The sequence below is a fragment of the Rhinolophus sinicus genome, linkage group LG09 (assembly GCF_036562045.2).
Source record: "Rhinolophus sinicus isolate RSC01 linkage group LG09, ASM3656204v1, whole genome shotgun sequence".
Lineage (NCBI taxonomy): Eukaryota > Metazoa > Chordata > Mammalia > Chiroptera > Rhinolophidae > Rhinolophus > Rhinolophus sinicus.
In genome coordinates this window covers 28,917,762-28,989,850 of record NC_133758.1, presented here as the reverse complement: position 1 = coordinate 28,989,850, position 72,089 = coordinate 28,917,762, and the positions used below count along the sequence as shown (strand labels likewise).

At 42.6% G+C, this 72,089-nt stretch overlaps 1 long non-coding RNA gene across 1 annotated transcript; it reads right to left on the bottom strand.

The window, feature by feature from the left end:
- Positions 1–24,337: 24,337 nt before the first annotated feature.
- On the bottom strand, positions 24,338–41,341 carry LOC109452095 (uncharacterized). The gene is made up of 3 exons (XR_002138090.2): positions 41,065–41,341; positions 38,950–39,200; positions 24,338–25,587 (listed from the first exon to the last, which is right to left on the bottom strand). It is a non-coding gene; the product is annotated as an uncharacterized LOC109452095 (long non-coding RNA).
- Positions 41,342–72,089: the final 30,748 nt, after the last annotated feature.

The window sequence follows — 72,089 nt, the reverse complement described above, 5'->3', positions numbered from 1 at the left end:
GAGAAAAATAAAGTCTCTCAGTAGCTCAAGACATGAGAGCCACATACCCAGTAACTATTGTCACTACATCTGGGGACACGTAAGCACTCATCTGAGTGTGAGATCAGCAAGTCCCTGGTCAGTTCAGTGGGATAGGTGACTTCCTGAGGCCATAGTCCAGGAAAAGTTCACTAGAAGATGGGAATCAATTGTATATCACCCCAGACTTCACCACCTAGCCATGGCTTGGCTTCCTGGCTGTGCTCATTCATGGCCTTTGGGCTCCACAAATGTGCAGGTGTTTACTGTATTCATTGCTGGCGAAGACTGACAGGGCCTTTGACTCAGCATTCCCTACATCTGAAGAGTCTAGCACTTCCAGAATGTTTATGCTGTGCTTAATATGTACCTAGTGCTTTTCCTGGCACATAGTAGGTCTTCTCTACATATTTGCAGGTGATTGAATGAAAACCTGAGAGGGAACTTTTGGGGTGATGAGGATGTCGGGGAGCTCCAGCTGTGACCCTGCCTGGGATGGGCCCCTGAGGCTGTGCTGGGAAAGACAAGGTCAAGCCTCTGGGGGTGGTCCCAACAGAACAGAGATTCTCCTCAAGAACACGTGTCCTTTGAGCATCTCTCTCCACCTTCATTCATATTCCTTTCCCAGGTATTGGCCTGCTGTCTCCCTCAGGGTATTTGTGATACAGCCTTTCTCCTTCTGGAGGAAAATGACCACACTTGTTTTAAAACTTCCAGCAAGTTGCCACTAGGGGTGCTTTGAATTGAGGTGGCTTTCAGAGTAGAATGACAGAGAACTCCCAGCTTCCCACAGCCTCAGTTCTTTATTGCCAGAAGGTTCTATTTTATGGAGAGGCTAAGTTCTCTACCTGGGCCTGAGGGTCATTTTCTTCATTTCTGGTTCTTCTGGGAAAGCTTCCCACCCACCTCTTTTCGGGGGTGGCTCAGCTCCCCCCAGAGGTTTGTTCAGGGCTAAACTAGGAGGTTCTCATCAGGATCCAGCTCCCCCTCACTGTGACCTTCCTCACAAGGGTACTGGTGCTCTCCCTTCCTTTGGAATTAGCCAGTGAAATTCTAGGGTCAGGGGAGGACACTTTCCATCTGCATTCACCATTGTTGTGTAAGGAAACGATTTGCCGCCATCAAAGGGTGGGAGCCGCATGTGAGCAGCTGGAGGAGCCTCAGGTTCCTGCAGTGGCACCGGTCACCACCTAGGCCACCCACGCCCGAGAGCCGTAGGACACTGAGCCTCCACAGTGGACGGGCTTGGCTTCCTCTCCTCCCTCCACTGGTCTGGAGGTTTCTGAGGTCACAGACTGAATCGACTGTTTCATTTCTAACCTCCTATCGCTCTCAATTTAAGGCTCGCCTATGGGGTCCAAGTACTCAATTAGGGCAGGCATTAAAGTTGGTGGCTGCTTTGACAGTGTGTCATGGGAGGCGGCAGCCTGTCCCCAATCCAAGAGCCTTTCATTCCTCCGTGACAGCCTCCTTCAGGGTTTCTTAATCAGGTAGCACCTTGGTAGTTGGTGCCACGGCAAGCAGCGGATAACAGTGACGTGAGAGCAGCGCAAGGACATGGGCTAGGTCTTGAAAGAAAAAGAAAAAGTGAGGCAGTTAGGAGAGAAGGGCACCCGGATGGAGGAAAGGGAAGTTAATGATAGAATTGAAGACAACAAATAAAGTCTTTCCTAGCTTTGATCTTTTGCCAAAGGTGACCTTTGCAGTCCATCACTGTACCCTATGGAGGGTTTTAAACCACCTGCTCTAATTTTCTAAAAATAGAGTCTCTACTCTTTAACCTCTTGAGGCAGGATTTTTTTTTATTCATTTTGTAGAAGTGAGCAAGTGGAGGCTCAGAGAGGTTAATAATCTCCCCAAGGTAGCGCAGCCAAAGGAGAGTGAAGCTGGTATGAAATCCAGGTTCGTTCCCCAAACGTTCATGCACCACAATCTCTCTGTCGTTGCTGAATTCTCACTCCTTCTCTCTGTCTTTCTGGTCTGAAATCGGTACTGACATGAATTTGAAGGTAGCTTGAGAATACTGATTTGTTTGGACCATTCACTTGCTCCAGTTCAGAAACAAGAAGAAAGAGCACAGAGAGGGCAAGGATATAATTTGGTGTATATTTTGCAAAAGACCCACAAGGTCTGTGCACTCTGATTCTCCTCACTCTTTTCTCTCCCTCTTATTCTTGGCAACTGTCCCTTAAGCCCGTCTGTTCTCTGCCTCTAATATATTATGCTGATATTTTATTACCAAACAATTACATCCACTAATTTGAAAAGGAAACGAGCAGGAAATTGCAATTATAAGAGTAAAAGCAATGCTCTTTTATTTCTCCCCTTTATGCATATGAAATATGGTTTGTCATTGCTGCAAAACAGACTTTCCCCCTCTTCCATGGCTCTTCACTGTCTTGTCTTTAATAATTGAGCAGAAACGAGAGTCATAATTAGATTTCTGATAACAGGGGAGATATCTATGTGTTTGCAGATGTGGCGGCTCAGCTTGGAGCCATAGGGCCGCCATCGTGCCTCCATGGGAGAAAGCATACTTCATGCTGTTTCACTTGAGTACCTTCCAAAGTATTCTTTACATTGATGGTCTTCTATGTAGATTACTTATTTGTTCACAATTATTGTTTCCTCTCTGCCCTTGTCATGCTTTCTCACTCCGTTGGCTTTGGGCTCGGTCAAATCTTGCTTTGGTCAATGAGTAGATGTGATGTACACCTCATTTAACTGAGCAGAAGCTTTCAACGTGCTTGCATGATTTGGCCCTGCTTCCCTTGGTGACACTCAGGATGGGGACGGTTCCATCTAGGTCCCTGAGTGATTACGATACACAGAAATGCCCTGCTGAGTCCTGATGGATGTGTGGCGAATGCAAGAAATAAACGATTGCTGTTTTAAGCCACTGAGAGTTAGAGCTGTTTTTTTTAATCACAGCATATCCCAGCCCACCCTACTGATATATCTGTGATCTCGTTTGGTTCTCATTATATCCATGGGATAGAGAAAAGGCTGATCACACTGGGTAGTGTGGGGGAAAGAGAGTGTGATGTGGAATCAAAGGGACCTGGATAAAAATGCTTTTTCTATCACTACTGGCTGTGCAGGCTTAGCCAAGCAACCCAGTGTCTCTGAAATCTTATTTCTTTAGCTGCAAAAAGAGAATAATAATACTTACCTTGAAGGTTTCTGAGAATCGGAGTCAATGTATGCCACAGGTCCTAGCAGTGTTCATCAAAGAATAAACACCTAATAATAGATAACTGTTTTAAAAACAATTATTTTAAAATCCCCCTTTGATATTATCTCCATTGAATAGATGGAATGCTGAAGCGAATCTGGCTGCAGGGACCCGCCCAAGCTAATTTCATAACAGAGCTTCAGCTTCTAGACTCTGGGTCCAGAACTCTTTCCCTGGACTAATACTTACTGAGATCTATGCCTGGAACCGTATTTAGGGTCTGGGGTGGAGGTGCGGGGAGGGCGTCAAGAAGTGAAAACACTGCTTCTTTAGATGAAATGCAGTCTACATAGGTAGAGGAGATAGAGAGCAGAGTTAGCTCCAAAGAAGCAACTAGTTTATCTGGGGCACACAATGTTCTAAAGTTCCAATTTTGGGGGCATAAGAATCACCCAGTGGCTTATTAAAATGCAGATTCCCTGGTCCTACCCCTAGATTTTCTACCTTGACGCCATCCTGCATGAGTGGAGGATGCATAGAGCATGGTGGGCTTTAATGTCAGGGTCCCTGGACTCATACCCCTTCTCTGACACCTGTAAATTAATTACACAACATTGGGCAACTTCCCTAACCTCTCTGTGCCTGTTTCATCATCTGTAAGAAGGGACTCATATTAATAGTTACATATCACAGCGAGGATTAAATTAGGTAATACGTACAAAGCCCATGGACTTTAGCAAGCACTCACTGAGAACTCCCCATTAGTATTCTGATGCAGGAGCTCTGAGAACCACTAGTCCAGAAACTTCTCTAAGGAATGGCCAGGGTAAGCCCCTCCTCTGGTGTCCTAGCTGGACACTCTTTCATGGAGCTTCTTGAGACGATGGCTTCCACCCCGTGGGATCTATGGAGGGGTTTCCAATCATGGAAGCTTTGAATATGGGGCATATTTGCATTAAGCAATGCTTCGTGGTGGCTCTTACATCACGTGTATGCCACCTCCTTCTATTCACTGTGCACAGGTTCAGTCCTGGGAGAAGATTCTCATTAGCAAAGTTTGTTTGGGCACCATCTCTGGCTGGCAAGTGGGCAGCAATCCCAAGAAATTCCTGGTGCTTGGTTGCCTGAGGCTAGAGTCAGGGCTGGATTTGTGTCAACTGAAACATTTCACTTATTTTTCTCAACCTGTGCCAAATGCTTCATTTGCCCCTTGCTAATCACCAGATATTAGCATCCATAAGAGTCACATTTACTGCGAGAGAGGTTTTCTTCTTCTCTTTCGTTTGTTTGAATAATTTATGTCCAATTTCAAAGGATTAAATATGGTGTGATCTCCCACTCCATCAAGAGCCACAGGTGAAAATCTGGTTTTTCAGAGGAAGTGGAGGCCAGGCTGTTGAGAGCCCTCCCGGTCCCAGCCTCTCTGTGCTGCCATGGACTGTTTGACTCAGGGCCAGCGGGCTGTCCCTCCTCATTGTCCCATTTGCCTGCACTGCCCCTCCAACTTTCCTTACTCTTCAAGGTCCATCCCTCAGGAAGCCATCCTCCCAGTGTGAGATGCCAGGCTGTGAGAAGGTAGACCAGGTCTCCTCCAGGAAGAGTCAGGCCCTGAGCTGGGAAGGGCTGGCTACTCCCTGGGCACAGGAGCCTGCTGCCACAGAAGTTCTGCCACCCGTGAGCCAAGAAGGAGTTACAGAGCATGCAGAGTAGGGCTCCTCTGACCAGACTGACTGCTGACGTTCAAACTCCAGCTCTGCAACTACTTGGGGGTGGTGACTGTAGGCGATACTTAATCTCCCTATTGCTTTAGCATCCTTACCTATATTCCTATAGGTGAGAACAGTACCACCTCATCGCGTTGTCCTGAGGATGAAAGGGAAAACAGAAAATATAGAAACATACAATCCTAGGAAACACACATAGAAACCACTGAGAACGGGGTCTGGCATTTGATAATCTCTCAATAACATAGCTGCTTTCATTATGTCACCTTTAGATCAAAATTTGAAGTTTATCATGAGGTATAGGTTTTATTGTGTTTTATTGGTCAATTAAAAATTAATTTTAATTACATAAGAAATTTATAAATACATTCTCCTGTAAAAAATTAAAACTACAGTGAAAACTATATTCCATTTTGGCTGCCCTCATTCCCAGCTCTTCCCCAGAATCTATTGGTTTTCAGTTTTGTACACAGCCCTCTAGGATTTTAAAAAAGGCCTCTATGTACGTATGTGTTCTTGTAGAAAATAATAGAGTATATATATAAGCATCTATCTATTTATCTGTCTGTCTATCTATCTATCTATCTATCTATCTATCTATCTATCTATCTAATCTAGTATAAGTGGTATCATACCTATATGTTTTTTTCCACTCAATATTGTGTTTTAGAGATTATATTATTTCAGAATATAGAGGTGTGCCATATTCATTTTAGCAACATCGGACTATTTCATATTGTAGGGATATCACATTTAATTAAATGATTGTTTAAAATTTGCCCTTACTATAGACAGTGCTATGATAAACATCCTTGTAGATGCCTCAGTGTATGTAGACATCATAAAATTTTCTCGAAGGATGTCATTTTGCTCTCCAAAATGGTTGTGCAAAGTTACACTCCCATCAATTGTGTACAAATTATGTGTTTTCACACCACATTATCATCCTTTTATATTACCTAACTTTAATTCTGCCAATCTAAGCAGTATAAAAAGATTCAGAATTTTATTGATGTTGTAATTACAGCTTTCCTTATCCCTAACGAAATCAAGCCACTACATATATTTATTGAGTATTTGCATTTTCTCTTTTGTGGGTTTTCCTGTTGTGTTCATTGCCTATTGTTTTATCGAGTTACTTTTTTTCTTGATTATTTTCCTGATCTTTTAAACTATGTTTTAGATAAAAATTCTTTCTGTGTTATATCTGGTGACAATATTTTCTCCCATTCATTGTTTACTTTTTGTTCTATACATGTGCTTAATTTCGATTTAGTCCATTTACATCACTCTGTTCTTTAAGGACTTGCTTTTGTGTTCTCTATGTATAAGGAGACTCTCCTTATGCTCAACATCATAAACACATTTTCCAATATTTTCTTCTATTTTTTAAAAGTATCAAGTCTTTCATCCATCTAGGTTTTATTTTGCAAGTGATATAAAGGAAGATCTAATTATATGCTCTATGCATTGGGCTAAGAGCTTTACATGTATGAGCTTTACAGTCATTCAAACTATCTGAAAAGTTAGGTATTCTGACGCCCACCTTGCCGATGAGGAAATAAGCTGAGAGACGCAGTAATTTTCCCAAGGTCCCAAAGGCCAATGCAGAGCAGCCATCTGAAATGACATCTATCTGTGGATTAAACAGCTCTTTGCACGTCCAAATGCCTCTCCCTGCAGGCCGAGCATTGGCTCATCATGCTAAGAGGAGGAATTTGGATTAGGTAGGAAAGAGCCTTTTTCCTGTAGGAACTGAAATCGCTGAATATTCCCAAAGGCCAGGAAGACAAGCACTAAAGGGGCAACGGATTTCTGAATAGGACGAAGAATTCCACAGTCTCAGCAACACTGCTTATGTGAACCAGCTTTGGGCTGTGCTTCTCTCTAGGATATGGCTAGGTCTTGGTGAGCATCCAATCCAGTGGGTTGGATCCTGGTCCTTTCCCTCATTATTAGGACACTGGTCCAGGCTTTGTTCCTCCCTCTTTACAGCAAGAGGGGTCAGGAAGTTGGGAACATAACCTGTCCTTTGCTACCCATTTTTACTGTACCCCTGACAAGGGAGGTGGAGTATGGAGTGAGGGTCACAAGAGGGGCCAGGGAAGGAGGAGGGGAAAAGCTCATTCTGGTTTTATCCTGCAAATCTCACAGCCCCCACCTACTTACCTGTATGGGCTTGAAACCTGGCTCAACTGTTCTATCTCTCCCCAAAGAGCTGTGAACCACACACTTAGCAATGCAGAGAGATGGCTCCAGGCGCCCTCAGCATTTATTATAAATCACTGAGACAGGAAAGATATGAGTCTCCACCTGCAGAATCACTGAAGCAGCGACTGTGGACGTATCTTACCTGAAAACGATTTTCCTGCTTCTTCCACAGCACATGGGGCTTCAGGGGCCAAACCCAGAGGAGCCATTCCCTGGGGCAGCATTCGTAAGTTCTGGGAAAGTTTTCTTTACATGATCCTTGCATCAGGACCCTCTTAAATACTGACATTTTTTGGCCTTCCTCGAAACTGTCTCCACTGGAAAGTATGCCCTCCATGCCCCACCCCCCAACCTGATGTCCTGTGGTGTTTTCCCATTCAGGCTTGCATTATAATACATTTTATTATCTTCTACCTACTAATAGATTTTAAGTTCCTTAAGGGAAGGAGTGGTCTTTATGGAAGATCAATAAAGAGTATTTAATTTGTTTTTAAAGAGGTATAGGAAAAAAACCCAACCTTCTTTTTCCTAATGAAAAAGAAGATCATCTCTAAATTAACTGATTTCTTCTCTCTCCCCAAAACATAGTGTAGTCATTCCCCCCTCGAAACCTTTGTGCATGCGGTTCTCATATCTGTGAGGCCCTCTCTCCTTTGTCTGAGTGGATATTGAGACTCTCAGTTGTGTTGGTCAAGCTGGCCTGATACCTTCCACCACATAGCACATGCTATAAAATGGCAGGCAGGGGACATGCGGCCCTCCCTGTGTGGTTTGCCCCCCTCATCTCCCCTTTGGACCTGGAGCTGACCCTGTGTCCTAGATGTCGGGGAGGCTGTGCAGAGCCATTCACCAGGCAGGCCTGGCCTGTGGTTTGAACCAGCCAGTGCTGCCCTCTGCTATTCAGATCAAATCCTATTATCATCAGATGGGGACGCCCTCCAGATGGCCCCACACATGCACAGATGTTGCTGGGAAGGAGTGGGGGAGGCTCCTTGGGCCCAGCCCATTAGCACATCAGCCTAGATCAGTTTACCAGACTAACTAGTGCATCCGATTGGCTCTGTCACTTCTTGGTGGGCAGTTTCCTATCCAGATCCCTCAGCTTCCCTTTCTTGAACCCAAACTCACATGGTAAAGCTGGTCCCGCATTAATGTGGGTTTAGCAGCCATCTGTATTGGTGGAGTAGGGGGAGAGAAAACAATATTCCCTTTACTGAAAATTATTGAATTAAGAGAAGATTATAATAGGACACCACCCCCACCCCTTGCCTCAACGAATATGTCTTCTTAGATAAATGTTAGGCTCATTGATTATTGGATACGGTGGTCCCTTAAAGTCAAAGGGCAAGACCATACCCTAGATGCCCTTTGAGGGCACAATAATGTCCAGAGTTGACTACAGAGAAGTGAATCTTCCTCAGGAAGGGGGAACTTCAGTGAGAGCCCAGGAGTCTGAGCCTCTCTAGCCTCTTCTTGGCCATGAAGCATATGAAGGTCTCTCTTGAATTTGCCCTGTGGGGAGGAAGTTACAGAGTTACAGGCAGCTTCCCAATCCTGGGCTCTGCTGCTTCTCACCATCAGCATCCTGGTTGGCCAGACTATCCAGGCGCACGACCTCTCAGCTTATGTCCATCAGGCAATCCCTGAGTCTTGTTGTATTCCCGTCTGGGCAGAGTAAAAGTAAGACTTGTGTATGCATCCATGCTGTGGAGGTAGTGATTCAGGTGAGTTTCATAGCTCACACAGCGATGGATGCTCGTGTACAAGAGCCAGCTTCTGCCTGTGCCCTGTGGGAGAGTCTCTAACCTTGCCAGCCCTGGGGATGGGGTCTGTGTCACAGAGAGAAGGTGGTTTCCCTTTAGTTCCCTAGAGGATTGCTTTAGGCAGGGGTCTTCCTTGCTACAATTAGACTGCATTTATTCCCCAAACCTGTATGAATGATCTTACGGAAAAATCTGGCATAAAATATAGTTTTGGAATAGGGCAGGGTGAGACAAACTCTGTTGGAGGGGGGATCAGGGAGACTTCAGGTGTTTGAGAAGTTTGATAATGAATCAGACTTTGCTAAGGAGAGGACAGGAAGGGTACTTGCTCTTTGAGAGTAAGGAGTTGGACATTCTACACACTGTCCCCAGAAGAGACCCTAGCAGGGCCAAGAGGTGTGTGGGGGAAGGCAGGGTTGTCTGGGGGAACAGATGGGAATTGGAGGAAGTGAGGAGCCCTCTGGATCCTGTGACATGTGAAGCCTTGAGTATAACTAGGAATTTGGATTTCTGGCTGTCTATACAAGGGAAGCACTTCTGAAACACTATAGGCTGGTTTGATTTAGAAAACCCATATTGCACATGGTTTTTGGGTAGCAGAGTTTTGGCATGAAGAGGAGTCCAGCTGCACTGTGATGACTTCTGCAGTTGCCTCTGGTTCATATCGAAACTTTCATTGAGGAAGGGTCTATGGTGGCCGAGGGTCCAGGGCCACTGCTTTCAGATTTCAGAAGTGGCCCTCTGAAGGGGCATCTGGGAAGTGAGTTCCATCTATAAGTACATCAAAGTGGAACGTTTCGAGTGCATTATGAGTCCAGCATACCCTCCTTGTGAGGGGTCAGAGACTGTGTGCCTATGCTTGGGACCCATCCTCTGTGTAGGGGAAACAGTCCCAAATACCCAGCACTTTTAGAATTAGGGTGTAGTTGCTCAGACTCATAGGCAGTGCTGTGCGAGGACAAAAAATGGATAAGAAAGGTGGTTTTGATGCCAGAGGTTCTTGGGGATGTCCCGAAGCTGCCTCAACCCGGAGAAGAAACCTGGTTCTTTTCTACATGTGAGGAGGAGTACAGACCAAGACCAATGTAAGAAAGCATAGGATGTTTATTAAAGTGAAAGTACACATGTCAGAAGGAATTGCAGGCCAGCTCAGAGATCCATTCGCCCTGAGAGGGTCTTGATTCGGGTTTTTATCTCTCCTGGGGCAGGAATTTAGGGACTTTGCTCCGTCTTCTCCTCTCTAGGGGAGGGATCTCTGTTTCCCTCCTTTTTGTTCTCATTTGGTTGCTCCGGAACTGTCATGGTGTCAGGTGCATGATGGGAGTTGGGTAACCGAAATGTAAATGACATTATGATGACATTAAAATTAGCTAAAGGTCAGGCCCTGGTCAGGGATACTGGTCCTGCCAGAGGAAACTAGTTCTTGTTTATCTCTAGCCACAGGTGTCAGGTTCCATGTTTTACTACCTTTCAGGGAGGTTCCTCTTTTGGTATCCTGAAGGGGTGGGGGCTGATACTCTAGGCCCTCTCTATCCTGTCCCTGTCTGGCCTGCCTAAGTGGGGAGTACAGGCTGAGACAGGGATGGGTGAGATTTGGGGAGGTGGAGAGGATAAAGTGCTGTCATCCCTCAAAACAAAACCATCCAAGTGGCTTTTTAAATTGCAATCAGCTGACATGTGGGTGAGCATCTTTTGTTTGTTTGTTAATTCAGTGCGGGGGCTGGCTTTTCTTTTCTTTTGAAATTAAAATTTATTGGGGTGGCAATTATTAGTAAAGTTACATAGGTTTCAGGTGTACAATTCTGTAATACAGCATCTATATATCACATTGTGTGTTCATCACCCAGAGTCAGTCCTCCTTCCATCACCATCTATTTGATTCCTTTTCCCCCCCGTCTGCCATCCCCCTTCTCCCTCCCCTCTGGTAACCACTAAACTATTGCCTGTGTCTATGAGTTTTTAAGTGTATATCCATGTAAAGAGTGCTGGAGGCAGGTCAAGGACTAAAGTGAAATAAATGAAGGCCCCACTCTCTTGAGATCCACCTTCCACAGAAGGCATATATTTGTTTCCCATTAATTCATCCTACAAATACTGAAGTCCTAGTATGTGCCGGCTCTGTGCCTGTGCTGGGGATATGACCCTCAGGGAAGAAGACACAATGAGCTAACTCGTGAAAGAGCTAAACCACCTAAATAATCCCTATGAGGTTCTACAGGGCTGGAGAGATGAGACTGATGGTGTTTGGCCAGGAAGAAGACCTTCCTTGTGGTCTTCTTGAGACAAAGAAGAGCGATTGAAGGAAATAATCAATTGACGTTTATTGAGCCTCTATACATGCCAGCCTGTGTGTGGCTCACAGAGCTTGAGTCAGTCGCTAGGAGTCGCCCAGCAAGTAGGCAGACACTTGTAATGCACCCTGATGAGGGTGACGGTCAACTATGAAAGAGTGCTGAGAAAGAAGGGAGGAGAGAGGAAAACGGAGGAAGAATCTAAGAGACCATCAAGAATCAGTGTGTGTGTGTGTGTGTGTGTGTGTGTATGTGTGTGTGTGTAGGAGGGACAGCCTCAGGCACCTGGAACAACTTCTTCTGGCCTCTGTGATGCTGATGCCATGAAGACACAAAGATCACAGAAAGGAGGAAAAAGAGCTTCGACTCTCATTCCCATCAGGTACTGTGTCTCTCAGGAAAGCATTAGGGAAGTGGGATGATGGCTTTCTGATGCTGAGGTTGCGTAAACAGGCTTCCCAGGGACAGATGTGTTTAATGCCATGTTAACAGATAAAGAGGGATGAGACGAAGCTCTGAAGTCTCCAGTCCCTGGCTGCCTCCAAGCAACCCACCTGCAGAAGTAGACCCAGGCAAGGAAACCCACCTGATGGTAGCCCCTGAGGGCAGAGGGGCAGAGGGCTGGTAGGAAGAGTGGGGGAAGGGAGACTTCCTGGGGCCTGGGAAACTGGCTTCCTGAGGTAATATCTTGTGTTCTAAATTTTCATTTAGTCCATTCATAGGGCCATCTTAAATATGCTCGGAGAGCACAGTTGCCTGGTGGCAAGGTTCTCCATCATTCTATACGGTTATCTGAAAGTCTGTCTGAGATACTTGTCTCACTTGCTTTAAACATGATATCATCTGGGTTAAACATAGCCCTCTTTCGAACCCTCTTTGAGTCTAACTTACAAGTTTGTTTTTGCTGGAGGGCTTCTGGAGCTCCCCTACCCCCTGCTTTGGGGCTCCTAGTCTGCTCTGTGGGCACTGTGATTACTGTGCCAAATACACTGCACTGTAAGCATCTGTTGATTGCAGCGTGGCAGCCTTAGTGCCTCCCATATCCATGGCTCCCCGCCAAGGCACCCACTGTGCATACCCACCCCACCTGGGTCCTACTCTTCACACCGGGACACCTGCAATCCTTAGTTCTTAGCTAAAGACCCCGTGACCAAAAACACATTCAATTCCTGTCTCAGCGACTAAGCTTGTTGCAATACCTTTTATTCCCTAATAGGAAAGATTGAAACTAAATATAAACACTGGTGAAGATGCTGGGTTCCTAAGGATTGGAGTGAATAGGACAGTGATTGTCTTAGTCTGTTTGGGCTGCTATAACAAAATCCCAGATTGGGTAATTAAACAACAGAAATGTATTGCTCACAGTTCTGGTGGCTGAATGTCCAAGATCAAGGCACTGGCAGATTCAGTATCCTCATTGATAGATGGCCATCTTCTTGCTGTAACCTTACGTAGTAGAAGGGACTAGGAAACTCTTTGGGTCTCTTTTCTAAGGGCACTAATTCCATTCATGAGGGCTCCACCCTCAGGACCTAATGACCTCACAAACACCCCACATCCAACTACTAACACATTGGGGATTAGGTTTTAACACATGTATTTTGGGGGAACACAAACATTCTATCTATATTGGTGATGGAATGAATCAGAAAAGAAGCAAAGATCACAAATGTTATTGGTTTTCTAATTTTATAGCAAGATTCAGTCCCCCAGTATAGCCATCATAAACACAGTATCTTGTTGGCAACAAGGGCTTTATATTGAAAAACTGGAAAACCGCTAAAGGGATTCCTCTTCAGGGTCCCTTCTCTGTAGATCCATATGTCCCACAGCCCAGAGAAAGTCAGTCGTCAAATGGGATGCTGGGATAGGTGACCCAGTTCTCCCCATCTCACTCAACCCAGAGAACTCAGCCTTGAAAACCATAGACACCCAATTTTTTTTGGTATGCAATAGCCCCATTTCAGGGGAAGCCAGGTTTTTTTGCTATAAACTTCCATTGGGATTTTAGAGACATTTTATAAAAGTATTAGACTCTAAGCTCTTTTGAGAAGAAAAGACAGTCAAAGTTTTTCATTGTGTATTCTCACATGCAATATAGTGCTTGACCTATAGTAAGTGCTCAGTAAATGATTTTTGGGTGAGATGTTTTGTTTTCAGTGCTGTTTAATCTATAGTAACTTAGGTGGGGCTGTGGCTAGGACTGGGAAGCGAGTAGGCCCTGGAATTAGATCAGCCCAATCACCTGGGGCAGATACTGTGGAGGAGTTCAGTCCAATAGACAGAACACTTGGTACTCAGTGGGCATGGCTGACCAGCCATGGGACTGTCCCAGTAGGCAAGCAGCCCAAGGTCGGGAACAGCTTAGAAGGAAACACACAGTCCAAGAGTGTGTCCGTGTGCCAGGCCCTGTTCTTGGCAATCCATGAGGAGTAACAGCTTTCCTCCTCACAGCCAACCTTGTGAGACAGGTAGTATTGCTTCCATTTACAAATAAGAAAGTAGAATCAGCGTGAAGCTGTGACATTCTCAGGTCACCCAGCTGGTAAATGGTACCAGGACTCTATCCCAGGCTAGCTCACTGGAGATTACATGCTCTTCACAACTTCCCTCTACTGTTTCTCTGCAGTGGGGTCCTAAGGGTAGACAGGCTAAAACTGAGGAGCCCAGCAGTCCACTGGCAAAGTCAGCAAGCCAGCATGGGGTCAGTTAGGGTTTCCGGGCGGGAATTCCTGCCCGTTCTCATGAATTTTTTTCTCTTTCTCGTTCCCGAATCCCAAGAAAAGTTGGTCGGGAAATTGGGAAAATCGGCTCCTTGAACCCAGGTGGTTGGTAGTATCGGTCATCACTTTGTGGAAACGATTCATCACGGGGAAGAGAAAACAGTTTGTATCTCAGGATTCGGGAAGGGGAAAGTGAAAAGAATTCCTGAGAACAGGCGGGGATTCCCACCCAGGAAACCCTAGGGTCAGTCAAAGCAGGTGGGAGGCAGCTGGGGTCTAGAACGCATAGCCTGAAGTGGCTGGGCATTGAGTTGATGATGTGGCCCGGGAGTCACAGAAGGCAAGAAGGCAATGACCAAAATCAGGTAAGAAAGTTTCCTGGCTCAAGGGCTGGTACACTAAAATTAATAGTGCTGGGTCTCAGGATATTGTGAAGGACCTCTGAGATTCTCTCTCCAGGCTTGGTGTTGGCCAAGTCCTAGGACGAGGCCGAATATCATTCTTAGAATGTTATCATGGTAACTACCTGAGTAAGTGAACGGGAGAAAGCAGAAACCGTCCAGCCTGATCTAATGCACAGGCCCGCTTGATTTCCTTATGGTGACTACTTTCCTTTAGGCCCATCCTTTTATTTCAGGCCATATAGTTGGAGCTGGTGTTTATTTCCAAAGTTGTGGTTTTATGATAGGAAAAAGTTCTCTGGAGAAAAATTCTGGAGTTCATTAAACAAAAGAGAAGAAGAGAATGACGAAGGGAAGTAAAGAGATAATTATAGGAGCATGACGTTTCCTTTCCTGTAGCAAAAAACCTAAAATAATTACATCTCTCCTGTTTGGAACATTTTTATTTTCCACACTTTATTCATGTTTATGGAAAACAATGAGTGAGGAGAGTACATTCTTAGGGTAAACTCTTCCAGGAAATGCATGGCTGTACCCACATAACTTTCAGGTCACTGAGGGAATTGGTTAGACTAAAATTTATTTACAGTGGAAGATTGACCAGAAGTCCCTTCTATCCTCCTTTGCTTTTTAAGCACTTTGTATTTATGGTTTTTATTTGGACAAATCAATTTGTCTCCCTCTGAGTGTAACTGGAGAAACTTAGGAATGCCAGTCCAAGGTTGTTCAGTACAAGCCCAGATTGGGAAACTCCTCCTTTTTATTTGTTGGAGGAATTTTTGTGAAATAGGAAAGGCAATGGTGGCCAATATTTTGAGCAGGCAGCCTTTGTAGGCAGCAGACCTTCCATAAATCGGTCTTTTTCCTTCAAGTGGCCAATGCCTTAATTCTCTCCTAACAACCATTAATCAAACCAGCTCGGAAACTGCGTAACATGTTCGACTTCTGAGGCGTGTTCGAAAACCGAAGCATTTACTGCCGGTGCTCATAAACTGAAATGTTCGTCAACTGGAGACGTTCAAAAGCCGAGGTACTACAGTATAGTCACATTCTGAGGTACTGAGGGTTAGACTTCAACATATGAATTGGGATGGGGGCACAATTCAACCGATAAAAAGGGGTGAATTTGAAGGGATTTCTGCAACCAACAGTAACTTTGTTCTTTCTTCACACAGAGGGGGGCAGCTCTTGATTACAGAGCATAGATTATAGAAATCTAGTAGTCAGTATAAATCAATCAAGAAGGGGCCCTCAGGACCATTTTTAATTCATTGGTCCTCCAACTCAGCTGCCCATTAAAATCACCAGGAAGTTTTTAGAAACACTGATGCCTGGACGCCTACCGTGTGAGATCCAGATTCAATTGATGTGAGGTAGGAACTGGAATAGAGTCATGTTTAAAAACTTCTCAGAAGATTTTAATGTACAGCCAGGAGTCATAACCACCGATGTAACCCACATCCAGATGTTATAGATAAAGAAGTAATAGCCAGCTAGGTTGATGACTTATCCAAGATCAGAAAATACGTGTGGACGAGCACGCAGGGTTCCTGATTAACATCCTGTGACTCTTCTGCCAGTACATTTCTTTCCATTCCCTAAATGCCGATACTCCATCAAGGCTTCTGTGGCAGGTTTTATAGATTCCCTGCCCAGCACTCCTAACTCCAGCTCCTGGGAGTGTTGGTGCTCTGGACCAGCCCTGATGCAGAGACCGGATGATAGAGTATAAAGATGGGATAACTCTGAAGGGCTCTGCCAGCTCCAGAACCTCCTGTAGTGACTGTATAGCAGTTCATCTCCTCCCTCTGCCAAATCCTACTTCTTCCACTGGCTCACAGCTGTGGCTCCCAAGGACATCCCAATAAGCCTCCTGTTTGCTGATCTTCATGTCAGGGTCTGCTTTCTGGGGAACCCAATCTATGATACATCCTCCCTGTGCTCATAGTTCTTGCAGCAGTACTTACTGAATGCTCACCATGTTGGGCTCTGGGCTAAGTACCTGGAATATAAAGAGGAATCAGACCCACTTCCTACTCAAGCTGTGTGCCATTCACCAGAGGTGCTGGTGGTCAACAACTGACTCCAATGTCCTGTCTGAGCTGTAATAGCAGGATGATAAAAATGGTGCCAGAGAACCCAAGAAAGGGGTGCTGATGCTCTGACTGGGGAAGCCATCCCAGGCCACTCTGGCCTATACTTCCTGATCCTTCTGATTCTTCTGAGCAGTCTGTCTGGGGGACTGAGCACCTTCTCGAAGAAGTGGGTCCTCTGGCTCTTCTAGACACTCTTTATGACACATTGGATAGGTGGTAAAAGGGAAGCTTGTTAGTGGAGGAGAGGCAGCAAAGAGAAAGGTGCAAGAACTAGGATAGATAGATGTAGTGTGAGGGTTCGGTTTTGGTCTCCATCTGTTACTCATTATTCCTTCCCAGGAGGTCATTTCCCTGCACCATCACCAAGTTTAGGCCCCCCAGGGCTCTTTTACTCAGCCCTTCCCTCAAAGAGGCTCTAGAATCAGGCACTGACCTGTTAGAGGAAATAATATCGGAGTCAGTGTGTCATCTTCAAAGGCAGACTTGCCCTCTGTGTTTTATCCTCAATGATGGAAGAGAAAATGGGCATCAACCAGCAGGTGGGCAAAGTTTAGGAACATCCAAGTGGTCTCCTGGGTACTTGTGAAACTGGACCCATGCAGACAGATGGTCATGTAGCCTTGTGTCTCCAGAGATGGTTATGGAGCGCAACCAGGACGAGTCCTGTGACAACCATCCTTCTGTGTGCAGTGGCTGAAAAGAGGACTAGATAGAGTACCAGTACTTAGGAAGAGTGGTATAACTCCCCTAACTTCAGACAGTCTCATGCCTCCTACAGCGTATCCATGGTGAACTGAACCCTGAACTGGGCCAGACAGAAGGCCTTGGTAAAACAGAAGCGAAGGTCCCAGCCTCGGAGCAGCCTATAGCTTAAGTGGGTTGACAGGCACACCATCACCACGTGTCTCAAGTTTGGTAGAAGACAAATAGCCCTGCACCCTTGGGGAGCTCGAGGCCTCTTGGCCTAATTTGAAAGATGTGGTGTCTGCCACAGTCCAGTATTCAGGACATACATGCATATTTAAAAGGCCCAAGAAGAGACAAAATAAGACATTAACACAATGCAAATGGTTACGGCTGACTAGCTAGAGCCATGGGACTGGACAGAGAGTCAGGGCCAAGAGCAGGATGTCCCAAATATGTGGGGTCAGCCCATCAGCCGCCATTCAGATCAGATGGCAGTGGTGGTAGGAGGCGCTCTAGGTAAATGGCAGCACCAGGTACATTGTAGATACTAGTTGGCAGGAAACTCAGTGTTGTTTCTTATCCAAGGAAGAAGGCCAGGCTGAAAGTGAATACTGCACAATTGTGAGCACATATATGTGAAAGCATAAACATTATCAAGGGGGCATGTCTGAGGGCCCTCTTCTAACATCTGACTTGAGTGGTTTGTATGCACAAGTTCATGATTTGCGAACATGATTGTGTGTGTGTAATGTGTACACATTTGCTTGTGTGTATGCACATACTGTGCGGGTGTCCTTTGTACTGGATCGAGGTTAAAAATGCCAATACAGAAATCATCCAATTCATTCATTTTTCTTTCAGGAAGCTTCCCCTCTTAATCAGGCTGCCATCTCCCTGGTCCTGTCTCGCAGGCTTCCCTGTGGGAACAGGTTCTTCTCCTAAGGAGCCAGATCTCAGGCCCAGATCTAGACTCTTTCTTGCATTCAGGCATAGAGATGAGAAGCTTTTCCACCAGCTGACAAGTGTTAGAGAACACTGCAGATGGAGTGTGATTTGCCTAAGCTGGGACCCAGATTCTTTGGGTAGAATATAAATTTCCTACTAAATAAGCAGAGTCTGGAGGAGCTGAGACTATTGAGCCAATTTTTAGAAACAGGTAGGGAGGAAAGTTGGAAAGACAAGGCACCTTTGCTTACAGGAAACCACCTTAACTGGGGGCAGAGAAGGGTTTACAAAACATGGGCTGGAAAGAGTGCAGCTAATTTCCTGCATTCTTGGGTGTAAGACTTCCCATGGCATCCCTTCCATAAGCAGACAGCAGTTAAAGGAGGGGTTTGATCCAAGGCAGCTGATGGTCTGGTTGCACAGTGGACAAAGGGACCTGGGTCCACCCTCTAGGCAGCCCGGTTTTTATGGGGTTGGGGAGGGAGGAAGCAATAGCCCTGGATGCTCAGGTCTGACTCCCAGGACATTTAATAAGGTGTCTGAAGCTCAGGTGAGACAGTGGACTGTGGGAGACACAGTCAGCCTTGGCTTTCTCCTGCCTCCACACAGCCCTTTGCTTGGACCTTCCCTGGTGGCCCCAAACACACGGGCAGTGATCCTAGATCCTGATCCTCTCCCAGTCTGTCACTACTGATCCGGCCCAGCCCCATTTCAGGTTTTCACTCACACTTTTACCTCCATCTGGAATGCCCTTCACTGCTCTATAGTGGTCTAAATTCTACCCAGTCTCAGTACCACTTACTCCAGGAAGCTTTTCATGATTATGTTAGGACATAGCACTCTGATTCAGTACCTTTCCAAGTTTCCACCTGGTTCACTGCCCACATTTCACTCATCGGTGCCGGCTCTTCTGACTTACCTGAGTGTTGGAATGCTTGGGACGTCATCCTGAGACCTCTTTTCTTCCTTAATTACATTATCAGTTTTCAGGGACATTTATTCTCCTGCATGACTAATCTTTTGTTAAATATCTCACAATTTTCAAAGGCTGGCCTCTTCTATGATCTTTAGGCTCAGCGGTCTTCTCATCTCCACTTGCATGTTTAATAGGAATCTCAGACTTCAAACAGCCAGAAAGGAAGCTCTTGACTTCCTCCATTAACCTCCCTTTTCCCAGTCTCAGTAAATGGCACCACTATGCATCTAGTTGCTGAAGCTAAGCAGAGGCCCAATCCTAATTTAGCTTGCTCCTTTATTCCCTGGATATCTTTCCGGAAGCCTCATCCTGATTTAGCTTGCTCATTCATTCCCTGGGTTCTTTCACTGGCAAATACTACTGGCTTTGCTTAAAATCATTTTCTATATCTTGGTGAATTTTTCTCTCCACCCAGGACAGCTCACAACCTTCACAATGGGGATTATTGCAACAGCCTTCTCCTAACTCACCTCCTGGCTTCCACTTCTTCCTTAAATCCATTCTTCACAGAGCCAATGACACTTTTAGAACATAAACCAAACCATGCACTCCTCTGCCCAAACCCTCCAATGTCTTGCTTTCACATTGAGACAAAGATTCAAGCTGCTTAGCCTGGCCTGAAAGGCCATCACCTAGCTGGGCTTCATGGGGTCTGTTCTCGCCCAGCTCTTCCATGTTATCTGATTTCCCTCTCTTCTCACTCATCACACTCTCCCTCTGCTGGCAGTTCCTTCTCAGAAGCCCCAAGGTTGTCTTTAGCCCAGGTCCTTGGCACTGGTGGTTTCTTCTGCCTGGATGCTCTTCTCCTCTGTCTTCACGAGGCTGATTCCATCCTGTCAGGCAGGTCTCAGGTTAAATGTCACCTCCTCTAAGAGGCCTCCCCTGAAACCTGGTTTCAAGAAGCTGCTCAGTTGCCCTCTATCATACACCCTGTGTTATTTTCTGCGTGGCATTCATCACAATTTGACACTATTTTACTTGTTTATTTGGTTTAGTTTGTGTTCTCTAGCTCCCCTCAGTAGGGCGTAGGCTCCACAAGGACAGAAAGCCTGTCTCACCCACCTGCCCTGCACTATACCCCAGTTCCCAGAGCCATGCCTGGCACAGAATAGTCATCCGGAGAATATTTAGTTAATGACCGAATAAATGAATGCACCCCAAAGAGATACTGTTGGGTTTGAAATCCTTTGCTTTCCTTCTTTGAGAATGAGTTCTAGCTGAAAGTGATTTTTATGGTAAAGGATTCAATGTACATATTTTACCCAAATGGCATTCATTGAAGCTCCTGACCTTTCCTTAAGATTTGGGCATGGCTATTACTATTAATTATTTATTTGCTATTGAAGAGCTGGACCATATTTGGTCTCTATGTTTCCGGTGATGGTCTCTATGTTTCCGGTATTTGGAGCTTTGGGTCCAGCACGCCCTGCAGCCTCAGTGGCTTGGCAAAGAGGAAGTACTGTACTGGAGAAGGAGAGCTGAGGCGGAACTCCAGGCTGGGGACCACCAGGCTGGCTTTGACACCGACGAGGGAAAGCCCATGGGGAAAGTCACAGATCCAACTCTTGTTTTCTGGCTTATAAGATGAGCTGAATCATTGCAGCCCTTCTGGCCTTATGAGGGTATTGAAAGACGATGGAGACAGCAAACACGTATACTTAAAGGGGAGGTGGCTGTCACTCCTAATTAATTTTTTCACTCATTCATCCATCCAATATTTTGGAATAGAGCCCTGGACTAGCTACTGTGTGACTGAAAGGATATGGGATGTGCATTGTCCACCCCCCCTCACACATCTGGTGGGACTGAGGTGCACAGATGATGGGGGCTGGAAAGGACAACATATAGCAGCATGCTGTGGGATTCAAAAGTAGGCCTGCAGTCTCGGTGAGGAGGCTCCTGAGACTCAGCAAGATGGCATTTTGATGAAGTCAGACCTTACCAAAACCAGTCCTCAGGGGTCTGCAGAGTGCCCAATCCAGGGACCAGCACAGCTCCAACAGGCCCCAGAGAGTGAGGTGATGGCCAAGGCCATCCAAAGACTCTTTTAGTCCCTTCAATGGAAAAGCTTAAATTAGCCTGACCAGTAAGTCCTGAGGCTCTGGGACAAATATTCCTCCTCTTATAAAGACTTTAAAATTCACAGGAGAAAAAAAAAATACGGCTATTTATTTCTTTATATTTGCTTGATTCGTTTGAGCTTCTTCTGCCTTGCCTAAGTGGGAATTCAGTCTCGTCTTCCCTGGGGGTGGGGAGGCGGGGAGCAGGCTGGAATCAAGCCCTGTGAGTGTCACAGGGTTCCTTGGGTCTAAGCTTGCCTAGAGCTACTATTTCCAGTCGGCACAATCTTTTGCTCCAATTAGCACCGTCTGCCACAGCACAGTTCCTTCTGCCCTTGTTTCCTTGGTTAAAGCTCCCCTGGCTTGGGGCAGACAAGAGCCCTGAGCCCAGGACCCTTCAGGGGATTGCTGCTGGTGGCTCCTCAGTTCTATCTTCATGCAATGCCCACAGAAAGGGAAGACACCCCCAAATCCCTTCATTATTATATCAGAAGGGCCCAAGACAGAGTCTGCTGCTCAGGAGGAGAGGTCCGAATACAGCAAGTTTCTCTCATTTTTCAGGCGAGAAGGAGCCTATTGCGGGTACCTGGTGATGGAGACTGTCCATGCAGGCCCCAAGTGGATAAGTAGCCAAGGTCAGTGCACAGTCACCCAGGAACTTAGGGAGCCCCCAAGGGCTCCTTGGTGTAGTCAGGGAACTTCATCTTGGTTCATTTAATTTTGAGGGGATGGGTCTCTGGCTAAATGAAAGAAATGAAGATTTTCTCAAAGGGTCTTAGGAGAAGTTACCTATTTCTTAAAAGAAGAGATAAAGACGGAAACCTTGGTTTTGCAAGGTTGGTCTGTGTATTGGCAGCCAGCGGTGCTGCATGCAGTAAGTGGGAAGGCTAGTGGACAACTGTTTTCTGTTCTTTTAGACCGCACTTTAGAAAACGAGCCTAGGTGTAACTGAGACACTCCAACACTCAGGCAAGCAGGGTCAAGCAAGCGATGACCTTGAGGGTTGGAATTGACAGCTCAGGTCTTGAGGCAGTCATGTATATGGGATGGCAACACTCAGCACACCAACTCAGGGGAAAAAAAGGAAACATCCAAATTGCTTGGGCTTCATCTCCAGTCTATAGTCTCTGTGAACCTGTGTCTGGCTGCTCCAGGAAGGAAAGAACAAAAAGGAGGAGTTAACATACCAGCATGAGTGTCTAGCATGTCAAGTGCTTTTTCAGTTGTTTTTTATACATTATTTTATTTATTCCTGAGAGCAACCTCTAAAGAAGGTATTTTTATCTCCTTTTCAAAGAAGCTCATGGAGGTGATGTAGCTTATCTCATGTCATCCTGCTAGAAGGGGGCAGAGCTGGGATTTGAATTCGTGGCCCTTAGACTTCCATTCCTTTCCATGCTACTGAGATCCCACCCCTCTGTGAACACTATCGCCAGTAGAGCATGGACCACAAGCCATGCATACATTGGTTTTCATCATTTTAAATATTTCTTGCATGTCCTCTGATGCGATTATAATAATTCCTAGTACAAAAGAGATGAGATACTATAGTTTCAAGTTCTCTAAGCTTGGATTCAGCAAATCTGAGTTCTAGACTTAGTTCTTTTTCTCTTAGGGCCTCAGTTACCTTATTTGGAAAACAAAGTAGTTGGCATAGATGTGGCCTAAACCTTTCTTAGTTACATTAGGCTGTGACCTTAAGAAGGACTTTGTCTTACTTAGGAGTTTCCTTAGGGTCTCGTAAGGTGGGCATCGACTAAGACACTAAGTCCTTCATATAGTTGGTGTTGTTGTTTCATTGTGATTATTTACCAATAAATGATAAACCACTAATACCCAAAATGCAAATTGACACATAGTTGTTAATATTCCCTGAGCTCTTATTAGGTGTCGGGCACTCTTTTATAAGAATGAGATGGACAGTGGGATAACCAGTGTACACAGTGACTTACTAATTTAACCTCTGTGGCAGAAAGGGAGCCAATGGACCCTGCGACCCCGCTGAAAACCACCATAAACACATTATAGTCAATATCAATTTTCCAATGTATTGTTGATTCTAAAAGGCATTAATTTAAAACAAACAATGGTTTTCTTCGGTAATTTCCATGCTGTGGATAAAACTGTCATTTTTGCTGACCTGCCTGTTGTCATATATTGACTTGCCTATAGAATAAAAAAATTTGTTTTATGAGTGTCTGTATTTAACTGAATTGGGAGAAGGGGATAGGGAATTATAAAGGACAGAAATGTTAATAATTGTATCTCCCTCTGCATACTGTCACTCTACCCAAACTCCATATAAAACTCCTGCACCTATGGCTCATAATTTCTCTCCAATTATGTGCTGTAAATTTCTCCCCTCATTTTGTCAACACACACACACACACACACACACACACACACACACACACATTAATTTCATTCATCTGTGGTTTTTCTTTCTTTTTTTTTTGGCATTGCAAAAGCCTGGCCATGCTGTCATGACTTAGGACTTGTCTGGAGGCATTCATTCATTTATCAAATATGTGCAAGGAACTTGGGTGTGAATGTGAAAAGTCGAGGTCAAGGTTCAGATGGTAAACTGGGGAAGGGACGGACACTGGGATTATCCCCATCTCCTGCTGGGTGGGATGGGCCCCAGGGGCAGGTCTTGCGCCATTAAGATGAGTGGCCAGGAAGTCCACCCTGCCCATGTCCCCACGGATGGAAATTTGTAGCTCACCACATGCTTTCTTCAGCTCTCCTCTTTTCGTTTTGCCTTTCCCCCTGGCAATCCCATCTAGTTGTCATCATTGTACTGAAAACTCCTAAACATATGCTCCAATCATTTATATATATATTCTATCTTAGTTGTCTTTTTCAGTTTAGACTGGGTGTCCTGACTTGCAGGCACCTCAAACTCAACTTTTCCAAACCAACCCTTTCTCCCCCACCCGCAAAGGATCCTCTCCTGTTTCTTTGCGTCCTCTCTATACCCACCCATTAATGCCTGATAAAAACATGGAGGTCACCCTACAGTCTCATTTCCTCTCACCTCCATATGTAATTAGTGAAAGGCTAAAAAATAAATCTCTTTTTTATAGTGACTAAACAATTTTTTAATTAACACATTTTTATCGGAATATAACATACATGCAAAAGACTACAATAAGTGTATAGCATGATACGATTTTTTAAAAAAAGTGAGTATATCTCTATAATCACTATCTAGATCAGAAAACAGAACTTTATCAGAGCAAAACTACACTCCAGCCACCTCCCAGCCACTGCCTCCTCCGAGGGTAACCATTTCCCTGACTTCTTACATCAGCGAAGAGTCTCCTCTAATTTTGAACTTTATGTAAATAGATTCGGTATGCATCAGCTATGTCCAGCTTGTTTCACTCAACATTATGCTGGTGTGATGTATCCAGGCTGTGATATGTTATCACGCCTTTATTTCTCAGTGCCATGCAGTAGTCTTACTTCATAGCAAGAAAGTTTTTGTATAAAGCTGGTGTGTTCATGAGGCCACGTGAAGACATCACAAAATAAAGCCAAGTCATGGGAAGTTTCCTTTCAGAGTATATGTCTTTAACAGTAGGACATATCTGTCTGTGATATTTGAAATGCATTAACAAGGAAGGTGCGTTCCTCTGGAGAGGACCAGACAGTCAAGGAGCTAGGAAAAGTAAAAGTGAAACTTCTTCTATTTTCCTGAGTTTGTGCTCTTTGTTGTAGCTTTGAAAGAAAAGTCATGCTTCAATTAATAACAGACAACGAAGTCAATATGATGGGAGCAGAGACAATGATGTGATCAAATGCCAAGAAATGACTGACGGCTGAAAAAATATTATGTGAGCCAAAGCAATTTCTCTTGACTTCTAACTTTATTCATCCAAAGAATAACATTTCATCACGGTTTTATCAATGGAATGCAATTCCACCCAGATCATTCTGTCAACGACAAGAAACAACATCAAATCATTTTGTCCACACAAATAAATCAATCGTTGATTATTATTTTCTCCCATTTGGGATCCAAGGAGGAGGACCAAATGTCTTGAGTAAAACAAAGGGGAAAAGAAGAAAATGCTTTCTATGTTGACACATCCATTGGGTAAATGAAATTTTGTTTTTGACACATGCTGATGTGAGGAGGGATAAACAGGTTTTAAATTTAGAGTGGAGACAAACTATAATAATAAACACACAGGAAGAGAGTGCAGCCGTTTACTGTTCTTTATAGCTACAATAGCGTTTCCAGTTTTTCACTTTTGCTTATGTAGTTCTCCTTACTGGGATCTCTCCTCCAGTCTTTGAAAGTATGATCAGGTTTTGAGAAAAATTAAACCACACAGGCTTCCAAAATCAGGAAGGGGAAGGTGTCATCCTTAAATGACAAGCTTGTGTGGGGAGTGCCCTGGTTATGAACGGGCTACTCTTCTTAGTCCAGCTTTTCTTCTTGCTGCCACATTTGAATCTGTTGAAAGTCCTTCCTCATTAGTTGTCAGTCCTCAGTTGGCAATCCATTACTGGATGGGGAGAAATGTGTTCTGTTTTACAAATTGAAGATCATAGTCATGCTGTACATGATAAAGTTATGGATCAGTCTTTTTCACTTACTATATTGCAATGGACTGAATGACCCTCCCCCTCCCAACCACGAAATTGTTATGTTGAAATCCTAATTGACAATGTGATGGTATTAGGAGGTGAAGCCTTTGGGAGGTGATTAAGTCATGAGAGTGGAGTCCTTGTGAATGGGATTAGTGCTCTAACAAAAGGGACCCCAGAGAGCTCTCTTGCCCTCTTTCTACCATGTGAGGATACAGTCAGAAGTTGGCTGTCAGCAACTGGGATGAGGGCCCTCACCAGAGCATGTCCAGGCTGGCCATAATCTTGGACTTCCAGACTACGGAACTGTGAGCAATAAATTCATGTCATGTATAAGCCTCCGAGTCTATAGTACTTTGTTATAGCAATTCGAGCTGATGAAGGCTATTCTACTATGAGCTTCATTGTCAAATTTGCCCTGGAAGAGAGGAAGATTCTCACTAGGACCTTGTGTGGAGAATGGTTCCCTCCCTGGAACCAATTAAGTCGAGCTTACCCCTTGCTGTAGTTTCCTGGGACACAGGTCTCTTACTTACCTTTCTAAGGAAGGCTAAGATGATTTCTAACCCAGAGAAAGAAAAAATAAATACGATAAATACAAGTTAAATCTTCAACGGAGCATAAGTTCCACACACAAGGCCAAAGTGGACTTCAAATTCCTTGAACCTGGTGAATTTATTATATGTCTATGTCTCCAGTACATACCACCTGCCTGAAATAAAGAAGGGCTTAGCGAAGTGGTCTTTATGAGGATAACGCTGGTAGTAATGATTATTTGTGGGTACAACATTTAAGGCATAAATGGAATTTAGGAAGATTTCACTCTAATCCAAATACCTCTACTTAAATAAGGTTATGCTGCAATCGCTATTTTTAAAATGACACCCTTTTCTGATATTAAAAGCAGTGCTTATTCACTAAGTTAAAAAACAAACAACGAGGGAGATAGAAGCAGGAAGCAGAACACATCTGTATTCCCACCTCCTAGCTAACATTTGGTGTGTTTTTATTCTCTTTTACTCCTGCTCTTGTTCTTCTTCTCTCTCTCTCTCATCTACCTATGTTTGGTTTTACAAATTTAATTTCATAGTCATGTGATACATGGTAAAGTTACTCATCCGACTTTGTCACTTAATACATTACATCATGAACACCTTTGTTAAATTTTTGGGAACATTTTACCAAAACCTGTTTTGAAGTCATGAAGGTTGTTCTTTATTAATTTTAAAAATTAGTAATATAGCATTTGTGGGCACATTTATACACTTGGGGGCAAATCTGAACTTATTTCCTTAGGAAATATTGCTAAAAGTAAATTTTAAAAAAATTAAAGGTCTTGAGACTTATTGCTTTATTATCTTCCAGAAAGTCTGAACCAGTTCAGGCTCCCATTAACAATATTTGGAAGTACGTATTTCCAATGCAATCCTGTCAGCATTGAAGAACAGAATTTTAAAAAGAGAAAAGTAGTATTTTTATAAACAGATAGACAAAAAAGAAATCACATTGTTATTTTAATTTGCATGAAATACTAAATACTTTCTTATTATTGCTCTTTTGTGAATTGCCTGTTCATTTTCTTTGCCCATTTTTTATTGATCTGTAAACAATTTTTCTTATTTCTTTGTAGAGCTCTGATATATGGTACAAATATTCCCCCAGATATTTGTTTTTGTTTAAAAATTAAATAGTGATTTTCCACCTCCTAATCAGAAGTTGCTAATATTTATATGTTAAAATATACCTATCCTTTCCTTTAAAGATGTCTTTCTTTGTTTTTAGGTTTAGACCACATTTTAAAATAACATACATTTACTTCTGTTTTATATTCCTTCTCTCTCTTCCTTTTTCCCTCCCTCCCTTCCATTTTGTAATTGATGGGCAATTCCTCTGGGGTACAGTATAGGACATAAATCTAACATTTTATTTTCAAATCGGTTTCTTTTGTAATCAGTTGTCTAAAAGCCATTTATTAAATATTCTCTTCTTTCCCTTGATTTAAAAATGTGATCTTGGTCAAATGTTGAACTTTAATTTGTATTAGAATTTATGTCTGGAACTACTTTTCTGTGCCATTGATTCATTTGACAGTTCTTGCGCCAGCACCACCTTGCTTTAATTACTGAGTTTTATAATGGAGCAAGTGTTACTATCTGGTGGTGTTAGCCTTCTTTCATTACTCTCTTTTTAGGGGGCTTCTTTTTTCATTCTTATAGATGTATTTTTATATTACCTTTTCAAGGGATTTTTTGGCATTTTGATTGAAATTATCTGAAACTTATGAATTCTTTTCGGAGGAAATTATATACATATTATTTTGAAAAAAAAAAATCTTCCTATTCAGGAATACTATTTGTTTTTTAATTTATTCAAGACTCATTTATGCACCTCAATAAAATATAATAACTTTCTTCATCAGAGGCTACCTACTTCCTACATTTATTATTAGATATTTCATCCATTTGCTGATATTTTTTGTGGAAAGCCACTGTGGGGTGTGTGCATGTGAATATGTGTGTACGTGTGTGTATATCTGCGTTTTCTGTGTTTGTCCCCAAATATTTTGATTAATTCTCTTAAGTTTTCCTTTTGCCTCCTTTATGCAAACACACACACACACACACACACACACACACACACACACACACACATTTTCTTGTTTTGTTGCATTGGCTAGATCTTCCAAAGTATTACGTAAAAGCAGTAATATCTGATATCCTTTGTACTGCTACTCTAATGTGGATTCCTTCAGTGTCATTATTTCACCAAATGTCCACTACTCTTTTTAAGATTGATTTTTTTAAAAGAAGAAAGCTTTATTCTTAGTTTCTTTATATTTCAGGAACATTAATTTTTTTTAATTGATATATTGGTGGATTTTTGGAATCATAGCAATCCTTCACTTTCTTAGATCATATAATTCTAATTTGTGTTGCTATTTTATTTGGGATTTTTGCATTTGCATTGTCAGGAAGTAGCATCTGCAGGTGTTTATGTATGGTTGTGTGTGGGATGTGTGGGTATGTAACTATGTGCGTTCTCTATCAAGTTTGGGTATCAGGATTATGGGAAACAAACTGGAAATGTTTCACTAAAAATGAATTCTGGAGTACTTTATATAACGTGGAAATCATCTGTTCATTGAGAATTTTAAAGAACTCACATATTTTCCTATGCCATTTAGGAGGTAATAAATATTTACATTTTTCAATTTTTCTCATTGTTTTTGGTCAGTTCAGATATTCTTTCTCTTCATGATTAAGTTTTGATTCACTTATGTTTACCTAGAAAATTCCGCATTTCATCATTGTTGTATAATATTTTTTAAAGCTTATGAATATATTTACTTTCTCATTTCTAGTGTTTTGTTTTTGTGTCTTCTTTATTATTTACTTGAATATACTTTCTAGATATTTAGCTATTTGGCTTTTCCTTTCAAATATCTATTTCTAAGATTTATCAATTTTCTCATTTATAATTTATTATTTTTAAATGATTTTTAAAATTTCTGTGTTCCTTGGATTTATCTAATTTTTTTATAACTAAGTTGGATGTGTTATCCATTTATTTTCATATTTTACTTTTAGTTCTGTAGGCATTTAAGGCCACATATTTATCACTGAAAAAATTTTATTATAACACAAAAGTTTTCATATATAATCTTCTATTTGTTATAATTTTCTAAATAGGCATTTTAAAATTTAGTCCTTGTGTATGATTTAGAAGTACTTTTTCATTTTCCAAGTGGTTGTATATCGTTGTTCCTGCTCTTTGCTTATTCATTTGCAAAATTTCTCCTCTTTGCAATTTATTCAGATTTCATTATGATTAATGTAGAATGCATTTTTGTAGTGCTGTATGTACATTTGGAAAGATATAGTATTCTCTGTTGGTAGTATATAGAGTTAGGTACATGACTGTATGGGATACCCAAGATGAAATTTATTCCTAAGAGTTTTGAGAACACATAGGTAGAAGGTAAATATTATTCAGTATCACTGATAGGACCAGGGCAACTGCAGCCACTGGAGAAGGGAATGATTCCATCGGAAGCTGGCTGACCTTCCCATGGTCAATTAGTGCCTGGAACAGGGGTCAAGCCTGAAGGTTGTCAAGCCTGGGGAGGTGGAACTTAGCCTGGGAGGTACACTGGAACACAGCTGGACAGGAAGGTGAATTTCAGGGATAGAGTGAGAGTGGAGCAGAGAGGGCAGATGGATGGACCCTGAAGGCAGGCCTGGGGAGGGAACCTCTGGAAAAGGGTGCATCTCTTGGCAAGAACAATTTGTTCTCTCCTTCTCTCCTTATGAACTCTCAGTAATTCCTTGCTAAAGGCTGTAGTCTGCTCTCATCCATGGGACTTAAAGGAAAGGTCTCTTGTAGACTTATGCAGAAAGTAAGTGGGAAGTGGCCTTTGCAAGATGGTGGGCAACCGAGCTGCTTCTCTTCAGGCTCTGCTGCAACAAAGATGGCAGCTGGGCAGCTGGAGGAGGCAGCCATTGAGAAAAGAAATGGGTTTGAGGGCTTTTCTGGAGAAAACGTCTTTGCTCCTAAGATTCTTCCCATCTCTTTGCTCTGCCATAGTTGTAAGGACCTCACCTTCAGGTGGGCAGCAAGATGCTCCCTACACTGTACGGCAGGTCCAGAAGAAGAGAGGCTGCCCTTTCCCATGGTTTTCTTAGGAGCAAAGACATATTTGCTTGACAGTAGCTGATGGGGAAAAATTGTGTTTCGGGTGACTCATTTTTTGTGAATGAACAGCCTGAACAGCTGCTAAAAATTTTACAGTTAATGGAATATCATGTCTGATAATACAAGTAACATCAACATTTGTTGTAGCCACCATTTATTTTGCACTAACCCTATACCAGGAACAGTGCTTAATGCTTTTATACATGACTAAACCTTGTGAAAACCTTATTATCATGCCCATTTTATTGATGGAGAAACTTAGGTTCTGAATGTTTAACTTATACCAGGACACAGAACTAGGATGCAGTGGAACCAAATGTAGCTAATTACAAATGCTGTTGTTCTTAACCACAGCATTTATATTTGCTGCTCTATGTGGGTCTGAACACATCTGAAACATTGGACTCAGCTCTAGTAGATGCATTTTAAGACAGACAACAGCCAAACGGTGGCTTCCCAGGTAGGTCGCTGGCATGGTAAAGGGTGTGGAAACTACAGAGTTCAAAGAGAACATTCACAGAGAAGGAGTGTTTAGTGCTGAAAAAGAGGATGGGGGAGGGGAGGGAAGGGAGACAATAATAAAAGAATTTCAAATGGAAGAGAGCAGACCTGTCCTGCTTGGCTCTAAATGGCAGAACTGGAATAGCAGATGGAAGTTACAGTGAAGCAGATTTCTGCTTGACATGAGAACTTTATAAAGATGAAAGATGTGGGATGTAGCTCTGAACTTGCCCCCTTCCACCCTCCAAGCCTGTATAACCATCTGTCGAAGATGCTGGATTTCAGGAAGGAGACCCTTCTTCTAAGAGTCTGGGATTTTCTAGATAAGTTTAAATTTTATTTAAAAGAAAGGTAAAGCCCATTTGAGCTGATTTAAGGTCAATGTTGACTAGGAGCAGGGGGATTATATTATTGTCTGAGTTCCTTTCAGCCTTTTGAGCATGAAGCTCTTCCACTGGGGCCATAACTGGGGCACGTTTGAAGTCAGAAAAGGGGACTTGTATTTATTCTGAACCTAAATTCTCTTTAAAAACAACAATTCTTGGATGGTATTCTTGCATTCAATTCATTTTAAGGAATCTTATGTATTTATTTTGTATTCAGCCCTGGGTAGGTGCTAAATTTTTAGTGACACCCCTCCTTATTCCACCCCGCCTTAATCCCATTCTAGGTTAAAACTATACCCTGTCTGGCCTCTTGTGGCCCCTCCAATGCCTTCCATGCCTAGATACACACAGAAACTATACACATAGAAATTACCTGCGTTTATAATTCATGAAACCCAAAGAGCAGTAGAGAAAAAGGAATGAATTCTACATGATTGCAAGGAAGGAGAGGGACAAAACCAGCTCCAGGTGCATTTCTATAAGCCAGTAGAGGTTGAATTTCTCTGGAGAAAATATGCTTATTTGTGATTTCTCACCAGCCTCTTGGTGCAGAGAGCATCTACAAAGAGCTTGATGAAACGGGCTGGTGTGTTTTTACACAAGGTGTTGAAAGGGGAACTAGAATCTTGGGGTGAGATTTGAAGAGCCCAGCCACTAAAATTGGCCTTCTATGGCTCTAAAATCTTACAGAGTACTGCTTTCTTCTAAAGGCAATCTCCCAGGAGATGAACTGTCTGGGCTCCTGATGTCCTCAGGAAGGGAGTCTCAGAAGTGGGAGTAGTTTATTGATTACTTGGTTGATACCAGGCATGATCCTAAGCCCATGGCATGTTTATCTAGTTTGATATTCATGACAACACTGCAATTATAGGCTATTATAATACCATCTGCCTTATACATACGAGGAAACTCAGCTTAGAAAGTTTAGGTATTTTGTAAAAGTTTACACAGCTAGTAAATTGTTGCTATAGAAAGAATGTTTGTGTCCCCCCGGATTCATACATTGAAACCTAGTCCCCCATGTGATAGTATTTGGAAGTGGGGGCTCTTTGAAGGTGATTAGGTCAGGAGGATAGAGCTTTCATCAGGCATTAGTGCCCTTATAAAAGAGACCCAAGATTGCCCTGCCCACCTTTCCACCATGTGGGAACACCGTGAGATGGCTCTCTATGAACCAAGAAGCGGGTCCTTATCAGATGTTGAAACTGCCAGTGCTTTGGTCTTGAATTTCCCACCCTCAGACCTGTTAGAAATAATTTCTGTTGTTTATGAGCTACCCAGTCTGTGGTATTTTTGTTATAACAACTCAGACTAAGACAATGGTAGAGACTAGATTTGAGTTCAGAGCCTATGCTCTTATCTAGTATGTAGTATCGTTTCTAACATTCTAAACACAGTAATTTTATGACTCTCAGAACTAGGTGAGAGCTCATCATGAGAACACTATGTCTACACATATTGGGGGGAGGGTGGTGGGGAAGTGTTTATTGTGAATTAACTTGAATCCTAACCCTAGGTAAATTACTAATCTAGAATTTATCTGAGATGATTAATGTAATTCTGACTCCTGATTCAGTAAGGTCATTATTAGCATTTTATTATTTGCCTCAAAGTCAATTGAAGGTATATATCAGGAAGTAATTACTTACTGACTAACCCAGCTATGGCCTCCCTTCCTCCCTCCCTCCCTCTCTCCCTCCCTCCCTCCCCCTTCTTTTCTTCCTTCTCAAGTACTCAATTATTTCTGAGTATTTGCTCTGTGCCTGGCACTGTGCTATACACTGGGGGTACAAAGATGTGTAAGTCTCGGGGACCTCTGAGCCAGGAAGGGAAATTAAAAAATAATTACTATTCAACATGGCAATGGTTATAAAGAAGCAGATTTTCCAAACCTTGTTTTAAGGAACACTCTTCAGCAGAATGCTAAGTAAGGGTATTATAAAAAAGAAGTATTTTAAGTTAAAACAAATTTAGGAAATGCTGGGTAAATAAAATTAAGCAAGTTTTTTCTTACTGGGAAAATTTCAGACCCTTTAAATTGCTAATGTACACTATGAATCTTCAAGAAGGAAAGAGAACATATTTTCCAAACCCATTTGACCTCAGAACCCTTTTTTATTCATGGCACAATTAATATTTACTCATTCTTCCCTCCCTCCCTCCCTCCCTCACCTATCCACCATCTATCCATCCATCCATCCATCCATCCATCCATCCATCCATCCATCCACCCACCCATCCATCCATTCACCTAACATTTCTTCCATCCATCCAGTATTTCTCAAGTACCCACTATGTGCCAGACTCTCTGCTATAGCCTAGGAATCCATCAGTAAACAAACATGTAGAAGTAATATCTTAATTGGGGAGAGAAACATCAATCAAGCAAATACATATATAAGATGATCAGAATGTGGTAAGATTCACATAGGAAATAACCAGTGTTTTAGATGAGAAAGAAAAAACAACAACACCAGAGTGATGTATTTAAATAGGTGGTTGAGAAAGCCCTCTGTGAGCAAAAGACATTTAAAGCAGGAAGCTGGAGGAAGAGAATGAGCCAGCTTTGCAAAGAGCAAAAGGAAGAGCCATCCAGGAAGAGGAAACAGCAAGTGCCAAAATCCTGGAATGCAGAAAGGCTTGGCAAGCTCCAGAAACTGAGCTTCCTTCAGGAGTGGAGGTCTGCTTAAAGGCAAAAGGCTGAACTTGACACATGTTTTAAGAATTAGAATCTCATCATCATGATATCACAGAGTTGGAGGAGAACCTGACACCATCTATTCTAAGTTCCTATCCAAGAGGGTCCTGTCATCTAAGATATGGAGCTGCCTGCTCTATGTGGCTCTGTTTAAAGGGTTTTTATCCTTTAGATGGGAGGTTAACTTCAGTCCCAGAATGAACCTGGGAAGAGTGTTACTGGTGACATTTTTTCCCTCATCATATGAAATGAGGACCAGTGAGGATTGAACAAAATGCTGTGTTTTTAAGGAGAAAACTTCTCTTAGAGGTGCAAATCCCAACACAAGTAACCATACTTGATAACCTTCTAAAAGTCGGAAAGAAGATTGAAGGGGGAAATTGACAAAGAAACTAGTTGGTATACTTGACTCGGTGGCCAGGGAGGGGAACGAGAATAACTCTGATTCTTGAAGCCTGAGTGCCCTGCTCCCAAAGCTTTTATCTTTCAATTCTCCCTGCAAGATTAAGCATCCCCAAACACCACTTTTATGGTCTCTGCCTTGGTTCAAGGAGTTACAATGGATCTTCTTTACTGTCAACTCAACTGACAACCTCTCTGCTAGACTTTCAGGACTATTGATATCATTTTCTTCTGGCTGACCCTCTGCCTTTTCCTTGCCCTTTCCCTCAACACACACACACACACACACACACACACACACACACACACAGACACACACACTAAATTTGTTTCACTGTACAACTAGGACTGCATAAAGAAGTAATTCAAATTTTGGGGTCACACCCCTGGTGTTGATCCTCTGTCACTTGCTGGTGGCTTGACTGTGTGTCTTGCAGACATTTAGCTTCCTCGTCTGCATTACAGATAGCAATAATAATAATACTTACATAAGGATGCTTTTATCTGAACTCAGTTGTCCCAGTATCTTCCCTCCTGTGGGTTCCCTCCTTGGGCACTCAGTTCTTCCATCTTGCTTGGTCTCTACTGGTGCCCCTGCTCTTTGGTTCTTCATCCTCCCTTGGACTTCATCGTTAGCTAAGTGGACTGGCACATGGAACAACTGAGGCCAAGGTCGGAGGTTCAATTTCCTAATGGAGCATTTTATTCATGATCCCTTGAATGGCCAAAGGTTCTAGACCACTTAGTCTTTTCAGTGGAGAAACCCATTCTTACTTCATGTCAAAAGACTCTGACAGGTGCCAGGGAGGTAGGTCAGGAGCACTGTTTTAAATGGAGGCACCACATTCTGTGAATGTGCTTCTTGAATAGTCTGAATCTTGGCCTCCAGGATTAGAACACAGCGCTAATAAAGAAAACGTGGCGGCATCATTTTGGATTCCTAAATACCTCTTCTTTATTATGTAGCCACAGCTTGAATAGTTAGACTTGCAACTCCAGACACAGAACACCCTTGAACTCCAGATAAAAAGAATCTCTTAGTCCAGTCACTCTCTGACATCCACACTCAGTGGTTTTACCAAAGCCAAAGCCCTGGCTTCAGTTCACTCTTCAGATCCCAATTCTGGGGTCACTGGGCTTAGTCGGGGTCTAGGCATTGGCAACTTTATGCCCCCCGACCCCGCCAATAGGTAACTCTAACATGCAGCCTAGAGTGTGAAACTACCTCCCAACCCTATCAAGAAACTGAATCATAGACTCTCTGAACCCCCATCAAAAACTAACTTTCCCCAGTCACAGCTGACCGTGACCTCAACTACACTGGCTCCCAAATGCCAATCACTGAGCTGATGTCATGCTAGATCCGACATGCCATCTATCCCACATCATCACCAGAGAGAATATCCACAACTTCCTCTCCATTTGGCACAGCTTTGAATATTAGCTACGGAAATAGATAATTCCCTATTTGAGGGCATAGACCATCTTCAACTCCAGAAAGCATGACCTCCTATTTTGGCTATAATTTCTTTTTAATTTCAGCATCCTACTAGCCATAGACTTATCCCAAGCCCAGATCCAAAGTTACCCCATAATCATGATCATACAGTCTCTAAATTGTTCTGAGCACTTCTGGACTCTTACTTTGGTCATAGATTGTTCCATACCTGATAAATTATAAATTTATAACACAGTCAGGACTCTAGCCTCAGTGCAATCTCAAACCTTGGTCATAAACTAAAAGCCCAGCCACAGAAAGACCTCTACCTTCGCTGATTGCAAATCATGACCATCATCATTTTAATGAAGAATTTAAATATATACAGATGCCAAGAAACTAGTATATTAAACCCTATGTACTTATCTTCCAGCCCCAACAATTATCAGTACATGGCCATTCTTGTTTCATTCATAGCCTTACCTACTCTGCTTTCCATTCGCTCCTGGATTATTGTGAAGGAAATACAGACATCGTCATATCACCTGTATGTATTTTGGTTTGTATCTATAAAACGCAAGGGCTCTTTCGAAAAAGATAAACCAGTTATAACCATGATACAATGACTATGCTTAAAACTTAACAAACTTAACAAAAATTTCTTATGCACAATATCTAGTAAGTGTTCATATGTCTCCAATTGTTATGTAGATATTCAATATATTATATTAATATGTAGTATATAATATATGCATAAATTTTTTCAGTTTGATACAAATAGGGTCTGTACTTTGATATTGGTTGATATGTTGCTTTGTCTCTTCTATTCTGTGGGTTTCGTCTTTATCACTTTAATTGCATTTTTCTTTTTCTTTTTTTGGTTACCGTTGAAGGAAATTTCAATTACTAAGCCCTCAATGTGGGGCCATGCTGACCATTAGTCTCAGCCATCAGTGAACCAGCACAAACTTATCCCACAGAAGGGAGGCTCTGATCATGGAGGTGTAAGCCAGGGAGCAGGTGGGGGGTGTTCCTCAGTACAGCCACTAACTGTGTGACCAAATAAAGCTTCTGCCCTCTAGTCAGTGAGGAACGTGTTGCTCTTATGTCAAATGATGGTCATGTCTTGTGTTTTTCATCGTCATTCTGTCTTCTCACTGTTGTTTCCTGACCCAGAGTCATGACAGAAAAGATGCAATCAAACAGCCTGTGTATACATATTAAAACCTAAAAGACCTTACAAAGAATAGGCTTACCATCCCAGCCCACCCTTGGTCTGGTTAAGGCAATAAGATTCACACAAGACAGGATTCACCGTGCAGAGCTGCGGTCACTAAGATGGACCATTAAGGTAGCCTATGTCATCACTTCTGAGAGTTTAGTGAGGGGAAGTGATGTGAACTAAGGAATCATCTAAGGAAGGATGGGTACACAGCCAGACAGCTTCCTGTTCCAGAGAGAAAGGACCCTAATCTCAAAACAGCCAGGCCTTGGTGATGAAGACAACTGTAGGAGCATGAGTTCCCATTGGAGAGCTGGGATTTTGAAAGCCTTTGGTATGATTAGTGTTGAGTGAAGTAGCAGAAAACAGTATCTTCAGTGATTCCATATTGCCTTCAGAGGAGTGATGCTCAAGCTTCTTGGTTGGTATTCAAATCTTTGCCCATCATTTCCCAGCCTATTTTGACAGCCATAGCTCCTTCTTTTCTCCTACAGAATCTTCTCCAGTCAGACTGAGCTCCCCAGTGCTTCCCAAATAAGCCATGTGTTTGCCTGCTTCCTTGCATCTGCTCACGTTGTTCCCTCTTCTTGGAATGCCCTTCCCACAGCCCTCCTGTGCACATGCTGTCCAGAATCCAGGATGACACTCACACCAAACAACAATGGTCCAGCAGAAAAACATGGAGTCAGTTTGCATACAAAGCAAAATAAAGACTTGTTCAAAATGACCCAGAGCTTGGTACTGGAAGGTTCCTGGATGCCCAAACAGTCAGGAGAGGAGCATGAGCCAGGAGAGATGTCATTCCAGCCTGGTACTCTCACTATGGCTCAACTCATCCAAAAGGGAAGCTCGATGAAAACATGTTGAGCAAAATTATACATGCTCATTTCTTAATATAGCTTTCAGATGTAATCGTAGGGAACGTTTGTTTTGGTTTGAATTTCTCTATGTTTTAGATACCATTTCCTCTCCCAAACTAGGTCATTTGAATTATCTGCTGATAGTTCAAATCTGTAGATAATTTGCTTTTACTCACATTCCTAAGAACTAATTACCTGTACATATAAAATGATGAAATCTCATTATATTTTCTTTTAAAACTCTGACATGCATTTAATTGCATTAGTCAATTATTACTGTACATGCTGAGGATTTGCTATTGACCAGCTCGTGTTGGAATATTTACTGCACAGATGTGTTACTTTAATTAAACAAATGTGATTACACACATATCAATTTTTATTTGGTTTCAAACCCGGAATCTAAAAGTGACGCAGTTGGCAGAGCTGTGCAGTGTGGTGCTGGTTCCCAGGAAAGCAGAGAGAGGCTCTTTACTGAGGGAACACCAAGTGCCTGCAAATCTGCATGGGAGACTTCAGCCACAAGTGGGTTTTTATTGGTGTGTAAGTGCCATTGAGTGAACCCAAGAAGGGAACAAACAAAGCAGCCCGGAAACTTCCTAGAACATCAGCTTTGTTCTCTTATACAGAGAGAGATGTGGGGCCGTGCTTGGAGAACCTACAGGAAAACTAATCTAACGTCGATCCATCCAAGAGTGGGAACTTCTTGGGGTTTGTGCTTGGTTAAATAGGTGAGCTGGTATTTGTCCTTAAAATCAGAGGTGAAATGGGACAGCATTAGAACATTTGACTTAGCTTCTTGGGCTTCTTCCTGTCATAAACTCATGGCTTGGAGGGCATGCTGTAGTTTATGACAGGAAGAAGCCCAAGAAATTAAGTCAAATGCCCATCCCCCAGCCCTAACCAAGCAGTTTTGAGTAATAACATGAAGACTTCCAAGACTGGAATGTGCTTTATGAACTGGAGTAATGTAAAATTCTCCATAACTCCTGGTGCAATGACTGCACATATCACGTGCATAGTAAATAGGCGTGGGTACTAATAAAGCGATAAGTCAATCCATTCAACAACAAATACTCACCGAGCATTCTAGGAACTGGTTGCTGATGGTCACAGACAGACAGGAGATCTGTCCACAGGGCTGCAGACATGCTTTTTGCCCTCGTCTCACACAGGAGGGGTAATGGTGTCGATTTTCAAGGGTGGCTCTGTCTGGGCTTCATGCGCATGGCACCTGAAGAACCAACCCAGTTGGTCAAGTCAACCAGAAATTCTGCTGACACTCTCCGTTTCCAGGTCTCTGGGATGCAGATAGCATCTCTGAGGGCGAGGCTGAGGAGTAAATGAGATGGGGCATGCCTGAGTTCCCAGACCCACCCTGAGATGGAGAACGCACTCAAGTGCTGAAAGGCATGTCATCAACGCTGGGTGCAGAGGGAGATTTGCAACAGAGACAGAAGGTTTTTGCAAAACAATAAAGAGGGTCCAGACTTGAGGGTGCTACACAGCTGGATACCCAGGTCAGGCAGAACACTGGGCTGTGTGGCTTTGACCTCTTGTGATAGTTCCTCACCTAACGGTGATGACGAAAGTCATCTCGTGGTCTTGTTATAGTGATGATACACCATATGCAGAGGGGGCCAAATAAAATGTATACACATTTTCAGAAAGGAAAACTATTAAAATTGTAATACTCAATATATACTGATAACAAAAGATGAATACAAGTCACGTTTGACTTCTGCAATGACAAGAGGTGCTCAAAGTGGTGCATCAGCGTCCAGACACTTCTGATTATGGCGAACGATTGCTTGAGCAACATTGACCAAAGTGTCCACTTGTATACTTTTTTTGCCCCCCTACCCATGTGGACTTAGTATTTTCTCAGAAAATTGTTGTTGGAGATTTGGGGAGGGGGTGAAAGAGTGAATGAAGACCAGCTGGAAAAGGTTGGATGTTGGAAAAGTTTGTTTTGGGTCATTTTGCCTGTACCATTCTTCCCTTTAGCATGTTGCATATAATCAGCCTATTCCCACTTCAAAGGGAAAGCCTATGATAAACATATTTGCAGAGTTTTAAGAACAGGAAGGTTATCTAGTTCAGCTCCCTGGAACTGAGTTGCATAAGGTCTTTCAACTATGATTAAGCATCAGAGCTAAGATTCAAACCCAGGTCTTCTTACTTTAAGATAAATAAATGCCCCCCTACATTATGTTTCTCTATGGAATGAATATTATACACCCTCCACAGAAGGATGCATTTAAGAAGAGGAATATGGGGAGGGAAACAATTAATCCAAACTAATGGTGGCATTTCAGGCACTTCTGCCTCACCCAGAGAAACACTGTTGGGATATATCTGCCTTCCTGGTAGCTCTCAGATTATCTACAGTTCAAGGCACCACCATTTTTCCTGTGAATTAGACGTGAGTTTTCCAATCCACGTGGCTTGAAATATTGATCCTCTCTTCTACTTAGGGGTTGGGGAACATTTTCCAGGCTTCAAGTCCCCTTTCCTTCATCCCGGGGTACCGTACAATATCATCATTTTCCTTATATGCCATGAAGTAAGCGTAGGGGACATTGGCCTAATTAGACTAGCTGGTTCAGAAGACATAGCTTCAGTCTGGGCTTTGCCTTTGACTATCTAAATAATCCTAGCATATCAAATTATTTGAGCCTCAGTTTCCTCATCAGCAAAATGGGTGCAACTTTATCCTGCAGTTTTGTTATACAGATTCAGTGAGACTGTCCAGTACAGTGTGTGAACTATCAGAAACGATCAATAACAGTGAGTGGTTTGTGCCACTTTTCTTTTTTTTTTTCCAGTTTATAATTTGATTTGTTAAAGCAGAGAGTACAGCTTCTGGCATCCCACTACTTACAGCTTGGTAGATGGAGTCAGGAGATAACTTAGTTGTACAAGCTTTGAGCTTTGGCTGTCATCCTCCCCTGCCTCTTCTCAAGTCCCGTTGGCTCTACCAGCAGAGGTTGTGGTTGCTGCTTAGAGTGGAGCCTGGGACATCTGCTGGCCCCACCTCCCAAAGCGGACCCATCTTAGGCCCAGCCCTGCACCCTCAACCCACTCAGTGCCCTGATTGCTGAGCTCATCCTTTTGTCAGGGCTAATTATACTTAAAACCAGATTTGTAGGAAGCAACACGCGTGCACACACAGCCAAAGCCTGGAATTGCTTACCCGAGAACAAGTTTCCTCCTCCTTCTGCTCCAGTTCTTCAGCTTTACCAGAAGAAGCAGGAGCGGGGGTGGGAGAAGAAGCGGAGTTTGCATCCAGTGTGCTGAGGCAAGGCAATTCTGAAGTCACCCTCCACCTTGCCCATCGCGGACTAGTTCCGGCCTGCAGCTGTAGTCACCCAAGTGGGGAGCAGTGCAGCAGGGTACTCAGCCTCTCCTCCCTTGGAGTAGGTCATTGTGGGTTGAACCCAGCACTGCAGGGGGTAAGGGCTAGGCTGCTCACCCACTGTACCTCATTATGTATTCCTTCATTGTTTCCTATGCAAATTAAGTTAATGAGAATTAGGAACATAATGGAGCCCATTCACCGTTCTAGTCGCTGGAAAATGGGTTTGACTACCAATTTTCCATTACAGCTGTTTTGTAATTACCGTGGAATACTCTGAATTCTAATGGAGACGCGGAGCTGCCTGACAGCCTCTGGAGTACTTTTTTTTTTTTTTCTTTTTTTTTTTAAAGAAGGTTGAAAAATAAGGAAACCCAAACCCTATAACAAAAAGTCTTTTTGCCAGAGTGCCTCCTGTTTGGCTTCTGCTATGAAAATTACCTCTGCTATTACAGAAAGGACCTATGTCCATGGGTGGGGGTTCCTGACCTTTGCAGGGTTAGATGAGTTACCTGACAGTACAGGAGTTATCCCTTGCCTTGGAAGCAAGCAAAGCAGAGTTTGGGGTCACCTTCAATGAGGAGCTGCTGCTCTCTGACAGGGTTAGAGCAGCCCAGGGCTAAAGTGCAATGCTCCCAGCTTGATCTGATCTCCCCACCCAGGTCCCCAGACCACAGATACTCCCTTTCTCACCTGTTGCTAAGCTCTGGACACTTACAGTGATAGGGTTATTCCTTGATTTAAAGAGTCCCTCTTGTTAGGCACCAAAGCGTCTAGGAGGAAGAACATGTCAAAAGTCCAACCATTTCAACATTCGCCGATAGTTCAAAATTACTGGAGCACAAGACACAAGGGGGTGAGGGTGGGGCTGATGACAGTGAGTACTGAGGAAAGAGAACACTGGTAGGCTGTTGTGTAATGATAAGCTAAAACATCAAGATTTTATTCCTCCGGCTTCTTAAGCAGGGGAGAGACATGAGGAGAGTTTTAGTTTAGAAGGGTATTCTTGTTACAGTATGAAGAAAGGCTTTGGATGTAGGTATCTTGGGATGGGGTTGTTATGGTTACAGGACACATAAAACCCAGGTAAGAAACAATGGCAGGTGTACTTTACTTCTGATCGATGGGAGAATCATGAAGGCTTGAACTAAAGAGATGACAGTTGGGATGGAGGGAAGTGAATAGATTCTGAAGATGCTTAGGGGGTAGAATCAACAAGTTCCATGATTGGTTATTGAATATGTGTATATTGCAGGGCAAGACCTCAAGGGCTTTCCTTGGACGATTAGGTGATACAATTCACCAAGATGTAATAATATTGACCGATAAAATTGATGGAGAATACAATACATGTAAGGCATTGTTTTGTTTTACATGTAGAGTTTACTTTATCTTCACAATAACCTAATGAGGTAAGAACTATTATTAACCTTAAATCATAAGTGAAGAAGTTGAGACATAATAAGGTTAAAAAAAAAAATACTTGTCCAAGTATTGTCCAATACCAGTCAGGAAGATGTAGAGCCAGGACTCAAATCCAGGTGGTCTAGTTCTATAGACCAGGTGGTAACTCTTAGAAAAGGAGATTTTCTCTGGTGTGTGTGTGTGTGTGTGTGTGTGTGTGTGTGTGTGTGTGTGTGAAATCAGTAGTTCTGGATGTGGGGAGTGGAGGTGCCTGTAGAACACTGTAGGTATATTTCCAGTGGAAGGTTCGATAGATAGGCTGCAGTTTAGAGAGTGGACTGGGTATGAAACACAAGTTTGTAAGGTGTCAACATGCAAATTGACATTTGAAGACATGGAATCGTACAAAATCTCCTAGGAGTGGTGAGTGTAGAGCTCTGAACAACACTAGTTTTTGCATGATGGACTCAAGAAAAGGACTTTATAGAAGACACTGAGGAAGAACAGCCCGAGAGTAGGGAGAAAGCTAGGAGAAGGTGATGGCCTAGACTCTTGAGGGATGGTATGGTTAAACTTCACATCTCTGGATTTTAGAAAAACAATAAGGGCACATGTTCCATTCATTCTCCAAGAATTAGACCCTGAAACCAGTAGTTTATCAGAGGTGATTCAGGAAGCTGTGAGAAGGGAGTGGCTTTATGTTTAGATAAGACTTCATCTCTGTCAAGTTTTTCTGACGGTGCTCAGACGTTATTTCTTAGTTTCAGCATCTTTTGCCACCTGGCGAGGCTGAGAATTTTCACAACCACCAAGTCCTGGTTCCTTTTTATTTAACAGTTCTTCCTTCAATTTATCTCTCTTCTCTCACATTTTCCAACAGGCAACAGGAATAAACCTGACAGTGTCTTCAACACTTTGTTTGGAAATCACCTTAGCTGAATAACAAGGTTCATCCCTTACCAATTCTGCTTTCCTTGTGTAGCTGATGACAATTGTGCAAAGCTTTCTGCCACTACATAACAAGATCCCCCTTCCTCCAGTTTCCAGTAACACTGTCTTCACTTCCTTCTGAGCCCTAATTGGCAGCATCCTTTGTGGACACATTTCTACTAACAGTCTGCTCAAGGCAATTTCGGCATTCTCTACCATGCTCTTCAAAAATCTTCCTGTCTCTACCGACTGCCTGTTCCCAAAGCCACTCCCACATTTTTAGGTGTTTGTTACAGCAGCACCCCTTCTGGTATCAAGTGCTGTATTGGTCAGGGTTCAGCCAGAGAAACAGAACAAGTAAGAGATACACACATACACATACACACACACACACACACACACACACAAAAGGATGTGTTACCGGCTTACACAATTGTGGGAGATGGTTAATTCGTCTCTATAAGGCTATTGTCTCCTCATCTGATGCAGGAGATTAAAGTCTGAAGGTAGGTAGTCAGGAAAGTGTCATGAACAGGCTGCAACCCATAAGCACAAGTGAAGACCTGAAATCTGTGTCCATGTTTATTTCTTCTGACCTTGCTGATGAGGTTACCCTACAGAAGCCAGGCCCTCCGATCACAGAGCTAAACACATTTCTGGCCCAGGAGCCAGAGGGATTGATGGAGGATCCCATGTAAGGTAGAGGAATTGCTGGCTCAGCTGTTGCTTCATGCCATTGTGGTAAATCAGCAGATCAGAAACTACTGGTTAGTTATAAAATGGCTGTTGCTTCACTTCTGCTTCCCTACCCACTAAGTCTCCCTGGAATACCCCTTGTGACATCCTAACTAGAAACATACAGGAAAGGAAATTATGGGAAATATGTTTCAGCCTACCGAGTTGACACAGTACAAGGCCATCACACCTACGCTCCAGTTACCCCAACGTGTTTGCATAACTGAACTCTTCTCAAGGATGCCTTGCCTTCTGACTCCTATCTCTGCCCCAACCTGTGCCTCAGACCTAATAGCACCTATACTGTGACTAGTCCTAATATGTCCTCATGACATCTGATACTTTCATTACAGCACCAAGCACAATATATGACTTTTATTTACTTGTATATTTCCCCCACTGGACTCTAAGCTCCTTAAAGTAATATGCCATATTTTCCCTTACATATTTAAATGCTATTGCCTAGCACATAGTAGGTGCTTAATAAGTTTGAATGATCAAAAGAAATTGCAACGTCTCTGATCTTTAGTGTCTTTTGGGTAAAATAGTATTCCAACTCATGAAGCTATTGTGAAGATGAAATGTACTAACGTATGGAAGTGCCAGAATTCTCTGCTTGGGTCTAGCCCTGTGGTGTGACAGATGGTCACTGATGGCTGCTCAACCTTCAACACTGTGTCCTGTCAAAGTTGTCATTTTGAAATCACCCAGGTCAGGGAGATGGCAAAATCTTGAAGAGTGCTATATGTTTGCAAGTTCTGGAAGGAAGGAGATTCACTGATAAAATTCTCTCTTTGAGGGGAGAAATATGTGATCCTTACATATCAGGATTTCCCAGTTAGCTGGAGATAAAATGACCCCAACCTTGGAGAGACCATAGTCATGGAGATGTGTGTCTATGGACCTGAAGAGTTAGTGTGTCACTTGACCTAGATCTCACCCAGGGTAGTGAGCAGGTTAGGTTCAGATCCAGGTAAGCTAGGTGTTATTTATCCATCCGTCTATCTGTTTATTCAAGACACAATTATTGAGGGCCTCTAATTTTACTAGTGCTGCATTAATGCTGTGGATATGGAGGAGTTAATATATGTAAAATGTTTAGAATAGTGCTTGGTGCCTATAAATCCAAATATTTGCTAATATTGTTATTATTAAATAATACATATAGTTCTCAGTTTATGGTCTATCTTTGTAGACATGTAGGTATTATCTATTCTCTCTTTCTCTCCCTCTCCTTGGTTGGTTTCCATGATGTGTCTTCTAGATTTAGACTGATTATCCATCTGATTCTTGATTCATTGCTATAATTTATTGAGTACTTATGTGCCAGGAACTGTGCTAATTTCATAAGAGTTATGATTGGATCTGTTGTATGTAACATACAAACTCTATCATGTAAAATGTGCCTGAAGGTAACAGTCAGGGCTGATGAGGTGGTTCCACTGTATCATTAGGGAACCAGAATTTTTTCTATCTTTTTGTTTCACTAGTTACAGGAAAACCTGGGAAATGCAGGATTTTAGCTGGGGAACATCATCGCCTTGAATAAAAATCAGACTCTATTACAAAAAAGAAAGGGAGAATGGATATTGAGTGGTGTCACAGACTCTCAGACCCGAGCACCTGATTCTATCAGAAGTCCAAAGACAAACTCCTGGGTTCTTATGAAGCCTGAGGAAAATGACAGATCTCTACAGGTATAGTAAAGGTAAAAATCCTTGTTCAAATGTTGCTGAGAGGAGAGGTTGGATCACTCTCAGACCAATAATAGGAAGTCTGGCAAGATGGCATATGGATCTAGAAATGAACTTTGAAGACTGACTCTGAGAAATTTCAAGCGTCTAAAGATGAGACATGGTCCAGACTTACTATTTCTGTTTACCTCTGTTCCAGCCACTGAGGGTGAAAATTTCTGCTCTGTGTCAAAAGAGAGACAGATGTCACTTTGAAATGGAAAGAAGCAGAGGGCCAGTAGCTACCTCTCGCCAGGACCTAATTCACACTCAGGGAACATTTGATCCTCTGAGCTCTGAGGGAAGTTTAATTGAAATGCAAAAACCAAAGGTCAAAACCATGTAAAATTTAAAGGCCATTTTTACTATTTGACAAGGAACAAATTGTAACTTTATATTGCTTTTAGATGCAATTTTGTTCAGTGAAATTAGATTATGCTCAACTAAAGCACCTTCTTTAGAGCTTTTAGATTAAATATTAGAACTTATTACAAGGACCTTGATTTCGTCAGTAAATACCAAGGAAAATATTTGGTGGGAAATGCAGCTGCTTAATTTGCATTAATACAAATGAGAACTATTAAGCTTAGTTGATTAGCATATTCATATGTACTGTAGTCCCCATGTGTTTAAAATAGATTCTGCTAGATTCTGATTACAAACTCAGTGTATGTATAATGCTGTGAACCAGAGCCTTGGTGATAGAATGTGGGTGAGGGCACCAGTGGGAGGTAATTTTTTAACAGAGTACTAGTCTCGAGATTGTCTCTATAACTTGGTACTATGCAGAGCCAGACTCATTCTGGAGGCTCTGAGAAGCAGATGAACTGAGAGATACTAACGCAGGACAGGGACTAGGTCACTGCGAAGCAAGATACAGATGTCCAAACAGACAGATATGAGTGCGTGTGTGTTTCATTCATTTACTTGTTTGTTCCTTCATTTGCTCAACACGTATTTCTTATGTGCCCATCACGTTCTGGGCACTGGTGCTGGTGCTGGAGGGACTGCTGGGAACAGGGCCCACTCTAGTCAAAGGGTTCATTTCCTCAAGCTTCTTTTCCTCAATACTAGCTTGTCAAATCGGGAGCAGATCTGACTTCCTGCCTGATTCTAGGACTTGGCGCTCTCATAACTGGGAAGGTGTTTCTATATAGAAGGTGTTTCTCAACATGGGGAGCCAGGAGCAGACAGGGCAGGCAGGCTAGTGCTACGTGGCTGCAGCTGCTCTCATGCCGCCTGCCATGACACTCAAGCTACCCAGTGCCCTGAGAGGAAAAAGCCCTGCCCCAGGAGCCTTAAAGCATGGATGGGATTCTGGAGGCTGCTCAGTGGGAATTAGAGAAGAGACTGAGCACAGGCATGGGGAAAAAGCATAGAGACTGGGGTGGCACGGCAGCGATGGTGTATCAAAGGAGGAACTGGCAAATGGAGGAAAGACACCTACTGACGCCAGAGACTGGCTCGTTTACCTTCTCGCCAGCTCTCTAATGCTGGTGTCTGAATCAGTTAATCGGACACTGGTTTGTTCTCCTTGCAAAAGCTTTGTGTGAACTGATGTTTTTCTTTTGAAAATAAATTAATAATCTCCCTTTGACTTACGAATTAATTCGAAGATCGCTGAATTTTACTTCTGATAGATCTTTTAAATTTTCTGTCCCGTTAATTTCCCTTCACTATACAACCAGTTGCTATTACATATACATTATGTAATATTTTCTAATTAATAATCATATTTTGTAAATAAATAAATAAAGTCCTCTGTTCCCCAGCTTGGGGTCCCACCAGGTTTCTGAGAGCAGAGAAGCAGGCCTCCAGGAAACCAAGGATGGATATGGGTATGACACTGGGTAGGCATATGGGGCCAGCTCTTTCTGCTTTACTCCTGTGCTGGCTCCATTCCCCATGACATATTCGTGCCCCCAGAGAGGGCACTTTGTGTTCCCTTCTCCCCCACATGCATTTCTTCCAAGTGTCTTCTTTCCAAGGCTACAACTGTGGTGAGTCTAGTTGGTCAGCAAATGGCTGATACATTTGAATGGGTTGATGCATATTGCTTACGAATAAGGTTGTTGCCTCTTCCTTGATATATAAAGTTCAGTGCCCTCTGGGGAGGAATAAACACCAAAGGACATTGGCCCTTCCTTGTCCAAATGTCTGTCCTGGTCCCAGAGCTTCCAGAGTAGACATGAGTTGGGTAACACCTTTTGAGACAGCAGGTGATGCTGGGTGCCCACGGAAAGGTGAGAAGTCAGCAAATTACTCACTCTCCTGAAGATCCCATTTATTTACTTTGCTCTTTTGTGCCGTCACCTTTTTGGGACCCAAGATGTGGAATCCTGGAATTTTGCTGCTGGAAACTATTGTAGCCATTATTGTATTCTAAAAATAAAGAAGCCGAGGCTCAGGGGAGTCCTGGGATGTGCCTCAGTGATGCAGTCCAAACCAAATGTCACATCTTCAGCCCCTCAGACCAGGATGTGAGTTACAGTGATTCCTAATGTGTATTTGGCTTACATTGATCCAGTCTGCCCTCTGTGTGCATTGTAACTAGATGTAACACGTTTTAAAACATCGGCATGGAAGAGAAAAGCTCTGTGTTGTAACTTTTCTTGAACTTGGCTGTTCAGTCATTCGTTCATTCATTCTTCTAAGAAATACTTGCTGAGCACCTCCCGTGTTCAAGGAGCTGTTCTACGCCCTGGAGATGAAGCTGTGAGCAGAAAGACAGGCTCGGGAGCTTACCTTCTAGTGAGGGGAGTAAGCCAATGAAAATGCAGCTGCCACGTGAGGATATCTGCACTGAGGAAGGATCAGTGAGGGCGGGTGCAGGGCGTGACTAGACTGTTGTCCTGAGAGGGGGCAGTGGGGAGGCATTATTGGGGGCAGATAAGGTGACATTTGAGCATCCTACGGAAATGAGGAAAGAGACATAAGACTATCTGGGGAAAGAGTGTGGCAAGTAGAGGCTGAAGACACAGCAGGTGGAGGGAGAGAGACAACGTGGCTCAAGGAAGGGAGAGAAGTAGGACGAAGGGCACCGGGGAACAGGCTCAGATCACACAAGCATGTGTGATGAGGACAACATAAAATTTACTACCCGGTCAGTGCCTTTTGACAGCGAAAGGACATGTTGCTTGTAATCACACCAGGACAGAGGCAATGATAGGGTCTCGGGCAGGCTGGGGTGCATGGCCATCTGCTGTGAAGGTCAGTGGGAAGTGCTGGCTCTTACTGTAGGTGGGTGAGGAGCCCTCTGGACAACAGTGTGAGGAGGGTGTGTGCAGAGGCAGGGAGCTGAGTCAGGGGGCAACTACAGTGATTCCGGTGGGAGATGTCAGCTGGGAGTGGGTGGAGGCACTGGAGGAGAGAGGAGCATCTGGATTTTAGATACACAGCGACAGTGGGACTGACAGGGTTTACTAGCAGATTGGATGGAGGGTGGGAGAGAAAAGGAGAGTCAGGGATGACTCCTGGCCTGAGTACCTGGATGACACAGTTAGTTGCTTCTACTGAGATGCCAGGAGGCTGTCTGAAAACCAGGGTTGAGGAGAAATGAAGCGTTTGGTTTTATCTCATGCCATAGGCACATTTGTGTTCTTCTAAATTCTTATGTTGCACTCCTACCTCCTAATGTCATGGTATTAGGAGGTGGAACCTTTGGGAGGTAATTAGATCATGAGAGTGAACTCCTCATGAGTGGGATTGGTGTTCTTATGAAAGAGGCCCTGAGAGCCCCTTCACCTCTTATACCATGTGCAGAGGCAGAGAAAAAACAGCTGTTACCTGGTATATGAACCAGGAAGAGAGCCTTTACCAGACACAGAACCTCCCAGCACCTTGATCTTGGACTTCCAGCCTCCAGCACGGTGAGCACTACGTTTCTGTTGTTTATAAGCCACACAGTCTGTGGTATTCTGTTATGGCAGCCCAAATGGACTAAGACACCCATGTTCCTTTGATGTTCTCATTTGACATCAAGTGACAATGTCATATGCAGTAGAAATAGGAGTCATCAGGACATATATTTGGTATTGGAAGTCCGTGGGGTTGAATGACATCCCCAGGAGGGTGAGTATAGACAGTGAAGAGAGCGGGGACTGGGCCTGGGCCCTGCAGATTTTATAGGTTAGAAGGACCACAAAGTCTCGAAAAAGAAGGCTGAAAAGGAACAGGCAGAGAAGTGGGAGAGAAGCAGGGAATGTGGTGTCCCAAAGTCAAGTGAGGAAAACATTGCCAGGCTCCGATCGTAACCTGTCCATACATTTATCAGGAGAAGGAATGGAAGCAGGATTTAGTGGGAGGAGAGACGCCGTGTGACATTAGCTCTGAGCCCTGAGCCTAGGCCAGTTCTGTGAGGAGGGAGACCTCAACGTTGTGAAGACTGTGCATGGATGTGGGAGGAGGTCGGACTACGAGAAAGTGCCCCAGGCCATCCTCTTCTAGGGGAGCAGGAGCAGTGGGTATGGAATGTGCCGTCTGGTCAACCAGGGACTCCTTGCCCTGTGGGCACAAACATCCTATGATCAGTCTCCAACAGCATCTGTAAGGTGTGCCTGGCGGGGATGGAAAACTTGTGAGGAAGAGGCCAGCCAGACATCAGGTGGTGACCAGAGGGGTGGTTCTGACGTGCATCACCCTCCAGAATAAAAGAACAGAGAGGGAACGGCATCAGGCGTCTGAGGCAGCAACGAAACAGCACTGGGAATTACAGGCGGAACACAGAGAGCAGAAACGTACAAAATAAGGAGAAACTGGGTTCCAGATTTGAAGATCTGGCCTAGCTTTTGCCACATCTTAGTGTGGCCTCTCTGAGCCTTTGTCCCTTTGTCTTTCGAATTGGGTTTATCCCTGTCTCATCTGCTTTTCTGTAAGAGTTAAATGGGATAAATTATGCTAAAATCAATTTATGTAGACCCAGGTTGTGATAAAAATACAATGCATTTGTATTTGTGATTTTTGTTACCCCTTTCTATTTAAATGGAAACAGATCTGGGGCTTGTTTTTTGGGGCGGAAAATCAAGGAACAGGGAATGTAGTCTTTGGTTGGTGGATGTCTAGGGAAACTCGGGGGGAAAAAAAGTAAGGTGATTGCAACTCTGATGAGATGACTTCCAGGCAAGGGTCACAGTGATGGTGAAGGGAGGCTTTGTATTTACACAAGCATTATGGGTGACAACGGGCTCCCTATAGGTCTCATTAAAGAAGCCTGGCTTGAACCGGCCCTTCCAGAAAGTCTGCTTTATGGGAATAACGGTGGGCTTCCTGAGCAGACGTCGATTACATCCCCCCACGCTAAACCGGGTCACCTAGATGCCACAACCGCCCTCTTCCCCTCATGCCACAGTCTGAGGCTGACTGTTCCAGGTGACAATCTCTAGGAACCCTGGCCTTACCCTCTGTCCTCACAGATACCCGGGTGGGGGGCCACAATCTGTGAAGTGAGCCAATTCTGAATCCCAAGGAGTGTGTGCTCAAATGCAGGGACACAGTGCTGTGATGGTCACCCCAAATGTCTGCTCCCTGTGGTCAGGCCATGTCCAGATGATGTGTGTTTGATTAGAAGATGGCACCCAGCCCTCTATGGCCTTTGCCACTAGCCTACCCTCAAATCCTCATGTCTGCCATCTGACACCAGCAGGGTCACCAAGGAATCAGATACCCAAGGCGAGGCTCTGATTCCAGAAGGCTCAAGTAGGGGAATCTGCCTGCCCAAATGTCCAGCTCAGGGGTACGTGCTGGGGGTATGGAGTACAGGACAGAGGTGTTTCATTGTGGGAAGAGGGGACAGGCTTGGTGGTGGATGTGGCCTGTGGAGTGGTACTGCCTAAGCCCTGAAAGGGATGGTCAGACAGGTCAGGGATGCAGTAGTGGGGCCTGGGATAGTGTCTGAAGCTGGTTTTCTCTGACCACTGCCAGCCTTGCGCATTGCAAGGCCCTGAGGTGTAGGTGGTTGCTCAGCTTTCCCCAGAAGCTAAAAGCCTGCTGTGTGCTCCCTCAGGGCTGGTCGTTTAACTCCTTTTAGTGTAGAATTCTGCATGGCCTCACTGACATGTACCAAGGTCTCATGGGTCAAATCAACTCTTCCAGCACCAGAGGTGACAGGTTTGTGTCCCCCACCGGCCCGTTCCACGTATGTTGCTTCCAGCAAGAGACTGGCTCAAGGTGCAGGAAGCATTGAGGGACATGAATCCCTTAAGCAAAGTGGTGATTCTGCACAGTGACAATTCAAGCACCAGTGATCGTGTGTGTGCGTCACGGAAAAGGGGGCATTTCAGGCTCCACAATGTCAGAGATCGGTTTACGTGGTCCCTTCCGTCTTCACCTTTTGGCTCAGCGGCTCTGTGTTTGCTCAGAGTCTGGATAAAGCCCAGTAGGGAAAGAGACTGTTCACTTTCCCCGATTAGACCACCAGGGGGCAGTGGAGCACACTCACAGGCTGCCTGCAGCCAAAGGACAGGGAAAGATCTGCAGAAGCTTCTGAGGCGGGGAAACAGGCCAGGTGATCCTAGGATCAGAAACCATCTTCAGAGCTCCTGTCCCTTCTCAGATAATGGGAGAACTGTGTTTTGACTTCAAATCAATCAGTTTCTATTTTTACACAGAAACTGCCTGACCTTAACAGCCTCATCATCATTTTGTTCTGGACCATTACCCTTATTTCCCTGGCATGAAGAGCCCAGAGAGGTTATGTAACCACACTGAAGACACACAGCCACGAAAGCGGTCAAACACCCGACTTTTCATGGTGAAATTTTGACCCCAAGGACCTTCCTCATTGCTCCACAATGATGAATCCAGTCCTCACCTGGCAAGCAGATGTCCAGGCCTCACTTCAGACCTTTTTCAGGATCTCTTGGGGGAGAGGAGGGTCTTGCCTAGTACCTGCATTTTTAACAAGCTCTCCAGGTGATTCTGATAAACATGTAAAATGGAGACCTTGCCCTTCTGGGGGAACCTGGGCTGAACCAAATCATAAAGAAAGTGACATTTTCCTTCAGTCTCTTGGCACCGCCCCTCCCTACTCATGCAGGACTTCCAGTCACTGTGCTCCCTTAGCCCATGGTGCCAACTGCTCACCTCTGAAATCCCCCTCTGCCAAGGACTTCTCTCTATAACTCCTGGTTTCCCCGCCTCCCACTCTGACAGAATGAGGTAGAGCGGCCCCTTACCACCATACCTTCCGAAGTGATAAATTAATCTGATTAGAAAAATCAGTTCTAGCAGGATTAAGATAGAAAGTTACCCTAACAGCTGGTCCATCTCAGGTCATGGGAATCTGAAGCAGGTCTTCCTTGACATAACATCTCAGTCTCAGTTATTAATTCAGAAGTGCTGGATTAAATACAATAAGACACTAAGGATGGGGATTTCAGGGAAGAGTAGAGAGATGCATTCTGAAGGACAGAGCTACTTGGTGCGGGGTGGCTGTGGGTGTTTACTTATCCTAGGTGCCAGTCTCAGGTTTTGGTTTTGTTGAAAAGAACATGTCAATTGTTTTTTGCATCAGAGAGATAATATATATGTATCAAACACATCAAAACAATATAGAAAATATAAAAAGAAAATTAAAAATACAATCCCTACCACCCAGCTGGGTTAAGATGTCAGATGACATCGGTGCAGACACACCTCTATGAATATGATAATGATGAGCAATTACTGCACTTTATTGAGCACATACTATGTGCCAGACACAGTGCTGTGTGCTTCTCATGCATTTTGACATTTATATAACTCTCATGTGGCCCATGAGAATGAGGTGGAGGTTTTCTAATGGGTAAAAAAAATAGAAATCGAGGAGTTGAACAATTTGTTTAGGGTGAACTGCTATGTGAAAGGTCAGGAACCCAACTCAGGCTTCTCTCACTCCAGAGCTCAGGTTCTTATTCACCTTCTGATACTGCCTACATATGCAGCCACATGCACACCCCGGAGACAGACACATAGAACTCACACGTACTCTGCAGACACACACAGGTCTCACACACACACCCTGCAAACATGCACCCACTACACACACACAGAACTCACATGAAAATATACCACAGAATTTACATGCCTCACAGACACACCCACAGACTGACAGACTCTGCAGACACCCACATACCATAGAAATACACAGAAGTCACACACACACCCCAGACACAAAGAATTTACATACAGACACTTCAAACACATACAGAACGTGCACACACCAAAGACATACACACACACACACCCCTCACACACTGCAGACAATCACAGAAAACTCACACACATACACCACAGATATACATGTAGGACTGACACACACAGTACAGATATACACACCACACACACACACACACACACACACAGATACATACACACATAGAGTCACATACACACATAGAGGCTTAGACCTACACATACACAGCTGTTCTGAAATCTTTTTTTTAATTCAATATGTATATAGAGATAGTATTCTTTTAAAACCTTGAATAGTATTCTATTGCATAGATCTATCATAATATTTCTGATCAAATCCTATCGATGGCTATCAAGTTTATGAAAAATATTTGAATTATAATAAATGACAATAATGGAAAGTTACTGGGCTTTCATTATGGGCTAGGTTACATGCATTTTATCATCTAATCTTCACATCAACCCCGTGTGTAACTCCATTTTGCAGATGCAAAAACAGGCTCAGAGGGTCTTAGAACCTCTAAGTGACAAGACCCTGACCTAGGAAATGTCTGCAGACTTACCCTCAATATGAGCTGGCTTTCAACAACCATCTGTGAACACACATGCCCCTGTTGAGAAAATTCCTAGGCAGGGATTCCAATTCTAGAGTTAGGTACATTCTCCATTTTATACACATCACTGAAATGGCCTTCAGAGAAAGGTACCAATGGAAACATTCACTCAGTCCATGTGTGAATGCCTTATTTCTCCTCAGTTTTTCCAGGACTGGGTATTTTCAGCTTTGCCTTTTTGTTAGGTGAAAAGTTCTATCTATGCATTAGACAAATCCCTTTAGAGAATCAGCTTTTACTGACATGGTCAGAGAAAGGTTTGTGGTGAAGGGAGACATTGAAGGATGAGTAGGTCTGTATTAGCACAGGATATTGTTTTTAGACAGGAACAGAGGAATTAACCAATGTTCTAGGGTTCTTAATGGTCTCAGGGCTTCTAGCCTGTTGGGTTGCATGTAGAAACACTATTGAGGCTTGCCGTGACAATGACACTTTGTCCTGAGGCTCAGTGTTTGGAAGTTTTGCTTCCTGTAGACAATGACACAGTGTAGTCTTAGGAGGTGGAGGAGAGCATGTGAAGGAGAGAGTGTTAAGGGGTAGGCCACCCTCACCCGTGAAGCACCCTCATCAGGACCACCTCCTGGATGCATGGAGGGTGACATAAGGGACCACCTCAGAAGCACGTGGGTGGTGATTTTACACTCCGTGTATGGACTATTTACCTTCGGCCACTCCTGAGGCTCCCTGTGCAATGCGGTATTTCCAGAGCAGCCCCACGGTGCTAACTGCGTTTGCCCTCCAGCCTGAGCTGGTAGCTGCTACAGGATTCAGTCTTGCTGTGCGTTTTCGGCCTGGATCGCACACAGCTGCTTGTTGCCTTACAAATGGTAGCTCTCCAGGTTCACATTTTATTGGATCATGATAGAATGGTGCAGGCAGCTCTGGAGGTAAAACTGGGTCTGTGTCATATCCCCAGCCTGCCCCCTGCCTCCTTGTCAGAAGCTGTCTACACCACTCCTGCCTGGTCTCCGTCACCACCTGCCAACCTCTTTAGCTCAGCTCAGCACCCCTAGAACTGGACCGCGCCAGGCAGCTCCCAGAGATCGCTCAGCCGTTGCGGATTTGACACACAATCAAAATTGCAGCTATTCCTTTCTCAAATTCTACCTTCCTGAGCTTTCCTTGCAGCTTTTTCTTCTCTCTTTTTTTTTTTTTTTTTTTGTCTGAGACATTGGATTTCTAGTTTTGCTATAAATTTACTTCTAAGTGGGCTCCTTTGGTATGGTGGAAAAGAGCAAGAAAGGAAAGAAAATGCTATGGGGAACTGTTCCTTCCATACTCCGTGTGGTTTGAATACTTCCATTTCTACGGAGAGAGACTTTTTGTCCCAAGAGCTGGGGCCCCAGAAAAGAAGCTGAATTAGAGCCAGGGGAATAAGCGTGGGCTCTTTCTCTAAGCGTCTGAAAAAAAAAAAATATGTCAAAGCCTAAAGAAGTATGCAGGAGAAGTACATAAAAATAGATAACTTTTCTTTCTCCTTGGACTTGTTTTATGAGGGACTTCGCACCATTGACTCCGAAGGGTGATCAGACTTTCACATTGTCTAGCCTGGGTACTGAGATTAACTATTGGATGGGGAGCCAGTCTGCCTTTTCTCCATGTCCAACACACATCTGGCCACTTGGTAATTCCACGTATATGGGGTCCCAGAAAGTACAAAGTTAAATACTTCCGGTAAATACAACAGACTGTTCATTCATGTGAATGTCATTCCCAATTTCTCTTTTACATCCTTTGTATTATTTTTATCATACATTTTACTTTTACATATGCTATAAACAATGCATTTCCATTTTTTTTGCTTTAGACAGTTATCTTGTAACACTATTAAAATAAGAATAAAGAAAATTGTATTTTTCTTTTACATATATATATTCTGTTTTTATCTCTTCCTTTTTGTGTGTGTAGATCCCAGTTTCTGTTTGGTATCACAGTTTTTCTGCCTTTAAAACTTTCTTTAGTACAAGCCAAAATCAGGAAGTGTGATACCTCCATTATTGTTCTTTTTTCTTAAGATTGCTTTGGCTATTCGGGGTCTTCTGTGGTTCCAAACAAATCTGATGATTTTTTGTTCTATTTCTTTAAAATATGCCATTGGGATTTTGATGGGGATTGCATTGAATCTGTATATTGCTTTGGGTAATATGGCCATTTTAACTATGTTGATTCTTCCAATCCATGAGCACGGAATGTCTTTCCATTTCTTTGTGTCTTCTTCAATTTCTTTCAAAAATGTCTTATAGTTTTCAGCATATAGGTCTTTCACATTCTTGGTTAAGTTTATTCCCAGCAATCCCTCTCCTGGGTATCTACCCAAAAAATCTGAAAACATTTATACATAAAGACATGTGTGCTCCAATGTTCATTGCAGCTTTGTTTACGGTGGCCAAGACATGGAAACAACCAAAATGTCCTTCGATAGATGAATGGATAAAGAAATTGTGGTATATATACACAATGGAATACTATTCGGCAGTAAGAAAAGATGATACAGGAACATTTGTGACAACATGGATGGATCTTGAGAGTGTAATGCTGAGCGAAATAAGTCAGACAGAAAAAGCAGAGAACCACGTGATTTCACTGATATGTGGTATATAAACCAAAAACAACAAAAGAACAAGACAAACAAATGAGAAACAGGAACTCATAGACACAGACAATAGTTTAGGGGTTACCAGAGGATAAGGGGGGTGGGGGGTGGGAGATGAGGGTAAGGGGGATCAAATATATGGTGATGGAAGGAGAACTGACTCTGGGTGGTGAACACACAATGGGATTTATAGATGATGTAATACAGAATTGTACACCTGAAATCTATGTAATTTTACTAACAATTGTCACCCCAATAAATTAAACAAACAAACAAACAAACAAACTTTCTTTGATTTAATTTTAAATACAGGTTTTCTGACAATGAGTTCTCTTAGTTTTTCTTTGAGAAAGTATTTATGTCTCATTCATTTTTGAAAGACTTTTTATTTATTTATTTATTTTGCTTAGTATAACAAATTGACTGTTTTTTTGGTGTGTTTTTTTTCTTCTTCAATACTTTAAAATGCCATTTCGTTTTTATCTGGTTTGCATGGTTTCTAATGAGAAGTATATTATAGTTCTTATCTTTATTTCTCTATAGGTAAGATGTCATTTGTCTCTGACTGTCTTCAAGATTTGTCTTTGTCTTTGGTTTCTAGTTGTTTTTATATGGCATGCCTAATTTTGTTTTATTTTTTCCCCCTTGCTTGGAAAATTCTCAGCCCTTATTTTTCCATGTATTTCTTCTGTCTCATTTTCTCTCTCTTTTCACCTTCCGAGAGGCAGTTATATATACACTGTACTTTTTGATAGTGTCCAATAATTTTTATGTACTCTGCTTTTTTACTATTATTATTGTTGTTGTTACTATTCTCTTTCAGTTTGGGTAATTTCTTGAGTACCCTTTTTTCAGCTGTCAGGTCTGCAGATGAGCTCATAAAAGTCTGTCTTCATGTCTGTTACAGTGTTTTCATTTCCAGCATTTCCATTTGATTCTTTTTTCTCATTTCTGTTCCTCTAGAATAGGCCATTTATATTGCATGTTATCCACGTTTTTATAAGAGCGTTTAACATATTAATTGTAGCTATTTTAAATTCCCTGTCTAATAGTTCCAGCATCTGTGTCATATGTGTATCTGGATCTGTTGCTTGCACTGTCTCAACAGTGTTTTCTTTTTCCTTGCTTTTTTGCGAGTATGCCTTATAGCTTTTTGTTGAGAGACACATCTTGTACAGGACACTTGAGCCGGAAGTAAGAAGCTTATAGGCTTGAAGGTGGGTGTGCCTTTTCTTCTGTTAGAACTTTAGTTTGGGGATTTGAGTGAATGTAGTTAGGAGTTGAGCTAGATTTACATTCATTGTTGCTATGGCTATCTTCACTGCATCACATGCCTTAAGCACTGACTTGTTATGAGGTTGGGTTTTGGTTTGCCAGAGTTTTTTCCAACATCTAATCCACTCTTAATTTAGGCCTTCCCTTTATGCTGTGCTTCAGAAGACAGTTTCTTCCCTGGTCTTGTATTTTACATTTACTTGTTATACATGCTTCTTAGCCTGTGGTGGGGGGCAGGTGGAGCCTCTGTTCTTCTAATTAAGCTTCAGTCTTACACAGACACTAGGTCTCTGGGCTAAGGGCTATGATCCTCTTAGTGTTCCTGCCCTTCCCCTGGGGGGAATTCTGGGCCTAGTTGCTCCTGGGGTGCAATTCTGGCTCCTTGCTCCTCTCCTGGAGTAGAAGTTGTATTTTCTCTGTTCTCTTCCCAACATGCAGGGGGCTTTCACCAATACCCTAGGTGTGAACGTGTGTGTTGCTTTCTTCCAGCAGTTTAAGGATTTTATTATAAAGAAGCAATAGGTATGAGAATCGGGATGGGATTTCATGCCCTTCCTGCAGCAACTGCTCTTCTCTTTCTCCAGGCTTGCACTGTAAGGAGATACTTCCTCAGAACTCTCATCCATCTTTTTCTGTGATTACTAGTTAGGTGCATAGAGAAGAGCCTGTGAGTGAATGCAGATTTCCATTATATTTGCATCCTCAGGACTTCTATATCCTCTTGAGATCCATCACTTGGCCTTAACAGTTCGATAACAATTTAAACTGAATTCTTACCAATGTCTGGCAGCATCTGCCCCAGGTAAGCAAGTGCTCATGTCTATCTTTCCTTGCACACATTTGTACTTACTTAGATTTTAGATCACTTGTTTGTTCTGCAAGCTCAGATCACACGTTCAAGCAAAGGTATGAATTTGTAGATCATGCGACATTTTTGTTGTAAGTGGTGTGATGCTCTTTCTAGCTTTCTGCATCTCAAGCAGAAGCCAGAGTGCACTATTTTTAATACTCCCAAACTGGAAACAACAAAAATGCCCATTAACACTCAGATGGATAGATATATTGTGGTATATTCACCCAAAGGACTACTATGTAGCAATGAGAATGAATGCACTATAACTACATAAAAAAATGTGGATATAACTCATAAATATAACGTTGAGCTAAGGAAGCCAGTCACAAAGGAATACATGCTGGGTATTCCATTTTTATAAAGCACAAAACTAATCCATGCTCTTGAAAATCAGGGGAGCAATTACCCTTGGTGGGCCAGAGGCTAGAATGGAGGACAGAGAGGCTTCTGAGATCCCACAATATTCTGTTTCTTGATATGCTTGTTTCTATAGCTTTATATTTCTGAAAATATAATGAGATGGACATGTATAAGACCCACTTTTCTGTACATATATTTTACCTCATAAAAATGTTAAAATATATACATTAATATAATTAAAATGTGGGTTTATAACTTTCTAGATAGCTATAAAAAATAAAAGCAGCTAAATCACAATCCACCAAAAGACAAGAAAATTAAGGGAATGCCAAGGAATCTTATAAAATAGTGTTAAAGCCTAAGGACATCAATTATGCAATAAATATAAATGCTTAAAAGTGTTCCTCATTAAAAGATAATAAAATATAATAAAGCTCATATATGTTTTTAATGATGTGAAAATGTAAAAGGACAATAGGTGAGCACTTTCCCCCCTAGTTCCCTTCACTTCTTAAATTATATTTGTGCTATCTCTATGATCTTCTTGAGACAATGTAGGTAATTTATTAAATGGTGGGTGAGGCAAGGGTATTTGAAGACATGTAAGAAAGAACAGGTCAGTGAGGATGACATTTGGGACAGATAAAAATCGTAGAATACCAGCAGATTTAGCTGGTTCTGAGCCAGACTGCCATCAGAATGTCTAAGGTAAATTGTTTTTGTTAATTTAGTGCCAATTTATAAATATCCAAACTCCTAACCCTCACCTCAGTTCTCTATACAGCAGAACACCACCTCCGTGACTCCTGGAGAATTCTAGCTCCACAAATGAGACTGGGCGTGAGAGGGTAATTCCACCCTTTCCTAAACCACAGGAATGGAACATTTCATAATGTGGCCACTATGTCAGGGAAATGTAAAGGAAGAGATGGAGAGATCAGGCCTGGAGGACTTGGCTGGAGGAGGATGGAGGCATATGAAGCAGTTTCTGTTAATCTAGCTGAAGGAGTCCATGAAAGTAGACACAGCAAGTATTCCTATGAAAAATGGTTTTGTGAAGATAGTGTGGGTTCGGGGTGTGTTTTCTCACAGGAAATGTTCAAAGACATTCCAGAAAATAGACACCTGTAGATGAGGCTTTGAGTAATAACTCCATCTTAGAATTCGACTATGTCATTTTTAAAGTAAAACAAAAAGTTATTTGCAGAATATTTTTCAAGACTTATTAAAACATATTACATTTGAAAAATAATTCATTATAGTGGGGGGTGGGAGATGAGGGTAAGGGAGATCGAATATATGGTGATGGAAGGAGAACTGATTCTGGGTGATGAACACACAATGGGATTTATAGATGATGTAATACAGAATTGTACACCTGAAATCTATGTAATTTTACTAACAATTGTCACCCCAATAAATTTAATAAAAAAAATAAAAAAAAATAATTCATTATAATTTTCTAGAAGATTTCACTTCCATTATCTAATTGAAGTTCCATGAATTCCCTGTTCAGGAAAGTACAAAGTAATACATACTTAAGATTTTTTCCTAGATCAAATTATCTTATTGTTATTCAACAAATATATTTGAGATCCAAACTATGTGCCATACACTATGTGGGACCCCTTATAACAATGCTTAGTCTTTGTTGTCAAGAAGTTCAAAATTTAGTGACCGAGATAGACAGTTATGGGGATAACAAGAACTCAGTGTTATAAATACTGTGATCACAGGATGTTCCACGTGTTGGAAGACGATTCTTCATGGGTTTCTCAAGTTTCTGCACATTTTTAAGTAGGTATTAACTGTCCCTTGTTTCTGACTACCTTTTCAAGGATGTTAATATAACAATTTTGGAAGATACAGAATATTTTCCTTTGGGGCAAAAGACAGGTGGGTTTACTACCCGTTATAAAACATTTGGCTTCCTTAAGCTCAGGCTTCTTCTCCTATAGCATCACCCACTATATGGATGCCTTCTAGCCCTCTCTGAGTTGCCCTGTGGGAATTGGAAACTGGAGAGAATGCTGATGCTCTCTGGCTACTGCAATGCTATGAGTAATAAACTGTCCCTCATCTCTGACTCAAAAGTCTTGTGCCTTTGACTAGCATCCATGAAACTGTGGCAGGCTAACTTATTAGTTTATAGGTAGGATAAAACTTTAAACCCTTCACAGTTCCTGACACATGCTACTGTGGGCACACGAAGAAGGTGTACCTATCTTAGCTAATAAGGTAGCAATGACATAGTAGGATATGAAGAATGTTAGGAAAATTGAGTTTGTGAGGATGTAAGTGAGAAAAGTCAGGGGGAAAGAAGGAAGAAAAGTAAAGATCCAGGTAGAGGAAATAGTATAAGCAAGGACCAGGTTGTGGGGATAGGGATGGTAAGGTGTGTTTTAATGTTAACCAAGAATGTGGATGTTTTCATGAAGGCAGTGCAGTTGAGGGTTGTTAAGTAGAGGATGGTATCATTAAATTGAAGTTTTATCAGTGTCATTTTGGTAATAGTGAAAAATGAGTTGGCAGTGCCAAGATGGAGACAGGGAGCTGCATAGACCAATCAGGAACCACTGGAGTAATCCAGGTGAAGCATGATCAAATTCTAAAATAGGGAAAAGGGTTAAAGAGGAGGAAGACTTCACAAAATATTATGGAAGGGGAATCAACTGTTGACGGAGTAGATATTGGGGCTTTGCTAGGCTGGACCTGTCTTCAGTACCTGAATAAGAAATGGTAACGTCTATTATGAAATGTGGTGGCAGAATAAACGGCTATAGCTTTCATAGGGACTTAACATATGTATGTAGGTATTTGGTTTAGAAAGAATGACCACTCTGGGTGGGCAGGGTAAGTAGCACTCTTGTTTGACAATTAAGGAAACTGTGGTCCTGAGGGGAAAGTGGATTGCTGAGAGTTATATGGTCAGTGAGTTAATAATGGAACCTGGATAAAATGAGTAAACCAGTGGCCTTTTTATTCTGTTTACCAGGGCCAGTTGTCAGCATTATCATACAACACTTATCCACTCTCAAAGGATCTTGGCTTTACCAGGGAGATGAAGGAAGCAGAAGGGAGAGAAATTCAGGGAGCTGTATATTTTTCTTTCATTTGACAGATATATCGGACCTGTTAGTTCACTGTTACAATAAAGGGAATAGAGGATTTGTGTTTGACAATGGGGGCCAGAGAGAGCCTGCCTTGTTAATAAAATAGCTCTAAAAAGTTTATTCTTAGTACTGGTCTTAGATGACCCAAGAAAAAATATGTGCTGCCAAAGGGCAGATATTCATCTTTGAACATCCAATCATTAGACTAAACTTGTTTACAACAGCAGGAGGCTAGAGCACTGAGATTGTGTCTATGTAACCTTAAAATGTCTCATCAGCCAATTCAGTGAAAACAGTGAAAAGCCATGTGAGTCACTTTTCTCATTTGAATTTTGCTATCATGGACAGAGATTTTATTACTAGTTCCAAAATTAAGTTGTGGTATTATGTCAGAAAGTCAGTTATTGTGTCTTGGTCTCAATTTAGTGCTTGGAACACAGTATGGTCTCAAAATAATATCCATAGAATTGTAAGAGCTTCTATCAGTCTAACACTCTGAGCGTGGCTGAGAGTTCTAAGAAAGAGTATGCAAAAAGTATAGGTGAGGACCAAGGTCAGAACGTTAAAGAAATCTACATTTAGATATTAAGATGATAAAGAGGAGTTATAAAAAAAGAAAAGAATTTGTGAAGGGGACAAGGAGGGAACATTTGGAAAGGATACTTCTGTCTTTTTTCTAAAGGAAAGTTTACTCCACGAATCAATGAAGTTAATAAATTGGTTGGTAATGAGCTATTTTCTATGGCTCTAGAGGGCCCTGTGAATGAAAATTAAAGCCTGGGAAATATGAGTTGGGTATAAAAACGTTTAATTTCTATTTATTATAGGAGAATGAGATGTCTTACCTCCAACTCTCTCCATAATAAATCATTTAAAAATAAAATAGTTTCTCACTCTGCATAATACTATCTACCTTGGAATTGTTTTAGTATTGGTTGTGTCCATCACTCATGGGCTATGTTTTCATTACTGGGCATCTTGTTTTTCCAACCAAGATGTCAATGTCTTAAGAACAGAGTGCCAGCACACCTTGGATGAGCAATAAATGTATTTTAACTTATTTGTTTAGAATATTCTCAGTCTTCTTAGAATGATGGAGTCAAACTTGGAGTTGAAGATTCAACAAGAGTGGAAGTGTTTAGCGTTCACGTGACTAAAGACAGTATTTTCACGGTCCTTCAGGCTCTGAGAATGTCTGAAATATCTTAAGTGGACCTGAGATTCCAGTCTCAGCTTGCTGCCTGAGCTGCACATTACCCTTTTGACCTCTTTGCATCAGTAGCTGTGAGAGAAGCAGCCTGCTTTTTTGTCTTGTAGGAAGCATAGTCTCAGAAAACAGCTGCACTCAACTGTTGGATCCTAATGGTACATATCACTCTTGGTCTTTGGCAGAAGATGTCCTTGGCTCCCAAAATAACCTTAACCACAGGGTTAAGATTTTCCCATAATTGAAGAGTACTGGGAGAAAGAATCAAATGCATGAGGGCCGATAGACGTTTAATCCACCCCACTGTCCTCAACAATGTGGGCTTCTTTTGTAGTCACATCAGTGATGACAGCCAAGGCTTAACCTCTCGGGATCCAGGCGATGAGGGGTCCTGCCGAGAGCCATCACTTTGAGATAGGTTTCAGCCAGTGATAGAGAGAAGTCACATGGCATGATGTCTGAGCAAAACCTTTTTTCTCTGATTGATGAGATATAGCTGTAACTAGTCCTATCTCATACTTGGTTCATTCCAGCAAATGAACTCTGAGAGTTAACTGGAGCAAGACGCTCACATCAGTGAATGTCTTAAAGGTCTCGTTTCCTGCTCCTAGATCTCTTTTGGACACATCCTTCTCTTTTCTTGGACATTTGGTAACTTACACTTTTTTTCCCTACTTCAAAACCTCTTTCCATTTTTATCTAGGAACAAATGCCTGGAGAGCATGGTACAGCACAACTCTTTGTGTATATTTGCATTTTAATAAGAAGTAAAAGCTTTGAGCCAATAAATGCATTGGCCTCTGGTGGACTGTTTGTTGTCGGAGAGCTAGACAAGACATTTGGGGTAGGGGGCTTCTCAATTACATAGTAACTTACCTTCTTAACTTTTTTTGTTTGTTTGTTTGGTTTTTGGTTTTTTATCTTCGATAGGTATCTTATGAACACATACCATGCTTTCAGGATTCTGCACTTATGCTGGGACTGTTCCTCTCGAAAGCAGTTCTCACCATTGATAACTCCTACATTATACCTTTCAAAGCTAGTTCATTTATCCAATCTCAGCTCAGATGCTACCATGAGTGATTTTCAAGTTTCTATACTTGGATTTCTTTATTTCTTTCTGTTAAATTCTACAATAGTGTGTTCCTCTTAGGGTTTGCATCATTTTCTATCCACTAATTCTGTCATTTGCATCATTATTTTACAGCATAGCACTTACAAAGTCTAATGAACTGTTTGGTATGTAGAAGCTTTTTCACTTTTTAGGTAAAATTATCATCCTGCCTAATGTGCCAGGTATTGTGTTAGGTGTTTTTGGACCCATTTATTAACAAATGTGTGTTGATTGGGTTAAATTTCCTTGATCCTATTTCTTGTCATTAGGAAACTTCATTGTCTGTACTGCACATGTTTGCATTTGTTTATATTCAATACAATAGTTATACATTGTGATGATGGTTAAATGAATGTACACATTTTTCAAAACTCATCTAATTTTGTACTCAAAATGGGTGCTTTGTATTATAGGTACCTTAATGAAGTTGCTTTTCAAAAATGGAGGTAAGCCTTTCCTTTGTTGAGGCTGATTTGTCATGGACCAGGAGATCATTTCTTCCTGACAGTCAGCTCACCAATCTCCCAAGCAGGGGACATGTGTGTCCTGACATGGCAATGGGGCACACAACTTTACAGACTAGACTTCTGCCTGAGAAACCTTAGAATCAGCCTGGAGATCAAAGGAACCCCCCCAGGTTCAAATATCTGAAATGTGTAATTGTTAACTAAATCATGTGTTTCTTTCTATAATAGAATTGTTTTCATTTATAGTGTGCATTCTATATTATATATGACAATTATAGTTACAACCATTTAATTTTATGGTAAGGCAATTAAATAGAAATCATCTGTTTTACTAAGGATAATTAAAATTATCAAAACAATTTATTATTCTAATATACAGATCCTCCACGTTCTAACCATTGTATTACCATTTGCATCTCAGATTATATTTCTCTATAAAAACAAAGTCTCAGTGCAGAAGAACCTGAGCCCTAACTATTGGAACCCTGATAGGGGGTCTCTCTTTCTACCTTGTCTGGGCCATTCTCCCTGGGGTCATCCTCCCACAGGCTCAGCCTGGGGCCACTGCACCTGTGAGGAGCTCCTGCTACCTGTGCCACTCCCCAGGGCAGTGCCTGCTGACTTCCCTCCAATTGACTGGCTGGATGCTGAGGGCATCCAGACTTCTCCATCTTCAATTTCCTGGCTGAATTCCCTCTTGTTTCTCACGTCTACAAGATGAGCTCCAACCACCCTCCCATTCTGACTTATCTTTCCAACTTCCATTTCCCATTTCTCCTACTCAGCTTATTTCAAAATTACTAGTACCGCAACGGGCCCCCAGTTTAAACTAATGCAACTTTCTAATTCCATTGACTACAGATATTTTCTTGGTAAAAAACAATCCTAGCACTGTCATTTATCAGCTGTGTAGATATGAGTAAATTACCTAACCTCACTGGTGATGATTATATTAGCTCTGCCTCCAAGGTTTACTGTGAAGATTAAATGAGTTGATCTTTGTAAAGCCATTAAAACAGTGCCTGGCACCTTAGAAGTGGTATATAAGTCTTTGTTGCTATTATTATTATTAGTAGTAGTAGTATTAGACTCAGTATTAAAAAACAAATACAAAATATATAGTTCACCCCTGGTGTAATTAATAAAAATCGGCTTTCATTAGATATCTCTTGATGCCTGTCTGAGATTGGCTGTGTGAAGGTTTTGAGAGTCCTTAGAAGGCAAAAAGGAGGAAGTGACTTTGGAGAATGGGAATTAGAGATGGGGGGCAGACAGGGATGATGCCACAGGGGAGGGAGAGGGCATATATGTTTTATGATTTTGTTTAAGGTCTTAACTTCAGTTATTTCTTATGTGTCACTGAGACTAATTTTTCTTGTCACTTTCACCTTTCGGGCTGAAGCGTTGGGGATGCCAGGTGCCTTCTTTCATTTTATTAAAAGTTTCCCCCATCAAATTCTGTCCTTGGTCCTGAAGGGCAGGTCCCCAAACTGGGCCTGATTGACAACCACCAGAGCAAGAGGATGTGACAAGAAGGAAATAAAGGGATCAGTCTTTGGTTGGTGTGAGCAGATTCACACATGAAATGTAAAATGCAAAGCCAGACCCTGAACCAAACGCCACAGCATGAGATGTCCTGGAGAAGGGGAGGAAGTCGGCAGCAGCAGGAGTGACCTGCTGGGTTGAAAGGTACTTCGGCAGGCCCAGACACATTTATCGTATTCTTAGGGGAGGATGCATGTCCTAGGAGGGATTGGATTGCTTCTTGGGGTGTCATCAACCAACAGGTTGGGGATATGACTCATGATGCTTCTCAGTTACCAGCAGTCCCTACAGGAAAGAAAAGGAAAGGCAAGTACCTACTGGCAAAGATACTTGGGTGCAATCCAATGTCGACTACTTAGTAATGATCTACTAGGTGGGACTCAGTCTATGGCACTGAAGTGAAGGAGAAAGCATGGCTTTTGCCCCTGGGAGCTGTCATTCTATGGCAGAGTCAAGACTCCCATGTATTAATAAGTAGAGAATGGCAGAAACCTGGAGGGCATTTAGTAGTCAGGACTCCATGGATTTCCAGGAAGAGAAACCAAGTTCAAAGCAGCTTAAGTGAAGAAGCTTAATTTATTGGTTTACATAACTGGGAGAATAGGGGTGGTTGCCCTTAAGGACTTGTGAGATGCCAACAGTTCCCTTTCTGCATCTCCATGTGTTTTCCTTATTCTTATCTGATCAGGTGGGCTACTTCCATGCAGTGGGGGTGGCTACTATATTTTCAGGTTTGTATCATACCATTTTAGGGACATCAGAGGAAAGAGCTTCTTTCTCTCTCTGAGTTGATATATAAAATTCCAGAGAATGACCCATATCGGAGTGGCTTGGGTCATGTGCTCATTCCTGCCCAATAATTATAGTCAGAGGGTTGAGCTACTGTGATAGGCAGACCTGGAGCATGTGACCACTCTTGTGAACGAGAAAGTAGAGTCCTGCCTCCCAAATAGGTTCCTCCTGAGCCACATGGCCTGACAGGACAACTCTCTAAAATAAAGATGAGAGGTTACTGGCTAAGGGAAGGGGCAAAGAGATCTGGGACATCCTAAAACAGTGGGTACTCTGTGCATGGGCCAGGGCTGCTCTGCCCAGAATTCAAGGCTGTGAAGCATCAGCAAAGGGGACCAGGCTATGAGCCAGCAAAAGCAGGAAGACTCCTTGTGAAAAGTGGGGCATGAAAGGAGGTTTGGGAGGGGAAACTGCAGCCCTTCCCTCATGCAGGCACAGCAGGTAACTAGGCCCTGCTCCGCTTCCCCAGGGTCCTCTCAGTCAGTGAGTGGTGGTTGTCTAATAGGGGCAGCTGACGAAGCCACTTAGTGACACTCATGCTAAGGGGTGGTGACCTCCAACCCCAGAGTCTGGGTGCTCCGGCAAAGGCAGCCTGTCACAACCCAGAGTGTAATTTGTCAGGGACACGAAGGTTAACATTTTTCTTCACAAAAAAACATCTTTAATGACCATCAGCAATCAGGACCTCCGATTTCCGTCTCATTTGAAAGCTTTTAATGCTTTCAGAGGGATAGATGGGGTGACCTAATAGGTCTTTTCCATCTCCAATTTTCTATGATTAATGAAGTTCAATTGTGCAGAATAAAATGGTGAGTTTCTCGGTGTCAGTTCAGCTGTATTCCTTTTCGCCTCCCTCTTTCTCTCCCCATTTTTTCAGACAGATGATAATCACACACATTTTCTCTTAATGCTTCAGGAGGGAAAAAAAAAAAAAAAAAGGATTTTTTTCTTCTGAGCCAGGCTTTGAAAATGTCAAGGTGGGAATTTTTATCCATGGTGTAAATTGTTGCCAAATGCCACAAACCCCTCCTCATTTTCCCAACCCCAGGATAGATTGGGAGCCTGCATTAAAGGCAATAGGAGCATCGTAAATGTGAAAACATTTTATGTTTGCAAAGTTTGTTAGACTTTTTTCTAAGTACCTTCATAAGATCCATTTGTTTAATAACATGCTGAATTCTTGTCTCCTGGGGTAGATGTGATGGACTTTATTACCTTCTTTGGTCTGAAGGGAAACTGAGGGCCAGAGCAGTTGTTCTGACTTGTTCAGAGCTGCCCAGCTGGGCATGAGGAAGGCTCATGCCAGCATTTGTTGGATTCCACTCTGCTGCATCTGAAGGTTATAATACAATGTTTAAAGCATCTCTTGAGGAAAATTCTAGAGGTTTCAGTGAGTCCTGTTCTCGCCTTGTCAGCTGGAAGATGTTCCTAGGTTGATAGTCCTCTGTATTATGAAGAAGCAAACTCCAGAGAACTGTCTTGGGAATGGGGGGCTTTTGACCCTCACACACTTTGCATTCGGTAGGGAAAGGCTTCAGGAATGAAATTTCCATGGGTTTGTATATTTCACTTTTTGTCTGGTTAAAGAGCATTCCTGGATATGCTGTTCAACATGGAGGGCAGTAAAAGAACAACAGACAGAATTCCCTCCCGGAGGAGCAGAAACTCACTGGCTTTACGATTCTTCTTAGGAGTCCCAGGATGTTCCCAGATGGACGCCACATCTTAAATTGTAAAAAGTCTATCTACTCAATCAAACACCCCAAATGACTCAATTAGACGACTTTCTCATTTCTAAGAGCTTAGAAATTCACAAGAGAAAAAATGTTCTAACATTCTCATCAGTAAAGGCGCTCTGCCCTGACTTGTTGCCGAGACCAAGCACACAGAGCACGTGTTGTGATGTTTAATCATAACTTTCTCAAACCCCTTACCTGAGTAAAACATGCCTGACAAAGCACTGACAATGGGTTGTTCCAGTAGCGGGCCTATGTCCTGGAGATTGCTCTTCTCTCCTTAGATGAGGGTGGAAAGGCCTCTTTCGGGTCCAGATCCCGGGGACGCATCAACTTGTCTGCATCCAGAACTGACTCCTTTGTTTCTTGGCTTTGGAGTCATACCACATAAGCAACATGTGGTGAAAGCTCCTCTCTGCAGCTCTCTCTTCATGGCTTAGAGCCCCATTGGGTTTAGAAATAAAGTAGGTATTACAAGTTGAAGCTATGCAGTGGGGTGCGTCTCATTTTAAGTTGAAAACCGACTTACAAGTGCTCCCGTGGGGTGGTCCCCTGGTGGGTGAGGTCCAGGGAATGGAGCCCAGGGTCCATGAGAGTCTCAGTGAACACTTTCGAACTGAGAAATTTGGCAGGAGGTGAAGCGTGAAGACCAGTTCTAGGGAAACAGATATGTCAGAGGATTTTCCTACCCACATTCTAAGGCCTAGTTCAAGGAGTGGTTCCAATATGCTACTTTTGCAAACCCTTCCTGAGCATTGCAGTCTATGCTCACCATTGTACTCTGTCTATTCCCACCAAGAATGCATAGTTTCTCATATCTCCACATCCTCATCAACACTTAGTTTCTGTTCTCTTAACAATAGCCATCTAAATGGTGTCAAGTGGTATCTCAGCGTGGTTTCGATGGACATTGTCCTAATGATTAGTGATGCCGAGCCTCTTTTCTTGGGCTTGTTGGATTGGCCAGTTTTGACTAGGCATTCAAGCTCAATGTTTCTCAACACTGGTTGCATATTAGAAGCTCCCTTGGAATTGTTTAAAAAAAAATGGTGATGCCCAGGACCCAGTGATTAAATCAGAATATTTTGGAGTGAGGCCTAGGCATGAGCATTTTTCACAAGTGGGAATGGGGTGCTCTAGGTATCAAAGCACAGGACCTGAGTGGAGTCTCGACCTACTACCCAGCATTGTCCTAGTTTGGGGCAGACATTCTTTTTTTAAACCATCTTTATTATAAGAGAATAATAACAACTACGTAACAGAATGATTTTGAGGTTTAAATGATATAATAGTATGATGATATCACAATAAAGAGCATTATTCTTAACAGATGCATATGATCGCAGAAATGGGAAGGGGACACATCTGTGCTGTTCTCTGCACTTTGATAATAACCATGAGAGACACACTCACTCTGGAAGAGACAGCAAGACATGATGAGGTTGACAAAGACCAGGAGCTGTAGTTCTCTCCTCTGGCTGCACATTCAAAGCACCTGGGGATTTTGAACTCATCTGTGGAGTCATTCATCTCCCTGCTTTCCACGGAGGTCTAGAGTTCCTCGTCTAGGTCCCGAGGATCTGCTGGTCACCACCTCCCAGGCCTGATGAGAGAGAGCTCATATACTCTGCTGTCACAGGAAATGTATTTCATTGTAGAACCACAGGAGGCAGAGAGGTTGCTTCAACCTCTGAGGGTCTCAACTTCAAAAATAACTCAAAAATAATATGAAGGAAAACAGTGCTGGGTCTTTTCTAAATCTCCTTGGCTTTAATGTGTGTTAGTAATAAAGTATGTAGGTAATTGATTTAAACATATGATTTGCTCACTTGATACAATATCCCTTTAATTTCCAATTCCTGTTCTGCAATCTGGGCTCGTGTGATTGGGATAATACCATTATTATTGTTCTTTAGTCTTTTAGTATGACAAAGAAGCAAATGGCTTGGCTTGATTTAAATTAAAAAAAATAATAAGTTTAGGTTCTTTTCGTCTATCACATATATCCAGGAAGGATTTCCTTTGCTCTAATAAGGCAATTATTGAGTTTTAATTAAATGATAGGTGATTATTAACAATTTTTGGAGTAATAATTTTGCTCTTCATACCTCAGTTTTACAAAGCTTAAAAAATCCATAGTATTTTTTTTTTCTTTTTCCTTTTTTTTTTTTTTTTTTTTGCCAAACACCACATTTTACACCCAACCAATGGAAAGTCTTTCTC